Source organism: Micrasema longulum, unplaced genomic scaffold, assembly GCF_059751315.1.
Source record: "Micrasema longulum isolate JH-2025_06_02 unplaced genomic scaffold, ASM5975131v1 h1tg000236l, whole genome shotgun sequence".
NCBI lineage: Eukaryota > Metazoa > Arthropoda > Insecta > Trichoptera > Brachycentridae > Micrasema > Micrasema longulum.
In genome coordinates, this window is record NW_028277441.1 from 148,364 (window position 1) to 220,452 (window position 72,089).

The window sequence follows — 72,089 nt, forward strand, 5'->3', positions numbered from 1 at the left end:
ACTGCACCAAGAGAATTGACTAAATATTTATATGGGTACTAAGTGCAAGGGGTTCCCGACGCACGTGCTCTACATTGTTGTGACGTCATTATTAATCGAATGACGTACGATTAAAAACCTCTCGGGAATACCAACTTTCGAAGGCTTAAGTCCAACCTGTGGGTGAGTACTTTCTTTAACGGTTAAGTTTTATACTTAAGATTTCTGGTGATTAAAAAATATGGTATTCAGTTTTACTCTTAGCAAAAAATGTTTGGAGTTTTAAATAAGTGGAGGTTGAATGCCTTTTCCTTCTAGTTTTGATGCAACGAAATTGTAAAGGAAAGAATTGACGACTTTTTGTGTGTTTTTTTTTCTTGTCAAATTACTAAAAAGCTTTTTGAATGTTTTATAATTTAAACAGAAAATTTTGTGCTAATTCGTCTACCATTGTAACACTGAAAGCTATTTGAAGAGATATTCTTCAATTATTTTGTCTAGTCAAAACCCTGTAGAAGACCATGGCATTGTAAATAACTCAAACAGTTTATAATACAAGAATGACATATTAAAAAAATAAGTTTAAGCAATATAATTAAGTTTATAAATAGATTACAAGAATCATCCAATTTAGAGAACCAGTAAGATATTTATTTATTCAGCGGCTTATGCCTTTAACAAAATATAAAAATAATCATAAAAACAAAATAAACTTGTGTTTATAAACAAAATGAACACAAAATATAAACATTTCAAAACAATAGTTTCAAAACAAAATCGTGTATATTTAAATGGTACAGATACGAGTATGTTGATGATGTTTTTTGTGTTTTCACAACACAAAAACATCAAATTCACTTTAAATTTCCTAGATCTCTCAATTCAGGCTATAAATAATAAATTAGAATTTAGTGTTTACCTAAACCTGCACATACTGATACTATGATTCCTGAGAATTCCTTACATCCTATTTCCGAGTACTATAGTAAAGTGTTTCACTTAATAGTTTTTATTACTGTTTGAAATAAAATGGATACCAGATAGTCCATTCAATGGCAAAATTTTCTCTCCTACAAATTACCATAATCCAAAAGCCTTAAATTTAATTGATTTGGCATGTATTTGTAACTTGTATCAATTTAATCATCTATGTAACCGTTATGGACGCATATTAGATCTAGTATTTTCAGGTAACAATAACATAATAGTTTATCCTGCCAACAGTCTTTCTGTAATTGATCAACATCATCCTCCATTTGAAATATCATTTGTTTTTGAAAATGTAAAATTATTAAATGAAAATTGTGATGTACTAAAATATAACTTTTACAAATGTAATTATGATATTTGCCGTCGAGACCTATTATCAGTTGATTGGTCTCATATGGCACTAATGAAGTTTTATTATTATTTTATAATACCCTGTGGCAAGTTATAAATGATCATGTTCCCATTTACAGCAACAAAACTAGCGAATACCCAAAATAGTTTAGTATGCCTCTAACTAAGGTTTTGAAAGAAAAAAATAAAATGAGAATAAAGGCAAAAAAAATCAATAGCCCGTTAGATTATGTAGTCATTTTCTGTATTAAGAAAAAGATCAAAAGTTTTGCAAAAGGCCTGTTTTATATCTTATATTAAATCTATTGAAGAAAACTTGGTCGACAACATAAAAGTCTTTTGGTCATACTCTAAAACATTACAAGCCACTAGCAGTTTACCTAAATTCATGAATTTTGATGATAAATGTGCGAGTAATGGAAAAGATATAGCTGAAATTTTCTCTAAATACTTTGCATCTGTCTTTAACTCAAATACTGCTCAATATGTTTCCAGTACACTTATCGAAAACAAAAGTAAATTTAAACAATTAAATATCTCTATCATTAATATATCTAAAACATTTAAGTTTGAAAGTAAAAATTCTTGATGGAAGTTCATTTTAATTTATTATATAAATAAAAGACGAGTGATTCTTAATAATTTTTGGATTATAGTTTCACTCGTTTTTTATTTATATAATAAATTAATATATCTGTTTAAATCATGTCTTGAAAAGTTAGGTATTAAAAAAGGTGCAGGACCTGATCAAATACCAAGTGTATTTATACGAAATTGTAGAAATGAATTATATATACCACTGCACATTATTTGAAATAAATCTCTAAATGAGTGTATATTTCCTAACTTGTGAAAAATTTTCAAATGTGATTCCAATACATAAATCTAGAGACAAATTATCGGTTAAAAATTAAAGGCCCATTTGTATTCCATCATGTTTTGCTAAAGTTTTTAAGTCGTTAGTGTATGCAGTAATTTTAGTTTACTTATTTTACTTTATTATTAACTATTTTAATCCACTTATTTGTCGTCAGCATGGATTTGTTCTAATGAAGTCTATTGCGTCCAACATACTAGAATGTTGTGATTTTATTTGCTCGTCAATAAATGAAAGGTGTCAATGGATGCCGTGTATGCTGACTTCCAAAAAGCCTTTGATAAAGTCAGCCATCATATTTTAGTTTTAAAAAATGGAAGCAATTGGCGTACATGGTAATCTTTTGCGTTGGGTAAATTAAATTTAGAAAATAGGAGCCAGATCGTTTGCATAAATGGATTCAAATTATCATCAATACCTGTGACATCTGGTGTGCCACAAGGATCAAATCGTGGGCCGCTTTTATTTTTAGTTTTTATAAATGATCTTGGCTCTCTCTTAAAATGTGATTTTCTGCTGTATGCTGCTGATCTAAAAATATTCCGTAGAACTGAATCATCAACTGACCAACAAATGCTCCAAAAAGATCTTGATACTTTAAGTAATCTGAATGATATGCACCTAAATATATAAAAGTATTACAATATTACATTTACAAGAAAAAGAACACCAAAATATATTATTTACAGTATTAACAATATGAGCATTAATTCTGTTAGCACGATTCGAGATCTATGAATAACTTTTGACTCACGCTTTACATTTTCCACTCATTTTGATAATATCAAAGAAAAAGCCCTAAAGATGTTAGGATTTATATTCAAAATATGTAAACCTTTAAATCCGTATCATCGATTATTTGTTTAAACAATTCATTTGTTCGTAGTATTTTGGAATTTGGATCTGTAATCTGGTCACCACATTACATAACTCACATTCATTTAATTAAATCTGTGCAAAAAAAAAACTTCGTATTCTAACATTAAAATGTAACCTGGGCAGTACCCTTCAGTCTTATGTCTTATGATTTAGGAGACAGATTTAAGACTTGATATATCTTTATAAAATAATTTATTGTAATGTTGATTCTACATTTTGTTTATAGAGTGTATCCCTGAATGTCCCCAGTCGGCGATTGAGATCGTACACAACATTTTATCTTCCAACCTTTAATAAAAATATGGCGCACTTTGATGCATTATTACGTATGTCAAGATTGTATAATAATGCTGATATTGATATCTTTAACGGTACATAAAATAATTATAGGAAAACTGTAACACAATTTATAAAATCAAATAGTCACTTATGTTAGTTAGGTAAAATAATTTGTAATAACTTATTGTAATAATTTATTGTAATAACTTGTAAAACAATCATATAATTCAATTAAGCTAGCCAATAAAAAAGTATCGATTATAAACTTTTTTTTCTTTATTTGTGCATGCTGTGTTCACATATAATTGATGAACAATATCTAAAATAACAATTTGTGATAATTATACCAATGACATATGTATTTTTTATTGTTTGTGAACCAGAATAAATAAAATAAATTCAATAGTCTCACCGAAAAATCTCTAAACATTGTGTCTTACTAATTTTAAGCATATTTAATAGGTAACGGCTTTTTTGGATGGAGATGGAGAACATTTTTGTGAGGAGAATGCGGAAGTCCAGACATTTACGAAGCTTGTGACCAGACATTGGCTCGTTAAGTGGCCACTTTACTCAATGTTTAATATTCTAGAACACATGGAAGAATTGAAGAAACATGTATTTCAGACAAAGGCAGAATCGAAAAACCGGATGAATAGGTATACGTACGCGGTGCGCCTGAAGAAGTTTTCACTTCAAAATATATAATAAAATTTACAAGGACTACGTTTCAAAAACTGGCCCCGAAACATCAAGTTCATGGTGGGGATGCGCACATTGTTGATAGCATTATTCTCACGTCGTGGTTAGCAGTTAAACATTCCGATAACTTTAAATTATTAGAGAATGAAATCAGGAAAAATGTTGTTAAAAATCAACGCTAACATGTTCAGAATAAGCTTAACGTGCTTTAGACCTACTTTTTTGTAATCTACTAAAAATTAAATATATATACATTTACGCCGGCTAAAGAAGCTTCAGTTTATTCGGGTTCACGGGTATGTTAAGTATAAAAAATAGTGTAACAGTTGTGAAAAATTGTTTTTTTACAGTTTGACAGGATAACTTATTAGTACGTCATTAATATAAGGTAAATACTTTGACATATTTTAGTGATAACGACATTATTGCCTGTTAGAAACAACAAGCAAAATTAAGTTTCCTTATTATTACTACAAAAAAGATAAGTAAATGAAAAAATATATATAAATTAAAATGACATGCGTGTAGTCTTCAAAGTCTTTAAAACAATAATTACTAGGTTTAATTTTTAACATGAAAAATCACAAAATTCATGCTACAAATACAAGTATAATTTAAAGTTTCCTAAACAGTTTATTTTTTTAAATTTTAATATTGTTTAATATGTTTTAAACTGTTATTTCGTTACTTTATTGATTACTTTAATTTATACTCATCATATCGTAATAATTATTACAATACAGCATTTGTCTTAAATTCTTTTAATTTAAATGTAATACTTCTATTTTTTTTATATTGGATTATGTTGTAACTTTCTGTTCTGATATTTTTATTAACTTAACGCTATTTTTTTTTAAAATTTATAATTTTTAATTCTATTTTATTTTTTATATTTGTAAACATTTGTAATTTCTCGCCTTTTTTGTTTAAAAAATCACCACTCTAGTGCCATAATCCAAGAAGAAAATACACGAATACGTTTGTATTACGAAAAGTAAGCATGTTTTCTCATTGCCATAATTCTAATATATATTTGGCAAAGAAGACTTTTACCTAAATTATTCTTCCAACCTCTTTAAAAAACTATTTTATTCACGTCCTGTTTACAACAGAAACATACATTTTTTCGCAGCTTCTTTTAAAAAAAACGGGATACGGAGATAGAGTATTTTTGTTTATTTTTTTAGATAAAGTATTCATATATTTTTAAAGAAAGTTATATAGAAATTAATATTTTGACATATATTTGAAATTATTTCAGCGTAATGACCTGCGTCGATATATGATAACCTAAACTCGATAACAGAGTTGAAAATATCACAAAATAGTATTTTAGAATATTTATATAAATAGTTATTATTAATCGTTCGAGATTTTTTGAATGCTTGTCAGATATTTATTTAGTTCTTCTTTCTGTTTTTTTTTATTGAAATTGAAAAATTTCCTAGACACTTAGGTAAATTATGCATTAACGAAGATATGGACATACTTAAAATACCGTTTTTATAGATCGAAAATAAACAGAGAATTTCAAATTGAAATTTGATTTTGGAAACCAGTTTTTTATCGAAACAATTGGTGTTTTTAATTTAAGTAGCTCAATTGTTAAAACATGCAGTGGAGCTCCGTTTATCCGAACTCCAGTCATCCCGATTGCCCAATATCCAGATCGTTATCAGCAAATAAAAAGTAACGGAAAAGTTTATAATTTTAACATGCATGTTTAACACTTACTGTGTTTAATGTAATTCCAATTCGCTTTTTTTATTTCTAAAGCAATAAAAGCCGGCACTTATTAATCTGGATAGTTGGAGTTTTACTTTTTTTTTTCAATCTTTTTTTTTCACGCCCTAAGAGTTTTTTTACACATTAAATAAGCGGAACGGAAGTAAAAAAATATATTTGCAAATGTTCACATGAAACAAGTCGACAAAATAGGTGTTAAAAAAAGAAACAATAAATTCATAAATTTAAATACAAATTAAAAAATACTAATCAAAGAGATACCAATGAGGAAGTTCAGTGTCTTTTTTTAAATTTGTTGATAGATTTAAACTAAGCCAATTAAAAAAAAAAAAAATATGTACGTAGTGTGATCCGCGCTATGATTTTTAAAGTTTTGTGTTTCTGAAATAACTCCTATCCTTCACAACTCTCATGTCATTGGTTGGTTTATATGAACCAGTGACGTCGATCAAAGTAGTGCGATTTTTTTTTTGTACATTTTCAAAAAACTTTGCCATTCAATTTAATGCTTTAATTTTTACTGCGCACAAGAAATCTTTTTTTTTATCCAATAGGGCTGAAGTTCTTCATTGCATTTTTATCCAATTATTTTAAGAGAGGTGATGATAAAACCAAAATTGCAGAATCTATTGACTTTTAGTACATATTTATTAATCATCATCATTAGTAACGTACATGCAACGTAATTTAATTCCGTTACTTAAAGGAAATGTGATCAGACAATAAAATGTTGCAGTTCAAAATTCCTTTAAAATCAATATTGCACGTCCACCCTGCTAAGAATCGAACCTAGGATCAGAATAATGGTAGGCGAAAACGTCACCCACTACACAACGAGGCGGACTTATCTTCACTGGATTTTCTTAGTCGGGATTTTAATTTGAGAACAACCATCGAATCGAAGGAACCCGTCCTGGGATCTGGTTATATTTCACACACATAACTGTATCCTTTATCCGCCTGGACAAAGAGAAAATTTAGGTTTTGTTTATTAATAAAATGCCAATTATTTTTCTGTTCCCAATTAGTGTGATCGCATAAGCGTAACCATAATTTTAATCCAACGGTCGGGAAAGCGAGACATAATGACCTCATCAAAAACCGAGCAGGGTCGCTATAACATGGAAAATGTATCTGAAATTCGTCGCAACAAATATTTTAATATTGTTTTTGTAGTGTTTTACACCAGTTTTTTTTTATTATGCGAAGGTAGGTAGAGGAAAAAATAAATTTAAAAAAAGACTTAATACTATTTTAATTTATTTGAAGCACTACTGATTTTTTTCATAAAAAACTCAATTGGAATATTAAATAAAATTGTGTATTAATTATATGTTGTATAAATTATTTATTTTTATTTTATTTTATTATATTGTACTGTTCTGCGCTGAAAAATGTGTTCATTTATTTACTTAAAGGCAGTTTATTGCACATAATTTTAAACATAAGTCCCAACTTCATGGGACTTTCAAAGTCCTGTGTTGAGTTGGGATGAGCAATTAGTAGACACAGACACAAGAGTATATTATCACAAATAGGATCAGAAACACAACAATAATAATAACAATAACAAAACAAATATATGGCACAACAATATGGAAAACAGTAAACTCAAATATTAGGAAAATTATCAACGAGTTTCTCACTCAAATCCCTCCCACTAAAAAAAATCTAGTCTTTAACTCCTCTATTGAAAATAGTTTTTGTCCTTAAGAGACGATATATTTATTTATATTATCTGTTGCTAAAATATCCACACCCAAGAAATTTATCTAATTGTAGCTCCGTCTTCTGTAAGTTGTATATTCTGAGTTGGCGAAATACTTTCTAGTACGTTATGTATGGTCAAATTATTTTATTTCCCTGTCGCTTCTCTGATGCTAGTGTTATTAGTTCGAGTGGCAAATGCCATTACTTTAGTGCACTCAGTTCTCCTTCTAGACATGCATTTTTAATCGAGTTAAAATCAATTTTAAATTGTTTTAAAAATATTGAACCGTTATTTTAATTTTGTATACCTCAAAAAAAATACAGAAAGGTTTGTGGCAAGGTGACACAATTTTATCAAAGCTATTCACGTTAGCCCTAGAAGATATAATATTAAAAACCCTCAACTAAGATAACAAGGGATTGAACATAAACGGCACATATCTGAACCACCTTAGATTTGCTGATGACATAATAGGTAAAACGTAGATGAATTGAGTGAAATGATTAACGAATTGCATGAGGCGTCTTGTAAAATTGGTCTGAATATGATCATTACAAAAACAAAAAATATAAGTCCAGAAAGCAAGATCACCACTGTTAACAAAAAAACCTCGAAATTGTAGACAAATATATATTTCTCGAATAAAATAAAAAACTGCGCAAACAAAATCGAACGGTGGAACTTCCAAGAAGAATAGGAATGAGTTGAGCAGCTTTTGGAAAACTTAGACACATACGAGTAAATAAAGAGATTCCGATTTGTCTGAAAAGGAAAACACGTGTATCACGTATACTGCCAGTGACTACGTACGCATTAGAGACCATGGCCCTTAAATGCACACAGCGATCCATAAAAAGATCCATGATTAGAAATGAAGAAATTAGGAACAGAACCAGAATAGCGGATATCATGGATCGCGTAGTAAGACTGAAGTGGCAATCGGCAAGACATGTTGCGAGGCAAGGCCCCACAAGACGGACCCCTAAAATTTTCAGATGCACATCTTGGAAGAATAAGAGAGGCGTCGGAAGACCTAAAAAAAGATGGTCCGGCCACAAAGCCGCTGTGGGGGGTAAAAATTGGCTGCAAGCAGCAACCGACCGAAAGAAATGGAAAAAAATGGCAGTGGCCTGTATCCAGCGGTGGAAGACAGAAGGCTGAAGAAGAAGAAGATATGTATTTTAATTTATGTGAATTTATTCAGCCACTTATGGTAAGTTGCCTGATTGGTAGGTTAGCTTCACGGTAGCCGAAAATGTATCACAACACTCTGCCGTTGGTTGATTTCAGAGAACTAGAAACGTCGTTTGAAGTAGTTCATTTGTATTTATATATTTTTTGGTACATTTTCGGAAAATTCGCTCTATAATTAAATGCTCTTATTTTGACCGCGCGTAAGAAAATATTTTTCAAATCCATTTTCACATGCATATCGACGCTGGAAGGTAAAAAGTTATCAAGCGATATTTACCTTTACTGAAAAATCAATGAAGGTGTTTTTAACATATTACAACAGAGATGAAGAACGTTTTAGAGAAGGTAATATAGAAGTCTATGCATCTACAGGGCTTATGACCTGTCATTGGCTGGTTTAAGTGGCCACTTTACACACTGTGTAACATTCATCATTCTGCCCATTTTTGAACATCTATATTCCTTTAATTCTTGTTGATAAATCCACCTGGTCCATGAAGAAGTATAGAAATTGAAAAAAAAATCAAAATTTCAGACGTTGCCTAGTGCGTAGGTGAAATAATTCAATTAGATAAATCTCACCCGCATAAATAAAGATTTCAGCTCTTTAACTTCACAAACATCAACAGATGTAATATGTTAATGTTAACAGCTCCCCAGGGAGTTGAATCCAGTCCTTGTCTACAAAAATTTGGAGAAACTCAAAATATTGTTGAAAGTGTTTTTATTAATGAATTCAAATATTTTATTTTTTTTATGAAATATTAGCGTTCTTATAATTTACACAAATATTTCAATTTTGGTGGCCATTTTTAACAAGTTGTAAATAACTTACTATTAGAAAATGGAAATCAAGCTGGAGTAGAGTGGGGTTTGAACCTCTGCCCCGTGAGTCCGCAACACTAGCCACGGGACCACAGCTCGATTAATAAGTGTAGGTTTAAAAGTTTTTTTTATAAGTAAAAAAAAAAAGCTAAATAACTTTGATTGGCCCTTCTGTAAAGTTGCTACATGTCGCTTAGCTTTCTTTTCCACCTTCGATATATATAATAAAAAAAATAAAGCTATTGACAATTATTTTAAGTTTATCACATCTGAAAACATTTCAAGTGAAAATTGTGATAAAACGGGTAATTAAGTCATGGTCACAAAGCAATATTTTTTAAGACTCGCATTACATAAATTAACAATTTTACTTATTTATAGTACTATCACACATGTGTTAAAATATTTCATAAATGTAGAAATGCCGAGTGCACTTAATTACCGATTACTCACTTGTGAATCGCGAGGTGTTAAGAAATATAATTTACCAGTGAGTCTTAAATCCTTTTTATATTTTTTTTTAACGCCATCAAACTAAACCAATTAAAAAAAATGTATTTGCCAGTATCGTATTGTCAACGCTATGATTTTTTTAAAGTTTTGGAATTTTGGAATCACTCCACCCGTGACGTTAAGAGTTCAAGTTGGTGAATTTTTTTAATATTTAAAAGTAGAACCCTGTACCCGTCAAAACGCTAAACGTCTAAACGTCTAAACGCAAAATGGCCCAGCCAACCGTATCGCTTCCGCTTGACGACAGTTGTCACCGGAGTTTGCTGCATCCGTTCCCTTATTACCTCATTCCTCACAAAGTCAAACCACCGCACACCCGAGATTCTTCTGAGACACCTATTCTCAAAACTCGGAATTTTGCTATTTTGATCCCTATTGAAGTGCCACGATTCGCATAGGCGGCATTTGGTTTTCACTGAGTAAATAAAAAAAATTAAAAAATTGATTATAAGCCATGGAATGTCAAGTGGATGAAAGTGAACATTTTCGACATCTCTTTCTGTTCGCGATCAACCAAGGGAATAAAGAAGAAAACATATAAGGAGAATAAATAAAATACGTAATTGATTAATTTGTTATAAAAAGTGAAGGAGAATAGGGAAATATCACGTACAACGAATACCGATAAAAATAAATATAATGGATTTAGAATAGTTCATAGTATTTTTAAAATCAGTATAGATATTGTGAAGAAATGTTTTCATATTTAACTTTAAAAAATAAATTATATAAAAACATGTCACTAGAAAAACGCGACATGTTTAGATAATTATAGATAATCGTGACGTAAAGATTCGTGACGATGTTCTATAAAAAAATTAACGGGTAGGGTACAAATTTAAAAACGTTTTTTATGCTAAAAATTTTCTTTTTACTCGACAGTATTTCATAGACCCCTAATACTTTAAAAGTTGTATTTCCTATAATCGGGGTCGGTATTAAATAAGAACGCCTTTCTCGAAAACCACCATGAAAGTTTAATTATAAAATTTTACCTTAAGAATAGGAGTAAACCTCAAAGTAATACTTCTCAAGAAAAGCCTTTAAGCTTTATTGCATAGAACAAAAGGGTTTCAAATTTTTGGTTTGGTTTTAGTTTAGTTTTTAGTTTAACAAAAAAACGTGTTATGAACGGTTTCGGTTTGCGCTCGCAATTCTCAACTCAGGGACCAACGGCCCGTTATATCGCTATAATCTGTAGCTAAGTTCGTGGTCAATAATTATAGAATGGTTTTTCTCCGTGTATGCGACTCTAGTAGGTTATTACTCTAAGGTGTTGACATTAGTTGTGGTTTGTTTTTCCAAATAAAGAGAACAAGAGGATGAATTACAAGAAATTAGTAAATAATTTATTGTCCTATATTATTTTAGAATATCTCCATATCTGAAATAATTTATGTAATCAATATTTTTTGTCCAGCGCGCCGTAAAAACCAACCACTAAATCAGTGTACATTTTTAAGAGGGTGTAAGGCCTTGGGTACAATTTATTCCGATCGTCTAATTTCTCTGGTTGTTTTTTTTTTAATGAATTCATGTATTTTTCGACGCTGGCCCTTAATTTATTAATGATTTCCTAAAACAATCAATTTCGACGTAAGGACATACATTTTACGAAATGGTAGGCAAACTTTCGAAAACCTCTCACATAATATTCAATGTAGCCTCGAATATCTAACATTTTAACTTTTACAAAAAAAACGTCGTTTTTCTTTTTTATCCAACCTAAGATATTTTTGTTAAATTAAATTAAAATGATAAGCGTCAGTTTTATTATTTTTTTTAATTTATTTTTTATGAACAACTAGCTAAGCCTCTATTTAGAGGCTTGTTGGCAGGTGGGATAGAGGGGATATGGAACGAGGTTATGAAAAATGCACCCAACACCACCAATCGAAAAAAAAAATCGTTATTTATTTTTTTGTTTGAAATTTATTTATTTACAAAACAAATTACATTCAATGAAAAAATTCTTTTTTTTTTATTCACATTACATTATAATGATAATATTTTGAACATCTTTTGTTGGACATATTTTAAACATGTTTGGTTGTCTGTGTGTTTTGATGGTTTTGTCTTAACATTTTTAACATTTTTTTTTTTTGCACCACAACAGGCCAGGAGGCCTAATTACAGTGGTGAATTACATCACAGAGCACAGGCTTGAGAAAAATCACATTTTTAATTTTTGTGTTCTCACCGGGAATCGAACCCGGAACCTTCCGTGCGTGAGTCAAGCGTCTTGACCACTACACCACGGAGGCCGCACGGAGACGCCGCTTGTGGTTTATTGTATAATTACAGGCACTGGTTTGTTTTTTACCTGTCCTTGTCTCGTTTTATAATGTTAGATATGATATTGTTTTAATTTTCTAGTCTTGTATCCATGTTTACTTCAATTTTTTTCAAGTTTCATTTCTTTTTTTTAATTACACCAGTGGCTAATTTATAAATAAATTTTAAGGATTTTATTAGATTCTTTTATATTTGAAGCACTTGCTTTGTGGAACATATATCAATATATTAAAATAAAATAACTTTTTTTTATGTACCCCATTATTTTTTATAATTCAATAACCAACTAGATTCGACAAAATATCATGCCTTCTTCAGCGTTAATTACAAACCAGTAAGTTAATAAATTATAAAATATTTATACATAAACATGCGTGATATTTGCGATTTAAAAAAGTATTAATGCTTTACGTCATGGCGTGAAATTTGATGTTTTTTAATCTTAACCGTCCATGGCCAATAAATTCCGTTACTCCCTGACATTTTTTTTCTTTCATACCTTTTCTCTGCCTTTACTTAAAAATATGTTATTGATTTATTTAATCAAACTGGCGGCATTGCACATTTGATTAGACGGTTAATCGTATTACTCTCCGAGAAACATTTTTTCTCAATTGGTCAGGGTGTTGTCGTGTAATTCCTTTCTCCTACCTGCTGACAAGCCTCTATAATAAAAGCTTACCGAATAACTAACTCGACAATATTTTGTGTCCAAATATTCGTAGATAGGCTGGATTTGAAGTAATTTATATCTTAATTAGTTGTACATTAACATTTGGATATGCTTAAAACATTGTTGATTAAACCATCAGGTATAAGAAGATGTATAAAAAATATTTTTTAGCGTTGCCTAGTATGTGAAATGGTTCAAATGAATAAATCTCACCCAAGTGATAAAAGTTTCTGCTCTTTTACTTCACAAAAGTCAACAGATGAAAGCGTTGTGGAAATGTGGTTTAAACAAAGACAAAATTGTGAATGTTACACAGTGTGTAAAGTGGCCACTTAAACCAGCCAATGACAGGTTATGAGCCAAGTTAATGCCTACACTTCTATATTCCCTTCTCAATTTTTTTTTCCTTATCAATTGCAAAGAAACTAAGATAAATAACTTCTTTAAAAGTTACTCGTTTTCATCTTGTTTTTTTACTCTAATAATCACACAAAAAAAAATATTTTAAGATATGATATTGATACAAAAAGTTTCAATTAAGAAATAAAAAAAACAAATTTGTCATCAGTGTTTTTGTGTTTTTTAGAATATTTTAAACTTTTATGAGGAAAATTAATTTTATTAAATAATTGATGCTAAACGATAAAATTTATTTGTTTTCAAATTATGTTATAATTGTACTCGTATAATCATAAAAAATATACCTTAAAATAACGACTCAGTAATGGTAATTAGAAAAACTCGAAAGTTCTTTTTTTTTAATTGTATATCATGCAATATTTAATGTACAAAAGTAATCAAAGAGTTCTCCTTACTTGAAAATCCTGTTCTGAGGACGACTTAACCTAGAGAACAAATCAAAACGGTGACGGAATTAACGCTTTGTTAAAAAATATTGTTGAAAATTGGATGAATTAAGAAATAAATATCTAGGCGTTCGCTTTCGTCTTTGTTAATAAAATAATTATATGATTCATGTAAGTATTGAATAATAAGCAAGTGATAATTATTAAAAACAATACAACAGAAACAAATACAATCCGATAATTCGTATTCTTAATTTTCATTATTACAGATGGAAATTTTCTTTTTTAAAACCATTCCTTTCACTTTCTTTACAGATCTTCTCAATCCATGATGGGATCGTTTATGAAGTTATTTTGCTGCCTTCTTATATTTAAGTCGGTGCTAGCTAAGAACAATTTGAAACTTGTTCATGAATGGAAAGAAGTGGAATTCAAATTTCCTGATGATGCCGCAATGCAAGATGCCATAGAAAAACAGCACTACATCAAGGGGGCTTCTTTCATCATCGATGTGGACGTTCAGTATAAAGTTGGTAAGAAGATTTTAATATTTATGGAACATATTTTTTTAGTTTATACGGTCTAACGTTTTTTATTCATTTAACTTTTTGTATATAATCTTCATTCTACATTGGTGGGCTTATTGCCAAATGGAAATTTCTTCCAACTAATTAAATAAAAGTTTTATTTTTATAATGTAAGCTAAAAACATATTCAATGGAAAATAAAGATAAAAAAAAAGTAAAGACATTTAAAAATAGAAATAAATGTATTTGTGTATAAATTGCATTAAAACAATACCATTACTCAATGAGAAAGGGGAAAAAAGAAAAGAGGAAAGGAGGAGAGATTAAGGAAGAGAAAGGAAACGTTTCTTCAGACGTGATTTCAACAGAGATACTGTAGTAACATCTTTTATGGTTGATGGGAGATGATTCCACAGTCGAGCCGCATGGACACTTTATGCGTTAGAGAAAAAAGAGGAATTGTAGATGGGTATTAAGAGAGTGCTTTGAGAATTAGAACGAAGATGTAAACCACTAACTGATAAGCGTCTCTCCGCTGTCTAATTTTGAGCCATTTCAGTGTCCTACGATAATCATTCTATAGTTGAGTGGTTAAAGAATCTAAGCAGGGGTGACTGAAAATATAAAGAAAAGTGTTATGTAACGTAACCAGCTCGTCCTACAACTCGGGTCTAGATTAGTAAGGACAGTTACAATTGGGGAGACCGTATGCGTGTTCGTATAACACTAATTATGCCATTTTATTGTTCCTATAATAAATCTAATAATAATGTCGTGTTTTAGTTTTCTAATTGCTGGCAAACTTCTCTATGGTATCTGTTTTTGTCCGCTAGGTAGCAATACGTAATCCCGCCTAAAATGGTATTTACATTACGACAGTTCAACTCTCGTTAGAGCACCCGGGGGGTATTTTGAATCTTCTATATCCCCAAGAGAGTGTTTTTTTTGGAGATTTTAATTTTTTGCATTCACCTAAACTTTGCCTAAACTTTACTCTAACCTAACAAACACGAACACGTGAAACTAAATGCAATTTTTTTCATTTAGACCATTTTGCGTCCTTAATAAGCATTACCCCAAATACTGAGTAAGATTGAATTGGTCAAACCGCATTCGTTTTTTTCCGTATTTCAAAAAGTTTTATACATCATTTGACAACAAGATTTTGAGTTTGTCCAAATTTTTGTAGACAAGGACTGGATTCAACTCCCTGGGGAGCTGTTTATATTAACATTTTACAACAGAGATGAAGAATATTTAAGAGAAGGTAATATAGAAGTCCAGGCATCTACAGGGCTTATGACCTGTCAATGGCTGGTTTAAGTGACTTCTATATTACCTTCTCTTAAATATTCTTCATCTCTAAAATGTTAACATCATTTGACGTTTAATCATCAGTGTGGCCATTTTATGAAGAAGTGTCATCGCATTCAAAAAATAAAAATCTTCAATTTAACCACTCTCTAGGGGGTAGAGAAGATTCAGAATACCACCTGATTAGTTTTGTTATTAATTGCATTATAAAATAGCTAAGCAGCTTCGATGCTATAAAGAGAAAAAAACAATGAATTTTTTCAAATAATTCCATCGATTCAAATATTTTTAACAACTGCCAGATGTAATTCAGGTTTCAAGGGAATTAACTTCAATTGTCTATAAAGTCAAATGGATTTTTCTAAATATGAAAATTAGTACAAAAAATTTAAATACCTTTTCGATAACATGTAACTAAACATATTTTAAATAAAAATATACACATTTTCATAACGAAAATTCAATTTTACTTTATTGACAATTGAAGATAACTATGCTTTATTCAAAAAATGTTTAAAAGGAACATCTAATTATCGGTACGTAAATATATATTTTTGTTTAAATGTTTGAAATATCTTCGTCGGTAACCTGAAATTCAACTTTTTTAAATGACATGGAAACACTTTTTTTTTATTGGAAATATAAAATTCATTGACAATCGTTTCGTTGGTTGGATACACAGATGTAATTTTGTAAAGTTCGGCCCTTTAGAACGGCCATTCATTTCCATAAACTATTTCGTATTTTTTTACTTAGGGGGAAAGCCGAGGATATTTGTGACAACTCCCCGCTTCGACACTGGGCGCCCTATGACCTTAGGGGTGGTCACCAAGGAGTCGGGAGTAGGTGGTCCGGTAATAAGGCCATACCCCGACTATAGCTGGCACGACAACCAGGGTGCAAACTGTGATGGGATGACTTCTGTTCTGAGAATTGCTGTAAGATAAAATCCATTGCTTATATTTTCCAGGAAAGTGTGACTGTGATCCCAATTATACCACAGTAGTAGCCTAAAAATATAATATAAAACCCTATCAGCACGATACTTTGGTTTTATATTTTTATGCAACTGCTATGGAAAGAGGAGTGGACTGGGATACGAGTACGTCTCGAAACCGGTAGACAAGAAAAAGTCTATTTGTGGTTTTATACAAATATTTACGAAATTATTGATAACATAAGTAAGAGAAAGCGGCGATTATTTAAACACACGAGCACGGCTGAGCTCGTATTACAATGGGAAGTTTGAAGTTATCTTCAATCTTATCGATAAAGTAAAATTAAGTTTCCTGAATGAAAAATAAAACAGGCTTACTTTTTTCTCTAAACTTCTTTTATTATAGTTTGCGGGTGAGGAACTTTAAATTTTCATACAAATATACACATTTTCGTACAAAAATTTCGATTTTACTTTATAGAAAGTCGACGACAACTTTTATTGGTTTATTTATTCATTTTTTTCAATCATAAACAATGATTAATAACAAAAATAAGGTGCCGAGAACACTTAACTCTGTACTTTTTTTTATTTTTGCATGTGAGAATATACAAATAAGGCTTAATGTACGGAGATAATCAACAAAATGTTATAAAAATAACATAAATATTTTTTTGTTTTGTACACCATTTTGTGAAAATGACCTTAATTATATTGACATGGTATTTATTACAATCAATAAAGTTTGTAAAATTTCCATTGAAAATAAACGTAAAAATGCCATTTTTCAATAAAAAAAAATCTAAAAGCGCCATCTATGAATAATTAGTTTCATATTTTCGTTTAGAATCACCTTAAACACTACGTATTTATGTTTATGTTTAAATTATGTTCATATTTTTGTTTTATAAAACGCACACTAAAAAGGTGAAAACATTACACGAACTATATATTTGTGGAGCAGTTGATTCAATATTGGTTTGGGTGAATGAGACGATCCATTTTACTTCTATCCAGCTGCACTACCTATTTTTAATCGCCTTTTTGAACATTTTTTCGTTACTAATTATTTTAATGAACAGTGGAAGTAGGTTATCGATTTTAATTGCATAATACTCAAAATCCTTTTATCCGAAATTTAGTCAGTATTTGATAACATGTTATTTTCAATTGTCTAAGAAGTAAAATTTTATTTTCTGTACGGAAATACGAAGATACGAATATTTTCATATTTTTTTTTTAAAAACACATTCAATTACATGTTACCGACGAAGACACTTTTAAATTTTTGTACATATATTCACATTTCCGTTTAAAAATATCGATTTTATGGTCCCGGGCCCGTATTACAATGGGAACTTAACAAAGTTATCTTTATTTCAAGCAATGTTTGTATGTTTGTAATGACAGAAATATTGCTATATATAAAGAACTAGCTGACCCGACAGACGTTGTCCTGCCCAAACGTTGGCTTGCCTTGAAAAAATACTTTTTATTGATAAGTAGGTACATAGGTACTTGTTTGTGATTAAATTCCAAAACGAAAAATTGATAATATTAAATTATTGAATTGAAGTTGGTACTTGTTTATGGTTGAATTCCAAAACATAAAATTAATATTTTTTCAAATATGGCATTCTTTTTGCATACGTCAAATCCCGGTCTTCTCACCAACAGAGAGATGTACTTATGTACGAATACGATTTTTAAGAAAGTATTGAATTTAATATTATTTTAGTATAACCAAAAATCCAGTAAAAATAAATAAATGGATAGAAATTGTAAGGAATTGAAGAATCTGATTGAGATCCACAAAAAACAAATACTGTTTGTAAACATTCAAAAATAAACTTTTTTTATACATTAAAAAACTTCATCTTTCCATTTTATTGCAAATGCATTCTCCTTGAATGCAACCCTGGTAGATCGATGTATTAAACATTCATGCGCCTAATTTATTTTTTACATAATCGATTGAAGATTTTAACATCTACGAACACGCCCACCGCAAAGATCTATATCTCTCTAAAACCGCACGTAAATCGGTAAAGCCGTTTAGGAGGAGTTCAGTGACATCACACGTACAGAGGCATTATATATATGAAGATAAAATAAATACGGTTTAACTACGAAGATGCTCAAAATTTTCGAACAAATTTACACATTTTCATACGGAAAATTTGATTTTACTTTGATGACAACAATACGTTCACGTTTTTTTTATAATTATTGTTTTTTGCCCAGCGACGATGGATAAATTTTATTTCTAGGTTTAAAATATTCATATATGAGCCTGAAAACGAGGCGTTTCGCGCCCTATGGAACAAACGGCATGTATTACCGCGCCATACTTATAAGCAATGTTTTTTTAAACCGTACTTGGCGGCGTGTGACGTCAAAATGACGTGACCCCAACTGCGAGCCGTTTCGTGTGTGCTCGTTTTTAAACCCGAAAATTATAAAAGAAAACTTACATCTACATCGTTGATAATTACATCTACGTTAGAATCATAAGAATCCGCTCTTAATATTTAATATACATTTTTTTAATTAATTTCAAATTTCTGAAAATGACTTTATTTGCTTTCCATAGTAGCCGCGGCCCTTTTTTTATCATTAAATGAAATAAAAATGCACTTTTATAAACACACCGCGACATCAATTGAATATAAGCTTGGAGATGAAGACGTGAATTAAATTGTTCATGCAGGTTTTCAACTTGACCTTAAAAATATAAAAACATATGTTTCATTTATTAGATTGGCATTGTTATCGATGTGAATTGTAGCAATGTTTTTTTCCGCCTCAATATCCGGTCACAATGTCACACATTTTAGTTTTAGTAACTAAAATAAACAATAGAAATTGTATTGTTTATTTGTTGCCAAATTCACCATACACATCAAGGAAATGCCAACTCGTAATTTATGTAAATGCAAACAATAAAACCATCAGGTAAATAGTACATGTTTTATGTACACTATTTTTTATTTGCATATATTAATTTTATCGATGCCCGATTTAAAGATAAAACGTAGAACTTTATATCAGTTTGGTAACTAGGCGACGGTGCTCTCTGGTAAAAACCCTGCATTACGAAATCGAATAGAAATAAGTCCGCCTTCTTTTTTGTGATTGACGCGATCGCTACTTAAGCTAGGGTTTCCTAGGACAGCGGTGCCCGTATTTTAACGGCCGTAGTGAACGGTGAAGCGGTGGATAACCGTCGTAACGGTGACTAGAGAGTGGTTTCCTAAGAAAACAGTGTTATTAACACCATTTAACACCGTTTCCCTAGAAAACCACTCTCTAGTCGACGTTACGACGGCTATCCACCGCATCACCGTTCACTACGGCCGTTAAGATACGGGCACCGCTGTCCTAGGAAACCCTAGCTTAATACCCGTATGCAGAGACAAAACTTACGGTGAGGAAAGTACATTCTAATTTCAAATGCGGAGAATAACCCGAAGGTGAAGACAATAGAATGTACTTTCCTCACCTTAAGGTTTGTCTCTGGATACGGGTATATGTTTGAGGTCTCGGGTTCGTTTCAGTACCTATTTTGTTAAAAATAATAATATCAGCTATAAGTTTACTAATCTTTTTAGTAACTACAACAAATATTTTTAATTAGTATATTGTTAATCGTAGCGATCTGAGATGGGCTCGATGTTTATTCGTTAATAACTTCTCACCGATTGTGACGAGCCCGCACACAACTGAAGTAATATTCACCGCGCTTCGTCTAATAGGGAAATGTCTCATTCTACATATACCGATAAAAATTAAATTAATTTAAAATTTGGAATGGATGGAAGAGTTGAGGAAATGTGGATGTTCAAACATGGGCAGAATGGTGAATGTTACACAGTGGGTAAAGTGGCCACTTAAACCAGCCAATGACAGGGCATAAGCCCTGTAAATGCCTAGACTTCCATATTCCCTTCTCAAAAATGTTTTTCCTCTTTGTTGAAATAAATAATAAAATGAACAACTCCGTAGGGATGAGATCTAGTCAGTCGGCAAGTATTTGTACACAATCAAACATTGTTGAATTTAAAGTAATTAATTGTATTTTTAAAATCAACATCGATATTGTTTAGAAGTATTTTCATATATTCAAAACATAATTAACGTAAAGGAACTTTTAAAGATTTTTTTGCATTGTACCAATAAATTTTGGAGTACGGTATAATCGGATGGAGTAGTGCGAGTGACACAGTTTTAAATAGTGTATTTGTTGCACAAAAATCCATACTTAAAATAATACTCAGAGTCCGGATACAGACATCTATTAAAGAAGTAAATCACAACTTATGACATGAAAGTAATTATACGCTAAAACAATGCTCACTTACATATTCAAAAACTATTCTTACTCAAATGAAAGACATAACCCCTACAATACATCACATACAATTAATATACTCACTTTATCCTCAACACAAAGATAACTTAAACAAATACATACTAATACCACTTTCGGACAAAGGGATTTTGAGTATTATTCAATTAAATTTTATAACCTACTTCCATTATAAATATATTAAAACAACTAGTAACGAGAAATTGTTCAAAAATACTAAATTTAAATTCATTTAAGAAATGGATAATGGAGCTGGATAGAAGTTAAATGGATCGTCTCATTCACCTAAACCAATATAAAATCAACTGCTCCACAAATATATGGTTAATTTAATGTTTTTGTTCTTTTATTATGCGTTTTACAATATAAATAATGTAGATGTACAAAATTAATTATAAACATAAATACGTAGTGTTTAAAACTGTTTTTTATCTGGGACACAAAGTCAAACTTGGTAAAGATAACCAGATAGCGGAGATACCAAGAAGAATAGGGCTAAGTTGGGCTGCTTTCGGCAAACTTAATTATATTTTTGAAAATAAACAAGTCCCTATATGCTTGAAAAGACAAGTATATGAATCGTGCATATTGCCGGTGACAACATACGGACTAGAAACCATGTCTATAACACAAAAAAGTAGCCAGAAATTAAAATGCACGCAACGATCCATGGAAAGACAGATGCTCGGTGTATGTCTAAGAGACAAAATAAGAAATGAAGAAATAAGGCGCCGAACCGGAGTCGTGGATATCATGGATAGTGCTGCGAAATTGAAATGGCAGTGGGCAGGACACTTGGCGAAGCAAAATGATGGCAGGTGGAGACCCAGAATAATAAAGTGGAGACCGTGGGCAAACAAAAGAAGTGTTGGAAGGCCACAGAAAAGATGGGTCGACGACATTGCCTCTATTGCCGGTAACCCGTGGATGATGAAAGCGGGTGATAGGAAGAAATGGAGATGTTTGGAAGAGGCCTTTATCCAGCAGTGAAGAAAATAAAGCTGCAGAAGAAGAAGAAGAAAGTTTAAAACTGTCCGAACATTTTGTTAACTACCTCTGTTTATTAAGTCTTCTTTGTTTATTCTCAAATGTAAAAATATATATTTTTAAAGTGTATTGTCAAGTATCCTCGGCACGGGTAACCCACCCCAGTGAGGTCACATTATTTTTATTATTAATCATAGTTTGTAATGGATATAACTTTAAATAAGAAATTGAAACGTGAAACTTCCCTATTGAAATGAGGAACTGAGTAAGCCGGTTGGTTTCTATAAGGCGGCTTCCCAGTACTGAATTCACAAGTACGCGCACGCGCAAATGGAGATTTTCTTTAGCCCAGTGGAAGCAATTCTAACTAATACATGTTTATTATTCATATATTGTGACTGTTTTATTTTTTTTAAATAGCAATTAAGTCGGTTAACAAGATGGTGTTATGATATTAAACCATGAAATATAATTCTTTTATGCTGATATTGTGTCAAAAAATTGATTTTCAGTTTATTTCAAAGAACTTTATTCAAATTAATGTACATATTAGCAATAGGCACATATTTTACCTCTATCTGTATCTATTACCAAGTGACTGCCCCTGATAGACAAATATATCGCAATAAAATTGTATTTATTCAGTTGGCATATATTTTGTAATACTCAATGTTAGAATTTCAACATTGAAATCAAATCAAATACTGATTCATTTGAGTCTATTAATTTATTTATTTTCAAAACATAAATTGGGACAATTATTTTGCATTATCAGGGCATGTTCAAAAGAATTTTTCGAAATAACATTCGCTTGAAAATACCCGAAGAAGTTCAGTGTTTTTTTATATTTTTGATAGACTATTAAACTAAGCCAAAACTTTTTTTAAATTATTTTTATGTTTCGCGTTATCATCGCTATGACTTTTTCAATTTTTGTAATTTTGAAATTACTCCGCCCGTAATGACACTAGTTGTCGTCGGTGAGTTGCCTTCCCGGAAATCGGAAATCTACCACAACACATCACAACGCTGTAGGTGATTAGTTGATTCAGAAGAACTTGTGCCGCATTTCTGAGTATCTCATTTTTATTATTTTTTATTTTTATTTATACATTTTTGAAAAACTTCGTGATACAATTAAATGCTTTAATTTTTACCGCGTAAAAGAAAACTTTTTTGTTTCCAATTTCCCATAGCACTGAACTTTACTATTGTACAATTTTATGTATAAAAAAATAAAATAATTATAAATCAAATAAGTAGACATCACAGACACGAAATAATCAATTTGTGATTGAAATATTAAGATTATAATAAAACTGAATAAATAGTGTAACGCTGACCCAGAAAATAGTCTTTAGAAAAAGGTTAAGTTCCTCGAAGATGTACAAAGTTATCATTATGATATTCTTTTATGTATTTCCACGATTACGGCATAAATTATGATAAATATTTCATTGCCAATTGTATGACTTCATCTCAAACAGCATTGCAAACTGGGATTTACCTACACTAAATTGACTCATTCTATTAACAATCCATTTATTTTAAATTTATGCATAAAGCTTGTGTTCACGCAACAAAAAATACACGTAACTACATAAACACATTTTCGAACACGCAATAAAAGTAAAGAGAATCAAGTTGCGGTCGAGGTTGATTTGAACCTCGAACCTCAGATTTGTGACTCCGCGACACCTGCTTCATGCATTATATTATATAATAGAAGGAATAAAATATGTACCCAATTGTAAAAATGTCCCAATGATGATTAATCATAAGAGATAGTATTTTTCAAAGTTGGAATAGTACAGGTATATAACAGGACACAAATTCTTAGTGATACAATTTATTTTTATAAAATGGCGAATGGCACACTGATTTAACGAGACTGATCAGAGTACTAAATAGATGTACAAGATTCCTTTGTTGTGGCGACTGGTAGACAGAATTATTTTTTTAAATTCTCCAATCGTCATACTACATCGGCTCGGAAACGAGTATGAAGAAGTTGAGGTTTTGTTTTCCATTATCAGTTTTTAGAATAAAAATTGTTGCGGCGATTAAATCAAAATAACTTCAATTATTTGAATGCTGTAAAAATCACTGACTTTTTGTATTTTACTTACCGACTGTTTACTTAAATTTTTTGCCTAAATTTGTTGTAGTTTTTAAATATATTTGATTATGTAGCTTCCTACTTTTATGATATACAGAATCCTCTAAAATAGAGGTTTGGTGGGTTTTTTATTTTAAAAAAAATACTGTGTGATGCCTGTCGGGAAACCAAGTAAACAAACAAGGTTTATTTGTACGGACGCACATTGGAATAATTTACGTGAAAACTTATTGTTACGTGCTTATAAAGCAAAGGTTATTAAATATTTTAATGAACTTTACCCATATACCTGTAAAATTATGAAAAACTTTAACTTTAATTTATACTTTCATCTATTTGAACAATAAAAATAATTATTACATTTTCATTAAACTGTTTTCAGAATAGGTTTACCGTAAGACAAATTAACACTTATTTCGTTTTCTTTAGATTGACGAATGTTCTCGATTATGGGTTCTGGATACTGGAAAACTGAATGAGCTGCAAGTTTGTCCTCCACAACTCCTCGTATTTGACCTGAACACCGATACTCTTATCAGGAGACACAAGTTCACAGAGAGCTTTGTGAAGCAATCTTCCCTCTTCGTTACTCCGGTAAATATACACCATTTTTATTTAAACAATGCCAGTTCTTTTTTGCTTTCTACAGAATCTTGGTACTGGTCTTAAGTCTCTAACTGTCAGAAGTACCCTGTGGTTTATCTAAAATGGCTGTTTTTTTAGCGATCAAAAACAAACTTTTATGTCATGTTCATAAGCGTATATCTAAATACTTGCAATAATTTCTTATAATTTTCTGTCAGGTAGAACTTTAGGGTTGACTCGCACACCTAGCGGAAAAATTAATAACTCTTTATGGCTCACATTTTCAAAATAGCGACATTTATAACAATATCGGTCATATTTTGGATCGTTTGGTTTTTTGAGCTCAACAAAAATATGTTTTTGGAAAGTTTATACTAGGTTCGTGCTTCAAAGCTACTTTTCTTTGTTTTTTACTGTGTTTATGATGCATTTACTATACTATTCTTTAGTAAGCTTTGTATTTTTATTTACATATATGTGATGGAGACGCCTTGAGCCATTACGAAAGGACCTATTTCCAATAAAATTCAGGTTCAAAAGCGCAAGTCGTTACCCATCAGATCTGAACAGTGATATTATTAAGAGATGAAAGACGAATAATAAGTCTGTTACAAATTACGTTTTCTTAGAAAATAAAGGAGTCCATTGGCCTGTAATTTAAGAAAGAAAAGATGTCGATATAAAATGTGTATTTATGCTGTAATGATAAGAATAATTGTATGAATGAATATCATAATATTGCCAAATGTTTATATTTGAATATGTTCTTACGGCCTGAAGAAAGTCCAATTGCTATAAAACCAAAATAAAATTATTACAAAAATATATGAAAATACGTTACGTCTGTTTTAACTCCTATCCAGATCTAAAAAACAACATAAAAAAAGTTTTTTGATACATTGGGAAGAAAGGGGTTAATGTGTGTCAACATTATAATGTCGAATATTTTTAAATATATTTGCTTTTATAACTTTTAAAATATTTGAATTTGAATATAAGATAAACACTGTGGCATCATAATTACTGGGGGGTTCTTTGCGAAGTTTTACTCGATTGCTTTCGAAGAATACTCTTGCGGTATATCTCGTTCAAAAAAATCATAGATGCATGAGTTTTCTCTTAAGAAAACGAAAAAAAAGTCGTTAAACTGCATTCATAATCCAAAACAGACCGATTTAGACTAACGACAGTGTACTTCTGGGATTGCCTATAAGGTTAAACGTTAAATGATTTGGTGTTTTGATTTTTTGAATGACAAAAATCATGACATAAATAGTTTTTCACCATGACAGCTCAAGAGTTAGCTGAATTACAGCACTGAACAATGAACACCCATGTTTCAAAATCATATTAAAAAATCCTTGTGATCTCCCCGAAAATCAACCAGAAATCTCCGAGAATAAGGCAAGCATTTAAACGATTGAGTTAGTGAATAAATTGGAAAACAACATTTATTTAAATTAGCATAAAATCAGAAAGAATTTCATACGATATAAATTTTAGAGAATTAACTTTTAATTGATACGTATTTATTTTTTTATGTCTTTATTTTCTCTCTCTTCAATCCGTGCCTCATGTCTGAGGATGGTAATTACACCAGCCTCCAGGCATGGCTCATCTGTGGAGAGTCTTCCTCCATTTAGAACGGTCTTGTGCTCTTATGTAGGCATTCGTCAGTGATAATTCTGTTAATTCAGTGACTAAACCGCTCCATCTTGTCGGTTAACGTCCACGCGACCTTATTCCTTCGACACTTCCCAGAAGAATAGTTTACTCCAAACTATCAGAGTTCCCCTGGAAATATGTCCAAAGAACTGCAGGATTATTTTCTCGCACATGGATGCATTCGTACATCTGGTCGTCCACGGAAACCGAAACATTCGCCGCCAACATCACATTTCGAAAGCTTCGATTTTCAGTCACTCATTGTCCAACACTTCACGCCGTACATGAAAACTGAGAAAACCAAGGCTTTCATTATTTTTAAGTTAGAAGATGTTATTGTGAAGGCGTCTCCTCTTTTAAAATGCGGTAAAAAATGCAAAAAAAAAATTGGACGTGAGGAGTAAATCTCACATAATACCTATTATTACGTAGTCTTGGAATGGTAAGATGGAAAATGTTTGTAGTTGTATTAGTGTTACATTGGTGTACAACAATTTACTTTAATGGCACAAGTCCAGAATTGACATTTTGACAGAAAAAAAAGTATGCAGAATTCGGCTTCGTGGTGTAATGGTCAGTACGATTGCCTACCATGCAAGAAGTCTTGGGTTCGATTCCCGACATGGTTGAAATGAAATATTTATTTCAAAGGGTGTTTTCACACCAGAATATTTCATGGTACCTGGAGCGTAAAACTGATCATCATACCTTCGTGTAGCAACAAAAAATATCAAGATACGCTTCGATTGCTGTACCAATGAAATGCCTTCTATTGCTGTTCCAATAATGACGAAGATACAAAAATGGCCTGAATATATTTTCTATTTGCACAATTATTAACGGCATAACTCTTAAAAATATGAATGTGTCCTTAAAAGCAAAAATAACAATGCTTTGTTTTCTCAGAAAACATTAAAAACTAGATGGTACTAGTGGGTGAACTTTAAATCGTCATGATCGTAGAACAACGACGCATATGATTTTCTTCAACTTGACTTAAACTTGTTTAAATTTTTCATTTTCCACTTTATGTCACAACCTGAAAAGCAAAAAAAGTACATAATTTGCTTGGTTTAGCTTTTTATTTTATTATAGAAATAAAAGACGAGTGAGACTTTAATCCACAAATTTGGAATATCCAGTGACCGGATTCGTCGCTTTCACGACATCTTCGAGACTGATATCTTTATTCAAGAGTTCAATGTATTTATACAAAACGGAGGTAAGGATAGATAATTCAAAATTATATGAATGTAAATTAAATGAAGTTATTTTTATCTTAAGGATCATTATCAAAAAAAATTTTTTTTTTTGGGTTAATTAATGAGTTGATATAATGCTATTTTAATAAGTTTAAGTATTTTATTTTTATTTTTCTATTAAATTATCACTTGTCTTATTCTCATATACACTCGTCGTATTATTAAAGTATCACCCGTCTTTTATTTATATAATAAATTACAATTAAGAATTTTCCCTAACAAACTTTAGGTTTAGTTTTTTTTAAAACTTTAAATCGTCATGATTGTAAAATAACGACGCATGTGATTTTCTTAAACTTGATGTAAGAGCTGTTTGATTTCACAATTTGATAAGAACAAAAGTATATCATTTGATACAGGGGAAGATTTTTTTTAAACTTGGAATACAAAGCCTTTATATAACCTTTTTAAGATCAAATATATTTGCCTCTGTTGTATACACCATGATTTGGTCTGACACACGTTTTGTATATCCGAATTATGTTTCCAATAATTATGTGTTCATTGTACTATACGACATTTCTTAGGCATCCAGATGTTTACTAACTGAGATAGATATGCTCTCATCATCACTATGGCAGCATCATCTGCATGGCATGTGATGTTAATGACCTTATCTCCCTTAGTAGATTCAATACTTTTTTTATTCTTAAAAGCATTTTTTTATATATATTTATTCTGTTTGTGTAAGAAAAGGTTTTAGGCGTATATATTGATGTTGTATATTTAGTTATAAAGGTGCCAAACTTGTTTTGTTTCTTTGTTGTTCTCAATATATGTTATTTTCTAATTGCTAATATTATTTATGTCCCGAATCGAGTTGTTGTAACTCCTGGGAATGTAGCATTTTTCGCACATCCGTCGTTGTTCTACGATCATGACGAAAGGCTTTGTTTTTGCGAATAAATGTTAGTTAACTGAAGCACGTAGACCTGTGTTCGTAACTGCTCTCCAGTAAAATAAACTTTTTGAGTTGTGCCACTGTTATTCCCGGAGTGCGACTTTATGATATACGATTTTTTTCTTCAGTCTTTCGACACATGTCACGTTAACAATTAATTCCTTTAATGCTATTTACTGATTACACTATCAAATAGTTTATGTTCGTGTTTGGTGATGATACCCCAATTATATAATATAGATAACCGCGTCAGTAACTTTGAATGGTTGAACAAACAGGAATTCCCAAAAAAGGTCATTAAATGCTCACACGTACTCAGATATCTTCAAGTACGTATACAAACATTATGTTTGAAGATTTCAAAGTAACAAAAAATACCGCCGACATGGCAATTTCATTTATAAAAACATTCCTTCTAGCTAAAGAAAGATGTTCTTTTCATTTTATTTAGTATTATGTTTAAAAAAAAGCGTAGCGAGATTGCAATCGTAAGGTTTAAAATATACCAGGGCCTCGATTATGGTGGGAAGATAAAGACGTCATACCTTCATCTTGACGGTACAATTGAAGATAAATTCCCTCTGGCGATTATAAAAATATACTACCAACCCCCCCCCCCCCCCCCTACCTTCAAGTTTTGGGTAGGTACATCGATATGAATCAAGGGGAAGCGTACGTCACGGTACACATATCTACGCTCTAAAATGACATCGCTTCAGTATGACGTCATAGTTGAAGATAAAAGTCTCCCGACCGACTACAAGGTATAGTACCGATACCTCCACCATCAACTTTTAATAAAAGTACATCATTTAATACCGACGGGTCCAGAACCCCTAGATAGGTTTATCTACGCATTGAAAGTGTTAAAAATTTTGTTCCATCGAGCAATGTTTCCTTTAATTGTGATTTATTAACATTTTTAATCATTTTGAGGTTGGCACTTTTTTTCTTAAAAGCCTATTAAAATATGAGAGAGAAATAAGTAAGTTTTGAAGTCGAAATAAATTGCGACATAACTGTCACTAATAAATGAATGCCTAGATGTGAAAATAATGTCGCTAGGTTCTGTCCTATTAACAAATAAGAGTATCTAGGAGTCAGACACAGATTATATGCGACAGAAAGTTACTACTAAAAAAAAATTAGTTATTATATTTTTTCCATCCGTTTTACTTTCTTTTCAAGTGTATGTATCGAGACGTTAAAGGAGCCGGCTTTGTAGTCGATCGGTAGATACATACAGACTATCGTTAAGCGTACCGCCTTCGTAATTTCCAAAAGTCATGCAAAATTCATGTTTAAGCAAGCATTTTTGGCTTGAATTGGGATTTATTGGAGTTTATAATCGCTTTGAAGTGAGCACTTTTTATTACGGAAGCCTATTTGAAATATAAATGAGAACTATTTTAAATGTTAATGACGTAAGGAACGCGTACCAATTGTTTGCGGTCATTCCATTGGCTTGTTTCGATCATATGATGTCGATATGACAAGTAGGTAGAACATACCGAGGTAAGATACAGATATTACAGAAGTTAAGTATACCGTCTCGATATATACAGATAAAGATAGCGTTCATAATCGAGGCACAGAACTTAAAAAGACCATTCCGCTGTACAGTGGCGAATTTGCAGACTCAGCTGCCCTAGGCCGTGTAGTACCAGCCGCCCCTTTCTCTGCTCTCATCATTAAGGTTCTAGGAACAACTACTTCTAATAGAATATATACAGGTTTAAAATAAGGAACTTTGTTTTATTTAATTCAGTGCTGATTTATTCTATACAAGGCATAAAACGTGTTTTACACGTTACAAAACGCGTCTTCACTTAAGCGCAGCAAAATCATTAGTTAAATCTTCGCAGTCCAATTTTCTTACACAATCCGCTTCTATGTTGAGTAAAGCTAGATCATTTAACCTTTGCTCTCTCAATGTTGTGTGTAAATAGTTATTAAATCGTCGCAAACAAGAAAATGATCCAAAACAGTTACTGGCAGGAGTACACAAACACATACGGAGAGCAATATTCACGTTTCAATAAATAGTTTGAAGACCTTCAGCTCGTAGTCATTCCAACAAACTGACAGCACTCTTCTATCCTCAATTTTCATTCTGCAGTGATCACGAAAATAGAGACATTCTTTTTTAAAAATTATCTTCTTCTTCTTAGTTTTTTTTTGGCTTTTCTCACCCGTAACTGGGGTGTTCTAGCCAGCAGTGTCAAGTTTGAAATTAACTTATTTTAATATTTACACATGCGCGAGTACTATACATACAAGTTAGTGTAATAGTATTTCATATTACATACAGTTTAGATAATATATAACTTATTAACAACTTAATACCATTTATAACTACATGTTTACAATAACTATAAATACATGTTTATTGTGTGGGGACACGAGAGAATTAAAATATGAGTAGGGAATGGGACACTGATATCGGAAAGGTCGGATCAACGGTATCGGATCGGACTCAAGATAACAATCATTTATGGGGCATCCAAAGAAAATATGATTTTAATCTTTCTCCTCAAGTTAACATTCGCACATGGCAGAGTCCCGGACATGGATTTTAAACAAATGAGAACCATTACAACAATGTTCAGTGCGCATTATGCATATAGAAAATGTCTTAACTTTGTTCAGAATCACTTTGGAGAACCAAGGTTTTTCTGTTACATTTGGTGTCAATTGGAAAAGGTGTCTTCTCTTGGCTTGGGAGGAGGCTACCCAATATTCTTGCCAAGTCGGCAGAATAAATCCTTTGTACTGTTTAGGCCTTTTCTTCGACTTCTGACGTGCTTTATTTCATCGGGTTAGTGATAAAATATAATTTATAATAAAGTTATTTACTATCGTTCTGTCGTTTTTTGAGTTCTTCTGTCAATGTATCAATTATCACGAAAAAAGTTGTGATTTTGAGGTTTTACCGACCATCTTTTTGCTCCATCTGTATACATGTATAACGTACGCCCGTATTTTCTTATTATATATTTTTTTAGCCACGTTTAACCGCCCCTAATATCTGGTCGCCCTAGACCTGCGCCTGCTGGGCCTTGGGCAAATCCGCCACTGCCGCTATAAGACACAACGAAAATGTTTTTGCATTAAACGCATCGTTGCTTGAAGACGCAAAAAATATCACCTGCAAATCAAATAATGACTCGCAACGCCTGGCGATGAAACAAACCGGCATCAACTTTACAAAACGATAAATAAACAGAAAAAACGTAACGGTCATTGATGCCTCCATCCGGTGCAATTAGCTGACAGCAAAAACGTATTTAGAAATTGATCCAAACTACTGAAACTGGATTAAAAATCGATTTAGTCATTTTGTATTTTATTTTCGTGCCAAGTGTAAAGAATCTCCTATCGTGAGAACCTAATTCTAGATGTATTTTATTTAAGTAAATTCACGAACAATATCCGTTTTGAACATTTGTATTACAACAAAAAGACAAGCACCAGAAACTAAAAACGAAACGATAAAATTTAAATCAAATACTGATAAATATAATAGACAAAAATTATGGGACCCAGGTTGATTATATTTTATTTGGAATTGATTGAATATTTCCGACCTTAGAGTATGTCCACTTTTTGCCATTTTGAAGTTTATTTTTTGTTGATAAAATGGAGTTGAATGATAAATTTGATGCTTTTGCCAATGTCATGTTGAATTATTTTATAAACAAACTGGTTCGCAGTACGCAACCAGCCACCAGGCCCAACCGTCGGGTCTGCAAGCAAATTAAACATAGGTAAGTCTAACAGTTCCGAGAAAGTTCTCTCTTTTCTCGTTTCAAAACTACATATAAAGGAAAACCCTAAAGAAATTATCGCAATAAGCTCTTTTATACGTGAACAAAACACCCAAATCAAATTTCATCATATTTTTTTTATGTTGAACTAAAAATTTGAAGTCCACTTTGATTAAATGCGAAAAACGTTACCCCCTCAGACGATACAAAACTTACATTAATAGGTGATATTTTAAACATTTTTAAATGGGCCTATATTTTATATGAAGAACTTATTTTTCTATATTGACACAATGCCCACTCGATCTTCTGCAGCGCTCTCTAAATGCTAAAAATTTAAAAACGCCCTACCAAAACTTCGAAACGCCCGTAAAGGGGCGCTGGCGCCCCGATAAGAATCCCTGATTTAGATTAATCTCTTCACAACAATACAGGTTTCAGCTTTTTAATTTAACAAAAGTCAACAGGCAGAACTGAAGAAATACAAACGTTGAATGTTACACAGTGCTTAAAGTGGCCACTTAAACCAGCCAATGACAGGTCATAAGTCCTGTAAATGCCTACACTTATTATTTCTTAAAACAATTTTTATTGTTGTATTAAAATTAAAAAGGCCTAGCGACGTTCAGCTCTTTCGTTAAACATTGATTTTAACATTTTGGCTCCGTTAGCCATTCGATTGAATAGTGGCATTTAATGAGGAGCCTAGCCACTGATTTAACTATTTAAAAGCGACATATTAGGGTGTTAGAAGCAAACTTAGAATTCGCCATTGAAGGAGTTATTGAGATATTTGCAAAAAACTTTAAATAAAGAATTGAGAAAATTTCTAATTATGCTTTACTAACTCAATGGAGAATGCTCAGTTTGCGGTGTCAAGTGGTATAGTTGAAATCTGTTTTTGCAAGATTTAGAGATGGTTTAAAATTACGCTATTATTAAGGTGGGTAGGTTTTTATGCGTAGTTTATTTTGGCATCATTTACTAATTTTCCGTTTTTGGTGGAGATTTCTAAGTAAGCTTCTAATATCCTAACATGTACTAGTTTAAGAATTAATAAATAAACATATTTTATTTCTTCATCAGATTCTTGATATTCGCGATCCTAAAGACGGGTGCCAAGATACCTTTGTGTATATCGCTGACGTCACTGGCTTCCAACTGATCGTCTACCAAATGTCTACTGACACAGCCTGGAGAATTGACAACAAACTGTTCTTCCCTCACCCACCCCAGGGAACCTTCAATATAGCAGGTGACTTAAATTATTACACAAACTGCAGCGACCACACTCATAAAAGCAAATACAATCTTGTACATCTATTTGGTACTGTCGTACTGTTGTACTTATCAGTCTCGTTTTATCGTGAACGACTAGTGTGCTTTCGCCATTTTATAATAATTTATTGCATTACTAAGAATTCTTCGTTTAGAAAAGGCTGACAATTTTAAAAGGTTAAGTAAAAATTTGTGAACAACGTTTTGAGTTTGTCCAAATTTTTAACAGTAATAATATTAACAACTTCCAGGACATAATCAAACATTGTTGAATTACTACCTGGTAAAAGAAGAAGTATAAAAATTGAAAAATTGTTTTCAGGCGTTGCCTAGTAGGTGATTTGGTTCAGCCGGATGAATCTCACCCACGTGATAAATGTTTCAGCTCTTTTACTTCACAAAAGTCAACAGATGGAAGAGTTGAGGAAATGTGGATGTTCAAACTTGGGCAGAATGGTGAATGTTACACAGTGTGTAAATTGGCCACTTAAACCAGCCAATGACAGGTCATAAGCCTTGTAAATGCCTAGACTTCCATATTCCCTTCTCAAAAATTTTTCCCTCTCTGTTGAAATAAATTTAAATATAACTGAACTCTTTCAACTAGAATCATTAAAATTTATCCATAAATTAGCCCTTAATGTAATTGTAGACGAAGAACTTAAACTTGTAAAAAAATGTAGTAAACATGGACACACTGCGAGAATATCAGAAAAATATCATATATCATCTACAACCTACTAAAACGAGACAAGGACAGTCGAGACTAATAAATCAGGGACTGAAATTATGCAATAAACTAGCAGACAAAACTAAACAAAAGACTCAAAACAAACTTTACAAAACATGTAAAAAATATTATCATCATTAAAAAAATATGATTATATATTATTTTTGTAAAATGAATACAATAATCCGTAAGGGATAAAATAAAGATTTCAAATAAAAAAATAATAGAATAAATTTAAAAAAAACATTTCGAACCAAATATCCAAGACATAATATAATAAATCCTTTATCGTATTATATTTGTGTTAATTTACCAATTCAATTTTCTTATCGTTGTATTTTTGACCATTTCATTACATCATTACACGATTTTCATAATAATTGTACCAGAACTATAGTGTTAATTAAACTTGCAAAACATTCTAACGATCGTTTTTGAAATTTACATAAAAATAGTGTAGCAAACATTTACTTAGCAAATTTAGTGTCTATTACACACAAAAACGTATGTGCGCCAACATGAAATATTATTGACTTAAATGACATCTTAGAGTGTGTTACTAAGTTATGATAATTATTTTAACTAGAAATACTTATTGTTCCATAGTATTACAGCTGATACAATAATGTTATACTTACATTAGTTTTTCGTAAATAATGTAAATAATTTATTTGAAAAATACCATAGCATGTTTTCCGTCTTAAATATTCTTTGCGCACTTTATGTATATAATGAAAATAGGTACTTCCATAGCAAGTGGTGTACCTTTGGATATTTTATTTCTTCTTGTTTGTTGTTTTTTCCTCGAATGTTAACATGAATTAATATTTTTTTGTTTCTGTTTCAGATGTATAATTTTGTTACCTCACTAATTTAATGCTAGAAATAGAACCCGTTTCATTTTATAGTGATTTTCAATATAAATCAAATATTTATTTATTTATTTATGCTTTTACATTGTTTGTTTTCTTTTTTATACAGAATCACTGGGGTGTCCCGTGCCAAGGGAAACATTTTACAAAATGTGAAACATGCCTTAAATTAACTATTTAAAGTTAACATAATAATAACAATAAAAAAAACGTAATTAATCCAGTTAACTTAATTATCATTAACATCATAAACAATATAAACTAAAATAATCATAAAAAAAACAGTTTATATAGACCGATAGAACAAATTTTATAAACAGTACACACATTTGACCTATTTTGGCTTGATCCACTCATCGATCCGTGGGCAACCCACCTCCACTATCCATATCGTAATAGCAATTTTATACTGTGAGTACTTACTAATTGTCCATATGGATAATAGAAGTAGATTGTACACTTTAACCGAGTAGTAGGCCAATCCTCTTTGACCGAAGGTTGTATTTATTATTTTGCAGCATCAGGGTGGAGTATTTAGTAACTCTTGTATTTGTAACGGAAGGTAGAGAATAATGTTTACGAGCGTATAGTAACAGAGCTTTTACATAAAGTTGTTTTATAGATATGATTATATAAGCCAAGGATACAGGATATGGGGAAATTAAAACATTTTTTTTTACTCATAAGAAACAATAGTTTATTAAATAAACCTTTAAAAATAATAATAACCGTACATTGTCATAAAAAAACACAAATATAAAAGAGTATAAATATTGGTAGGTAAAAAAAGGAAGAATACGAAAACGAACTACATGTTACTAAGTGTGTAAAGTGGCCACTTAAACCAGCCAATGACAGATCATTAGCCTTGTAGATGCCTAGACTACTATATTACCGTCTCTAAATTTTTTTTCAAGTCTGTTATAATATGTTAATAGAATTATATAAAATTTTTGTTTTGGATGTAGGCAAAATTCTACAAAATCGAATGAATTGAATTCCTCTAAAATGGCATGACAATTGTGCCATAGAAAATTATCTCCATCTCATATTCTCCAGAATCTATCTATAGGTACACTAAAATTCTAAAACTTAAATTTCAACAGTCTTTTGAATTTGAGGTTACAAGCGAAACAATCACGTTCTTGGTGGATTAAAAACACGACTATACGTATGTAATATACAAATAGTATAAAACAGAGTCTGTCATGTGGTAAAAAAGTAGCAAATATAGAATGAAAACTTAATTTTTGTAACAAATAAATATCATTCACAATGACAAACACGTTTTATGAGTAATGATAAGTTTGACGGAAATTCGTTGCCAAGCGATAAAAATGAAATCCCAATGTATTTTTGGGAATTTCCATTTTATTTCTATTTATTTATTATAAGGCCTTATAATTATTGGCCTAAGCCAATTACAACAGCCATATGAAGAAACATGTGTACAAGAAACTGAACATACCTGAGAGAGCTCTTCCAACCTCTATCACAACACGGACTATCTTTTCGTTCTAGTAACGAAAGAACCCTTTTAATACCCTTTAATCGCTCTAATTTTCTTGCCTCCTCTTTCACAGTAGTAGCTGCTCGATTGTGGAATAATCTACCCTCTAATGTTAAAGACGCCCCTTCATGATTTACATTTAAGTCAAGATTGAAATTCTTAATCTTCTTAATCTTTTGTTTGCACCACAACAGGCCAGTAAGCCCAATTACAGTGGTGAATTACAGCATGGAACACCCAGGCTTGAAAAAAATTACAAAACAACTTTTGTGCTCTCACCGGGAATCGAACCCGGAACCTTCCGTGTGTGAGTCAAGCATCTTGACAACTACACCACGGAGGCCGCCAAATATCACTATCTAAATATTTAAGTTGTTCCTTTATCCTTCTTCTTTCCTTCCCATCTCCTCTCCTCTCTTCATAGTTTAGTATTATTTTTTATGTATTTTTATTTTATTTGTGATTTGTACGTGATTGCATTTTTTTACAATTACGCTAAAGTCATTATTTCTTGTTTTTCAAGTATTCTCTTTTACATAAATTATTTGAATAATGAAATAAATACTTTTAAAATGTACAGAATCTACCTATTATAAAACCTACATGCATTTAAGCTTTTAATTTTTCCCGCTAGGTGGCTTGAAATGGCTGTACATTCATTGGGATTTACCTCAAGTATTCTGGCCTCTTTGGCAACACTACAATAGATGTCGTTAACAATTATGATTTTTAATATATTACAACAGAGATGAATATTTTATAGGAAGGATTTTTAGGTGAAATTATTTCAAATGGTGTCATCGATCAATGAACTATGAACCCCACAGATATTATAAAAGTATGTTTCGTTTATTCTGTTTCCAGGGGAGACATTTGAGCTGATGGACGGTGTTTTGGGATTGACTCTCTCTCCATTGAAGGGGCCGTATGACGATCGGATGCTGTACTTCCACGCTCTGGCGTCCGTGACGGAGAATACAGTAAAGACTTCGGTTCTTAGGAACTCCACTTTATGGGGCACGTTCCCGACAGCCAATCCCAGAGATTTTGTGGTCAGTAATATTTTCAAACATGGCTTTATTTGAAAATTTAAAAGGAATCTTACTGCACAGATCTCGAAATTTAAGCACCTACAAGTCTTACACATTTTCAAATTAAGTAGATGGGTTGGTTAATCCGATGAAAAACTTGAATCGTCTAACAACGAGGCGTTTTACGCTCTATGAGACAAACGGCACATATTACATTACTGCGCTATACTTATACGCAATGTTAGTGAGAAACGCATTCGAGTGTCCCGTTGAAGTTTTGGCCGATTTTCAGCCGAAACTCGAATTATTGGCCGAAACTAGCCGAAACCAAAACTTCGGTCGATCACTACATATTTGTATGAAGAAAGGGAATAATTATTACGGTGTCTTGTAAATCGAAATTAATAAGGGGGTTGGTGTGACTTTTTTTGCAAATACATTTATTCTGAACTTAAAATTAAGCGTCAAAAATTTGGCCACCACCACACACCTTTGAGCTTGAGATTAGAAGGTGCCTCGTTTTGCAAATTGTTTAATGATTGACAAAAGTTTTCAAGATTACGAAGGATTTAAAAAAAAATAACAGTTTAATTTATTTTTGTTCTATTTATTTACTTATGGTTACACCTAGAATTTAAAAAACTAACTATTCAGACATTTCAGAGTAAAAACAATAATATACCTCTAATAGCGATAGATTGCATTAAAACTTAACAGGACAGAAAGTTTGAGAAAGATCCCATTATTTTAACAATGACATAGGAAAATAGATTGATAAATATTCTAGGAATTGCCGGAGAAACTTTTAACATGATGCGTGTTGCCTGGAACTCTAGTCTATACTCGGTCAAAACGAAATGCCGTTTGTTCAACTCTTGTATAATGCCAATACTTCTAAATGGGTGCGAATCTTGGCACATTATCAAAGCTCAAAACACCAAACTTTCGAACTGAGTTTTGAGAGTAAGTGCTTGAGAAGAATATTAGGTGGTTCGATTTTATAACTAACATTGAAGTCCGAGAACGGACGCAGCAGCCTCCTATAACGAGCGTCTTGAAAATGCGGCGGTGAACCTGGCTTGGACACGTGCTGCGCATGCCTCAGGATAACCTAAACCCGAGTTGCCTCTTCTTTAAACCAGCGGGCTCACGCCATCCTGGAAGGCCGTCGATGACGATCTTTCGACTTTATTCGGCGGAACTAAGGGGCGCTGGATTGACGTGGGAAGAGGCGAAAACGCTGGCTGGCGATAGGGTCTCCTGGAGGCAAATGGTGAAGAAGAGAAGATTTTTGGGAAGTAAAATCGACAAATTCATTCAATTGCTTATCTAATACGCTTTCTGCGCTTAATTTCATTGAACATCCCTGATGACGAAGATAATAGACCAATTAGAAAAATCCAAATACGCTATAGCGGTTACTACTCAAACTTGAGTTAAAATTACAGCTTTTTATTACATATTTCTAATTTAAGAACGGCTATTTATATAAATAATGCGAGACTGTTATTTTTTAGTTAGTTTAAAAAAAAGAACACTTCTTGACTAATAAATTTTATTTGCGTTTATTACTGTATTTCTGAATAATGGCTAACAAATCGTATAATTTGAAATAAATTATTTAAAAAATAATTTTAGCCACGCGTGAGATGTTGGATGTAGGATTTCAATCGACCTACACCACAATTTAACCTGTAACACAGGACTAAAAAGAAAGAATTGTTTGCTTCAAATACATAAATACAAAACAAATAGTAGTGTTTCTAGGTATCTAATATCTGAATTCCCAAATTAAAAACAACTTCCGCACAACATCATTATACTTACAGAGGAATATTTTTCTTTTATGAAATAAACAAAGATAGTAAAAAGTACAGTCAGGAATACAATATATTTAAGAAAGAAGTGAATAGTTTCATTCTTCTTTGTGTAGCGCTGATTAAAAACACCGTTTATATATTTTTTTGTAATTTATAAATTACACTTGTTATCCTTAAAAAATTAATAATTAAAAATAAAATAAAATAAACTATTGTAAGACGTCGCTCTCCATTATATACACTAGAATTGTTTTTTTTTTATTTTACGTTAAAGGGAACATTAATGTAAATATATGTATTTAATTCAAATTAAAATTGTATTTAGAAGTAATATTTGTCTATAAAAATTAAAAAATCTAGGCGTAGTGAATACGCTTATAAACCTACCTACTGAGTCAGTAGTAAAGTCAACAATGAGGAACTTCAGCCCTACGGGAAATTGGATACTATTGTATTCAATAATGTTTTCTTGCACGCAGTAAAAATTAGAGCATTAAATTGTACCGAAAAGTTTCTTGAAAACGTACGAAAAAAAAATAAAATATTTTAATAAAAACGAACTACTTTGATCAATGTCACTAGTTCATTTGAATCAACCAATGATATTAGCGTTATGGAAGATTTCCGGTTTAATTGCTGTCAATGGACCGGAACAGTGGGCAGAACTGATCGCAAATAAGCGGAAGAGAACCTCTGACGTCACTCGCAGAGTTATTTAACAAATACAAAACTTTTTTAAATTGCCTCTGTTTAAAAGTTAATTTATAAATGATACCAATAAAAAAACTACCGAACTTCCTCATTAGCCAACCGCTAATGAGTGATCTTCACCACAACTGGTGATCTACACCACGATTGGTGTTCCCCCCAAGATGATTAAGGTACGCTACTTATGATGTTCCAATGCACCATTGGGTGCGTATATGTTATGATGATGATGATTCAATAATCAATTGATAAACAAATAATATTAATAAAATAAATTAAATCATACAATAAAATACTTAAGTAATTATACGAGTATATACCCCCTAGGTTATACGAGGCATATCCAGAAAGTAAGAACACTAATTTATTTTTTTTAAATTACAGAACGTTGTTTGTATATACAGGTGGCCGGAGAAGTGACGTCCAAAAGAAAAATGTAGGTGCCTCATGTTGAGGGGTATTCGAATCACCCCCATGTACATATGTTCTGCGGTATTGCATAGTTTTCGCGTTATGATTTTTTTAATTGGTTTTTGAAAATTTTCGATCAGATCGGTTTTAATTTTTAAAAAAGTCTTTGTGGAAAGTTTTTTTGAATTTAAAAAAAAAAAATTTTTTTCATTTTATTTCATTTAAATTCTGCATTTGTGCGTAAAATAATCAGCTTCGTGACATAAATGAAACCTACAAAAGTTTTGACCTAAAATTGAGAATTTACGTTCTAGCGAGTCAGACTTGAATTTTCAACTTTAAATTAAAAAGCAAAAAAGACAATTTCTTTGTTTTTGGATAACTTTGAAAACTGCTTTAGACTCTCAGCTTTCATAATAATACAAAAAAGTATAACTTAATAGGCTGTTATTCGCTGAAATCAGCCTTCAAAGATACTGAGGCGGAAAATTCCTAAGATAGTCATTTGATTAAAAAAAATATTTATTGCATTTTTATCATTCCTAAGACTAATTATGATAAAAAGTGTTTAAACTACCAAAAAATTACGTAATAGCTTTGATGCGATGAAACCGTTTTTTGTGTTATTATTATTATTTTTTTTAATTTATTTAAAAAACGTTTTCAAAATAACGGCCTCCTACAGAAATGCACATCCTACACCTACGCAAGAATTTTTCTTTCTACCAAACGAGTTCAAACACGCCTTGGTGGCGTTAGCCTTGTGCGGGCGGGCGTTGTCGTGCAACAAACACACTCTCTTTGTCAACATGATGGTGCTGAACTTAGTATATTTCCTTAATGAAAGCCTCAAAAAAACGAAACCACACCCGTTGCAAAAACGATCGTTGCATAAGCATGTGCGGGAAGATATACATTTACGTATAAGTGCAGTTGGGTGGAATGAATAAACTATCAAACCATCGAATTTTACAATTTTATCCATGTATTTTTGTATGTTCGTAGGCTTTTGAAAAATGATTTATTTTTCGTGTACATTTTTTGCTCGAAAGTACCTTTTTTTTAATACAGTAGAACTCCATTTATCCGAACTCCAGTCATCCAGTTCGCCAAATATCCAGATCGTTGTCAGGAAATAAAAAATGAAGTAAAAGTTTTAAATTTAAATTTGATTATGCAATTGACTTTGCTGGACTTGTTCAAGTAAGTTTTTAACATGAATGCAATTCGCTGCATTATTTCAAAAGCAATTAAATCTGGCACTCATTAATCCGGATAATTGAAGTTATACTATTACTATATCAAATATCAATTGGTTGTTTGAGTTTTTGAATGCACTTTTTTTTTCGTTGAAAATATTTTATGTAACGTTTTAATTTAATAAAATTAGATATTACTGTAAGATTAAAAAAATGTTTTCGTTTTTGAGAAATATTTGTTTTATCGAAAATGTATTTTTTCTTGTTTTTAGAGTCACTGAGTACCGAATCGTTAAATATTTAAAAACGTTGATCTTAATTATTTTTTAAGACTCGAGCGTAATTAGGATTAATATATTAAATAACCATTAAGTAAGCTAATGACTTTATAGCAAGCTGACGAAATCATATAAATTTAAGTATTCTTTGTACCTACGCATTTCTTTAGATTTGAAGTAAATCCTATGACAATTTTAAAAAAATCGTTTGACTTGGTTTACTTATCTAATAAAACCTTATCCTAATTGTATACTTACTAATAATTATATATAATGTATTTTTAATTATATAGTTAATACATTTCCCAGTCATTTTTATTATATTTGTCTTCGTCAGATTAGATTAGTGGCAGTAAAAAAATGCTTTGAATTCAATTTAACCATTTTAAGAAAACTGTCTCTCCATTAAGGTTTTTGAGCATTGCATAAGAGAAGTTTGGTGGTTCTTTAATTAATTCATTGGCTATCAAATTAAGCCAATATTTTGTTAATTTATCATCGCTATGATTTTTTAAGTTTTTTGTAATTTTGAAAGTACTCCGTCCTTGACGTCACCAGTTGTCGTCAATGAGTTGTGCTGTCATTTTATAGTAAAACTGAAAAAAATGGGCGAGCGGAAACCGGAAATCTGTCACTACACATCTACGCTATAATTAATTAGTAATTGTTTTCATGAACCTGTGTCGTTTCGAAATAGTTCATTTTTTTATTTTTTTTGTACATTTTCGAGAAACTTCGCTCTACAATTAAAAGTGTTCTAGTTTTACCGCGTGTGAGAATACATTTCGGTAATCAAATGGCAGAAGGGACTATTCGTAATTATTTTTTTATTATTTTAACGAATATTTTCGTGAACACATCTTAAAAAAAGGCGTCATTTAGAGTGGTAATTTACTGTTTAAAAGAATTACTAAAATATTTTCGTTTGTAAATAAAAGTCTTGAAAACGAGTCTTATTTCAGCTCTCCTGAAAATTTTCAAAAATTACAGATTGTCCCTTCTGCCATCTGACTGCCGAATTATTTTAAAACGATTTTTCTCATTTTCGAGTATAAAGATGATTAACAAACTTCTTAAGCTGATTGAACTTAAGATTTTCACGGCTGTTTACCATTGCGTCAAACCTGATGATGGACGAATGCGATCCAAAACGTCGGTAAAAAGTACAAACGACACACGGCACAGCATAATAACCCAGAAAAACTTATTGTGCTTCTAAAGATGGCCCTATTTTTTACTACTACTACCGCGTTACTTTAAAGAATTAAAAAAATAAAATTATAGCATATCTTCATTATAATAAATTCTTTTTTTCGTAACAATTTAAGTCAAATCAATTTCTATGCTGCTTAGAATTAATTTTGTAAGGCGTAAGCTTCATCCGCCGTAAGCTTTACAAAGTATCCATTATGAAAATAACGTCAGAGCCGTCAGTTTTCACACATAATCCCAACTTATCCCACTTGCATGACATCAATTAACACATTTGACATGAGATATAAAGTTTTAACCTAACAATGCCAAGTTTTCCGTTGCCGTTCATATCAAATATGAAATTTCACAGTTCTTCTGCCATCAATTTGTTTAATATGACAATTTTACTATTCTAGTCACCTTTTTGTAAAGTTTCAATGGATAAGGATTACGTCCGACTCTAAGCAAAACTTGTTGCTTGTGCTGTGATTCTGACGGTTAACTTTGTTGATTTCAGCAACTGTCTCAACCCCGATCATCCCAAGCCGCCGCTCAAGCCATGGACCGAAATGGAGTGATGTTCTTCGGCCTCGCCACCCCCACTGCGATAGCCTGCTGGGACTCTAGCAAGCCGTACACTCCAGCAAACGTAGGCCTAGTCGCTCAAGACAAAGATAAACTTCAGTTCGCCAGCGGAATCAAAGTGATCAACAACGTCAAGAATGGACAGGAGCTCTGGGTTATCACTTGCAGATTCCAGAAGGTGATGACGGGAACTATGGTGTCCACGGAGGTGAACTACAGGATCCTGGCTGCTAATATTGAGGATCTGGTGAATGGGACCAGATGCCAGCGCCCAAATGGCCAAGCTGCTATTCAAAACAACCTAGTGTCGGGTGGAGGAACTTCGTCTTACTCTGGCGCTGTGAGCTTTTCCTAGAGTTGGAGACGATTTCAAAAATAATGAATAGTAATTTCAATTGGTAGTCCCATCATTCTTTTATTCCGAATATTTTTTAGGCTTTCTTTTTTTGGTATTTACATTCATAATAAACAATTTTTGCTTGTAGAACTAAATATGAAAAAAACGCCTTGTTTGTTTCCGTTTCTGGCACATTAGATTAGTATTTTTTTACATCTTGTGTGTATTGTGTAAAACTTCCAATGTTTAATTTTCTCACAAGATAGCAATTTTAATAGCAGATTTTTTTTTCTCTTGCAGACTAAATAATATTCCACCTTTTTAAACAAAGTCACAGATATACCAGACATTTTTTGTTTATTCTAAATACTAAAATGAAGTATTAACTATAAAACTGATGGTAGTTTTACTAGAAATAATTCTCAACAAACAAATAATCTTAACTTTACAACTCGTATCACAATTCAGATATCAGAGAATTAGATGCAAACTTAGAAATCTCAATTGAAGAAGTAACTGAGATTTTTGCGAAAAACTTTTAAAAAAGAATTGTGAGATTTCTAATATTATGCTTCACCAACTCAACGGAGAATACTTAGTTTGCGGTGTCAAGTAATATAATTTAAATCTGTTTTTGCAAGATTTAGAGCCGGTTTTAAATTACGCATAATTTATTTTGGCATCAATAACTTATTTTCCGTATTTGGTGGAGATATCTAAGTTTGCTTCTATCCCCTCATTATTTTTATTAGTTGCCTATAAGTACAAGCCATAGTCTTATTTTAACAATCTAATTTGTTAGTTTTATGTTTACCTCTTGATTCAGTTTTTTCATTTAGGTTAAGATGATTATGTTAGATTAGAATTGTGAATATTATTTATTTATTTACAACAATACAGCTAAATAATGCAACTGCAAACTTTTAAATTGATTCTTTCAAATATACAGTTTGTCAAAATGTTTGTTTTTATGTGGATAATAACGATGCTTCCAAATAATATGTATTTATTACAATAATATAAAAATAATAACCTAGTGTTTTTTTCATTCCTTTTAAGAAGGTATAAAATGCTTTTAACTTGTCTCATTTCAAATTATTTACTTGGATTCTAGACATAATATCTGTACGTCTGAGGCAGACGGATGCAAATTCAAACATCATGGGCATGATCATAAACTGGATACGAAATTCGAAATGTCATTTCATTAAATTCTGAATTTGCATCCGTCTGCCTCTGAGATACAGATATGTAGATAACATTAATGTTGTGATTTCTCGTTCTTGACACGTTCAAACTTGTTCTAACATTATTTTTTGTCGTTTGTTTTTACTTCTATACTAATTTGTTTTACTTATTATCAATATTTGCTAATTCCGAATCAGAAAGAACGATATTGGAGCAGATTGGTTTAAGGTCACCACCGGAATTCGTCAAAGTAGCGTCCTTGCACTATTCCTTTTTATAATCCTTATGGACTTCATCCTAAGGAAGTCAATTCCACTATATCGTAGAATATTCATCTCCTCCTCCCAAAAACTCTGTGATCTAGAGCATGCCGATGATGCGGTTCTTATTTACAATTCAATCAGGGGTGCTATTCTGAACCGCTCTCATAGCACGAGAAAACAGTTTTTCTCGTGTATTTTGTATGTAAATACACGAGATAAACTGTTACCTTACAGTCACCTACCACCCCAGGGGTCTTTAGGTCACTGAAGATAAGCTACTTCGCATGCACGGGTTTAAAAATCAATATTGCGAAAACCCATATAATGTGTAAATCTTGATGCTCAAAATCCCCAAACTCTGTCGAACGCAAATCATCAAAAGGGTCGAGAATTTTAAATACTTTTTGAAAACCAAATGACGCTTATACAAAGCCTGCATGAAACCTATTCTCTTCTACCGATGCTAATCGTGGCACCTCTCTAGGGCCCAAAACAGAAAAATACTGAGTTTTGAGAATAGGTGTCTCAGAAGAATCTTGGGTGTGACTTTGGTTTGACTTTGTGAGAAATAAAATAATATGAAAACGGACGCAGCAAACTCCGGTGACAACAGTCACTAAGCGTAAGCGATACGATTGGCTGGTCCATATACTGCGGATGCCTCCTGAGAGCCTTAACCACGCTTGCCTACCTTACAGGGCATCAGGTACAGCGGCATCGCAAGACAGTGACACGAAAACAATGTTCAAATACCTATTTAGCAATATTCTCTGTCCTCACAATTTATGTTAACCAAAACACAAAAAAAAATGTAATCGTATAGGTACGTACTTATTTAATTTGGACTAAATACAATAATTGATATCAAACTTTCGATTGCGTTCATTTGATATATATGTATATACGAGTATGTAATTAAATGTAGCAATAGCAAAGCATTGCCGGGTTCAGCTCTTATTATAAAAGATCGACCTGCTATTAAGAGATTTAATATGATTTTTTTGTTTTATTTTCATCACTCAGTTTCGGATATCGTTCTACTAAGACAGGGGCCTCTAAAAAAGGGCCACACTGACTCCTTTACTTAATCCTAAGGGCCAAGACCCAGCTAATTCACAATGGCAAACGGTGATTTTGTTTACAGGTAAGCTATAAAAAATTATCATTAATCTATCCATACAAAGTATATAATACAATATAATATAAAGTAAAATCTGCTTTTTTTCTGTGGTGTTATACAACATCTCTTATCCATGAAATCAACTCCAACGACGATTATTATTAACTTCGTGATGTATTACGTAGCTATATTATCCATTACTTTAATAGATAACATATAAAAGTTTATAAAAAAACAGTACAATTAATTCAGTTGGTATAGTACCCATAACAATTAAAATGTTCAGCCGATTTGTTCTAGAAATGAATAATGCCAAAAACAGCCGCGTCGAGCGTCACATGTCCTGCGATATGACTGCATGAAAGTAATAGTGGCCATCTCAACTGTATCGTCTCAAAGAAAAAGCCCTTAGGAAATTATGTTCGAAATACTGTTTTACAAATTGAGAATATTAAAATAATTTGTGTAATCTGCAAGCTTACTCTAGGAATAAAAAACTGCGACTAAGTTTAATATGTTCACAATATGGTATAAAGTACTCATTTATATGAAGAAATAAATTTGAACAATTGGCAACTGTACAGTTATAAGCAAGTTACGGCAAGTATACGTTTACGGCACAATTACAGTAAGTATAAAGTTTCAGCTACACAGCTCACTCCTGGCGCTGGGCACTTTATTTACATTTTTATTTATTTTTGAAGAAAAACAAATAGTGGTAATGATTAACTTAAAATATGCTCATCTCGGATCTTAAAGTCCAAAGGCATCGATTGCAAATTTATGTGGATTCGAGGACATAATGGCCTTGCGGGAAATGAAAGAGCTGATGAACTAGCTAAAAGCGCAGCTCTACACGTAAAAACCGCAAAGCTTTACACTGAATTTCCACTTAGTTACGCCAAAAGAGAATTAAGAAGTCTGACTTTAACAGAATGGGAAGAACGATACCAAAGCAGCACCACTGGTTCTGGAACCAAATACTTTTTAAAGACACTAGAAGAGTGCAAAAACTTCAGAAAATCAAACACGCCAACATTCGAGTCAACCCAAATTCTAACGGGCCATGGAGCCACACTCTCTTATCTTCACAGATTTAAATTGAAAGATAATCCGGCTTGTCCTTGCGACGCACAGACGGAGCAAAACGTAGATCATCTGTTGTTTCACTGCCCCATGTTTGCCATAGATCGATTCTCTTTCGAAAAAGAGTGCAACAGATTAAATGTTCCATTTGAAGATTTTACGCAGGTACTTCAAAACAGGTTACTCTCCGGGATGTTCGTGAACTTTGCTAAAGTAATTATAGATAGAATAAGACCCATGAACAAGTAAAGAGGCTGGCACTCTATACTTGTCATAACAATCTGTGATAATAACAATATTAAAATGTAAACTAATCAAAATTTCTCCACAGATACCTCCCTTTCCTGTTAAGGTTTCTCATGGTTCCCTTAACACTTGGACGAATGTCGGAAAGCGAAACTAGCCCATGAAAACAGAGGTTATAGGTACACAAAACACAAACACGCAAAATGACTCACATAAAAACGAACACAAATAACAAAATACATAACACAAACAAGTATAGTCGCATTCGGGGGCGCCGACACATGTATTTGTGTTAGTGCTTTTGATGTGATTGTAAACTAATTGACAGTACACAAACACTTACACGTAAAATCATACACAAAGCACTAACACTAAAAACAGCACAAATATATCACCTTGATAAATAATAAGCAAGGGAAAAACAATGCAACACAACCAAGAAAAAAAAAAAAAAAAAAAAAACTTAAAATATGCATAGTCAAATATGGTGGTAAGCTGCGCATAATCGCTTATACGGACGATTCGCCCCTGCTAGCTCATCATTCCAAAATACTGCAGTTTAAATTAAGAGCATTTTTTTTACTAGACGGCGAGGGGGGTATCAGAGGTGCAGGGCGCGGGGAGCTCCGAAAAGTTACAGCTACATAAATCTCTTCAATCATAATATGTCACTTTTTTTTATACCGGTAAGGCCGGTTTTATAAACAATCTATCAAATTTTCGTCAGCGCTACGAACCGTTTACCGTTCGCAATGATAACTGACGGTTGAGTGTTTTATAAACCAATTTTGTTATTCATATTACATTACATTATAATGAAAAAAATGCATTGTGAAAAAAATTCACAGTACAATCAAAATCAAGCTGTGGCGGGCCGTAGTTTAGGCCTTTTTTTAAAACCAACACAAGTCGTATTAATAATCAATGCATACAGAAAAACAACAAATAATAAGACCAATTAGGGGTGTCATATAAGAACAAAAATATAAAAAACAAAACGTACAGTTCGCTAGGAGCGAAAGAAAGTGAGATAGGAAAATAGGAAAGGAAGAGACAAAAAGAAGAAGAAAGAGCAAGTAAATATAATACAATGCAAAAAGAAGTAAAAATTAACGTAAATATACACATACAACATACATACATACATACATATATATACATTGATTTACTTAGAGATTAAAAAAATAATGCATTACAAAAATCTTATTCAAAAGAAACCTTATGACCCAATCTAAATAATGATATTTTTTTTATAGCTGTCAACTAAAATTTATTATTTCGCTAATAAAATTAATTATCAGTGCCCAATCTGGTTCAATGCATTCACTTTTATATGTTATTTCGTCAAAATAAAAGGGGCCATACTAGTATCTACTATGTACATATATGATTCGACCTTACGTTTGACTTAAAATCTAAAGTTATGAGATTATTGTTCAGTCATTTCAGCAGCCTTGAATTAAAATGACACTTTCTAAAATTGGTCAGTTATGAGATTGAGCTTGCTGAAATCGTTTGCTGAGATCGCAGGTTCGACACTCATTTTTTTTCAAGTCACCGTATCCGAGCGAAATGTAGAATACCGTTCTGTGTTAAATAGAACCAATACCCTGCATAAATGTTTTTTTACTCGATGGTTACCCTTAGATTAAAATCCTGAAAATGGAAATCAAGTGAACGTAGTTATGCAGAACGCAGCCAGTCCACAATTTTGGAAAAATGAGATATTGGTTTTATCGGGTGCAGTAAGGTCAATTCTATGTTCTGCTAAAAACGGCCAGGCCGTTTTTATACAAAAATCTGTAAAAATCACCTTTTAAAAATAGTGTCGATCACAAAAACGGGATTTTTTCAATTTGCAGAAAACGATCACTGCTCTAAAAAAATCTTACGTTACTTAAAAAATCTTTAAAACTGGTCAAATACGTAATTAGATTTTTGTATGTAATATAAAAAAACTAATGTGTCCATTGTTAATCCATTCGACAAAGTCAAAAACATCCCAACTGTTGTGTAAAATTGATTATTACACTCTTTTCACAAACGTGCTATTATCTCAGTTTGACTTTTCTATGGCTGGCTGCTTTCTGCATGACTACGTTCAAGTGAGGATTAGTCCACCTCGTTATTTGCCTCTAGTCCGCCACTTGGCGTGTTTGCCTGCCATGCATGTGGTCCTGAGATCGATTCCCGGTAAAGTCGTCGTAAAATATTGATTAAATAGATAAATAAGTCAAATACAGGAATAATAAAAAAATTTAAAGTCGATATAACATACGCTATTTTCGAATTTGAATTTCTCTATAGTATTATTTATTAAGATAATATTACCGTATTTTGCGGACGATAAGACGAATCGGAATATTGGACGCATCCCAAATTTCGGTTGAATTTTCAAAGTAAAAAGTGCGTTTTAAGGTCCAAAAAATAAATAACATAAATAAATAAAAAATATAAATATACAATGTAATAAAACATAAAATAAAACAAAGGTATACGCGGTTAAATGGTGGACTTATTGCCTCTAGTAATTTCTTACAATCTGACCAAAAACAAATAAAAAATACAATGATATTTTTTTTTGTAATAAAAAAAACAAATCAATAAAAAGTTAAGAAAACACAAACAGTAAAAACATTATAAAAGATAATGATGTCTATAATATTATGGTGCATATAATACGGTTGTCATCGTTATTTATGTCAATTAAAAGAACACAATCAAAATCTAATAAAAAACATTAAATTTCTTCTGAGCATAGGCAATGAAGATAATACTAAAAACAAATATATATTCAAATGCAGAATGAATGCATAACACTGAGGTATAAATATTTTTTTTGCATCTAATGTATACATGATGCATAATGCACTCGTAATTATTGTTGCATGTCTGCTATTTATAATTTATGTTTATATCCACACAGTGTTTTGGTCATCGTACAAAACATTGTCGTATATTTATAAAGGTATTTGTGCGGACGTTGGAGGACCGGCGCGGCAGCTGGCCGGTGTAGAGGAGCCAAATAGTCCGCGACGGTGGCAAGCTTCTCGGCTCAATATCTGCACAGTACCTATTTGTATTTTATTGCTTAAAAAACAAACAAACCATCACGCCGTTTTCCCGAAGGGGTAGACAGAGAGGATAGAACGCCATATCACTCTATCTTGGCATACAGACCTCGCTTCCTCTACATTCATACATCTTCTCATGCACGCACGCCGATTATTCCTACTTTTGACATGTCCATCTTCAAGTATTCGATGGACTCGATCGTGCCATGTCTTTCTCGGTCTTTCTCATTTTCTGCATCCATCAACATTCGCATCGTAGATCCTTTTAGCCGTTCTTTCGCTGTGCATTCGCTCTACATGTCCAAACCAACGCAGCACCCCTTACTTGATTCTGTCGATAAAGCATGCCTCAGCTTTACACACTTCACGGATCTCGACATCTGTGCACTTATCATACATCGTTTTACCACACATTCGCCTGAGGGATCGTGTTTCGACAGCATTCAACCTACTTTCATCATCATTTTTCCAATTCCATACTTCGCTCCCAGACATTAGAGTTGGCACCAGAACTCCGTTGTAAACTGCTAGTTTAGCCTCCTGTAATAAACATTTGTTTGCCAAAGTAGATTTCAGTGCACCGTTCACCCTGTTCCCAGCATTCTCCCTCCTTTCAATATCTTTCTCGGTCTTTCCGTCCCTAGTAAACATACTTCCCAGGTACACAAATTCTTCTACCTGATTCAGAATATCTCCGTTTACACTGATCTCACATTTAGTTATATTTTCATCCCTTTTAAAAACCAGCACATTCGATTCATCAACATTCGTAAGCAAATTGCTTTTCTTGCATACATTGTCGACTTTTGTTACCAAGAATTGCAGTTCTTCATTGCTGCTAGCAAGAAGCACGGCATCATCCGCATACAGAAGACAGTTAACAGTTATACCACTCATTAATATTAAGATAATAACTAATATTATGATTTGTTGTTATTATTTTTGATTTTACTATTTATTTGTATATGTATGTGTACATCCATGCATACATGTATGTGTGTGTATGTACGCGCACATATTATTATAAATACCAACGACTGTAGCTAGAACATCATGTAAAAATAATGTAAATGAATGCCCCGACACAAGTTGGCCCAGTAAAGTTATATAGAAAAGAAAAAAAAAATTTTTATGTACAATGAATAATTCAAATAAATGAATAAGAAATTATTGGCTTTCTCACAGTAAAGCAACATATAAAATAATATTAATATATTACAACAAAGATGAAGAACGTTTTAAATAGTTTTAAATTATTATTTTTTTTTACTTATGCACCCACACACACGCGCGCACTCTCCCTCATTCATTCACACATACACACATTCACATACACACACATGAATACAAACGTCACACACATACAATTACGTAAACTCTTTTCTTATATATTTAGTATTATTAGATTAACAGTGGATTTTTTAATTGGCTCTAGTATTGTAAATATATTTCTACTTTTTTTATGTAATAGCTGTAAAAATCTCATATAAAATAAAATAAATAAATAAAATAATGGAATATAGAAGCCTAGGCATTTACAGGGCTTATGACCTATCAGAAGCCCTGTGAATTGCGTCTTGATTTTCAACCACACATGCGCTCTGAAGCTACAGGACATGTAATCTAGATTATATTTGTAAACGATTATTTGTTGATTAAAAAGTCTTCTTAGTCATTTTTGTACAGGGTAAATGGGGGCTAGATTTCTAAACATTCATGAGCCGTGTTGTAATCTAGCCCCATTAACATTATTTGAAATGTGAAACTAGGATCCCAACCGCATATTAGTTCTTTAGCTCCAAGACGTGTGTCCAAGATGTTTATTGTACAGCGCCCTTGAGGTGGATTTTGACAAAAAAGGAGTTATGTAAATTATCCTTAATAAATATATAAATTGGCTAGTTTGAGTGGTCACTTTACACACCGTGTAACATTCACCGTTCTGTATTCCTTCCTATACAATATTCGAAACCTTTATTTATGCGGGTGACATTCTGAAAGAATTATTTCACCTACATACTAGGTAACGCCTAAAAATATATTTCAATCTTTATACTTCTTCTGGAATCCAGTTGTAGTCTAGGAAAATTTGGATACCCACAATATTGTTGATAAAATAATATGTTGCAATTTTTATTCATAAAATAATTAGGAGATTAAATTTGACAAAAGGTAAGATTACTAATAAGCAGAAAAACGAGGTCTCAAAACTATTAAAACTGTACAATGAGTGACCTGAAGAAATAAAAGAAATGAAAGACTTTGAAATATTCTTGATTTTTATATTTATTTATTATATATACGGCCTAACTCAATTATAAGATATACGAAGAAATGCATGTACAAGAAACTGTATAAAAAGAAAATAAAACTATGTAGGAAAGACAAACAAGGGCAATACAATAATGGTATACAATATATTCATAAACACGATCAACATATAAGACTTTGAGCTAACCAATGCCAATCCATCTTCATCTCATACTGTGTTAATGGTGAAGAGATCTACGAAAAGCCGGATGATCTATCCTAAAGAATTCCAAGTTGTGTGACGAATTCAATAATCTAAACATTCTCGACATTGCGGCATAAAACCAAAAGTTGCTCTTAGAAGGTTTGATAAATAGCAGATTTGGACTTTAAATGACAAGGTTGGGAACTTGAAAAGAAATTGATTGCCACAGAGATGGGACATCATTGGGTTTTTGAAAATGACAATTGACAAATTGCTCTTTTTCAAAATAGGAATAATTACCTAAATAGCTGTGTTTATGAGTTCTGAAGATTTTATGAACTAACTTAATAAAGCACTTTTTTTCATTTATTCATAAAAATACATATGAACGTAGTTATGCAGAAAGCAGCCAGCCCCCAATTTTGAAAAAATGCGATATTGATATTATCGGGTGCAGGAAGGTCAATTCTATGTTCTGCTAAAAACAGCCAGACCGCTTTCGTACATAAAACTGTATTAATCACCTTCTGAAAATGGTGTCAATTACAAAAAAAGCATTTCTCTATTTGCAGAAAACACCCACATCTCCAGAAAAATCTCATGGTTTTTTAAAATTCATTAAAACTGGTAAAATACATAATTATATTCTTGTTTGTAATATAAAAAAAACTAATGTATTTATTGTTTATCATTTGTTAAAGTCAAAGGCATTCTAACTGTTATTTAGATTTGATAATTCACTCATTTCACAAAAGTGCTATTATCTCAGTTTCATTTTTATATAGCCGGCTGCTTTCTGCATAACTACGTTCATATATATTAAAGAAAAATAATAATATCGTATCCCAAACTCTATATGGCCAAGGGCCCTGTGTTGAGTTGGGATTCAGCAAAATAGAAAGTAGAAAAATGCATATATGTAAAGAATACTACAAATAAATAATATTACATTAAATCTATGCAATGTTTTAGAGCAGTTTCCTGCAATGATCTCTTCCCTTAGACAAAATCCAAACTTGTACACTCCTGAAACTGTCTTTCGTTTTGGAGAACTTAATATGTTCATCCAGGACGTTGAACACTCTCGGGGCTACAAAAGAGTAATTCCTCTGAGCAAGCATCGTACGTGTTTTAGAAATAACATAATTCGTATTAAAAGAAAGCCTCGTACGATCATTCTGCTAAGATCTACTAAATAAATACATATTTCTTATTTAAATAATAAAATAAGTTTTTTTTATCAATAAAAGCATGGATTTTAATTAAAATAAAAGAAATTATACAAAAATAGTCTGATTAATCAAAGCGTCAGCAAGTTCCACATATTAACAGTAAAAATGTGTTTTTTTTTAATTTGTTAACAGACTATTAATCTAAGCAAAAAAATCCTTTTTAAAATTTATGTATCGTATTATCGGCGCTTTGATTTTTTAAGGTTTTGTATTTCTGAAACTACTCCGCATGTAACGTCTCAAGTTCTCTTCCGCTTCTTTTCGGTCAGTTCTGCCGATTGGGCTTGGAAATCGGTTGGTTGATTTATATAAAATTATAATCAAAATAATTTTTAAAAAACATCGACTATTTCCTAATAATAAATTATATGCTGAGAGTGGACTCCTTAGTTTCAGAAAATTATATTTATTTACTTGAATAGGGAATTGTTTAGTAATAATTTAAATCGTATTAGTAATAGATCCGATAGTGTACTGTCAGTTCCAGGATGCAGAACTAAATTCGCACAGAGGCACTCCTTACATGTTGGTCCAAGATCCTTCAATCTTCTAACCAAGGAACTACAAAACATTAAATCACTGGTGCAGTTCAAATTAGGTTAGAGGTCTTGGATTAGCATGGAAGGAGCAGATACACATTCTTAAAAAAAAAAATATTTAAAAAAATGCCTACTGCAAAAAAACATATTATCGTAATATCGGCATATGTTAATTTGGTTTTTCCTTTTTTTTTCTTTTCATGGTCATGTCATACCATATATGTGCTTTAAACTTTTTAATAATTAAAAAAGGAATGGCCTACGCTCAGACGCTGTAGTCTTTGTGGGCATTTTTTCCCAATTCATGTTATAGCTTAATTTTAAGATGTATTTTTTTAAAGCGTATTTTTTAAATTATATTTGTATCTAAATAATATATGTATGGAAAAATAAACAAATAAAATAAAAAAATATATAACCTAGTGACGTCATTCAAAGTAATTCGTTGTTATTAAAATATATTTTTTTTTGTACATTTTGAAGATACTTTGCCACTTACCCTTATGTTCTAACTTTCACTGCGCGTAGGAAAATAGTTTTTGTATTTTATTTCCCGTGAGGTTGAAGTTATTCGTTGATGCAATATTTCATAGAAATTGCATTGTGTTTCCGACTGTAGCGCGTAGTTTCCGTATTTTAATTATATTCTATGCACATGTTAATTTAGTGAAATGATAAGTTTACAAGACATTAAAATATCAGCAAGTTGAACTTAATTAGGCGTCTCACAAGTCTAGTCTAGTATGCAAATTAAAAATAATTTCTAATTTGCATTATGCTCGTTCAAAAGAGATTTGATATGAAAAATAAATTTAAAGATAATCCACATTAATTATTCATTTTTATCTTGTTGTTAATTGTATTTTACGAGCTGGCAGAAAACGATAAAAGTTAAGACCTAAGTTAAAGAAAAAAAAAATCATATATTTATTCAATGAGACTGTTTCACAGAAGGTATTATTGAGAGTATAATGAGTAGTACAATTTATTAAAAATGATTTCTATTTTGAATCAATAAAAATACTAAAACTACAGCTGAGTTATCAGTTTTTTGGTAAATTCACAAGGAAAAAAATTAGGAAATTATCATTTATAGTTGTTTTAATTTGTTGCAAAAGAGAGGAAAAACATTTTTGAAGTGTAATTTAAAAGTTTATGCATTTACAGGGCTCGTGACCTGTGAAAAAGATTTTTAAAAATCATTTTTATTTTTTGCTTCTTCTGTGTAAAATACATGTTTGTCTTTGTATATATATATGTGTGTAAAACATGTAGGGCGTTTAAATTAATAAATAAATAAAACTAATAATATGTGTCCACAGACTAAGTTTTTATTAGATTCATAATAAATAATCAAAGAACTTTAAAAGATTAACAAACTTTTGTGTATAATTAGTGGTTTAATGAAATTCAGAATAATGTCAACATTATTTACAAAAATGTCAACGTGACCAAGTGAACAAAAGATTTTTATGGATATTTTTGTTCGTGCTTATTTATATAAAGGTCAAAAAGACCACGCAATGATTAAAATCATGATTCCGGGATTATAGAGTGACACTTCACGACATCAATTAATTAATAATAAAGTGTTATAATTCTTGTCCGTAATAGGAAGGCCTAATCCACATAATTATTATCGTACCTCCGATAAAACACAGTCATTACTCAAAAAAATATAATTTTGAGTTAAATACATCGAATGAGTTATGAAAAAAGGTCGCATGTGCTCAAAAATAGGCATATTTCTAGCTTTACGAATTAACAACTTAATTCCAAACTTACATTAAAACTTATTTTAAACGCAGCCATTCTCAATCAGTGATATATTTGTACAATTTTTTTTTAAAAAAAGGAAATATTCTACGTCTTATTATTTACATAAATATTTCAATTTTGGGGCCATTTTCAACGAGTTGTAAATAACTCACCATCAGAAAATGGGAATGAAGTTGGGGTAGAGTGGGATTTTAGCCTCGAACCTCTGATCCGTGAGTCGCCAATACTAGCAACGGGACCACAACCCGATTTTCTTTATGACAAGTTCCTTTGAAAAACGTTTTTCATGGCATTTTTCGAGCCAAAACTTATACGACTCATAGACATTCCTTCGAAAAAAAAGAAAAGACCTAAAAGAAAAGAAAAGAAAAAAATAAAGGCCACTTAAACCAGCCAATGACAGGTCATAAGCCCTGTAAATGCCTGGACTTCCATATTTCCTTCTCTAAAGTATACTCCATCCCTGTTGTAATTTGGTAATCTTAATGACTCCCGAGGAGGTGAAATCCAGTATTTTGTCTTCAAACATTTGGACAAACTCAAATATTGTACATTTTTTACTATGTTTTATTACATTTTTTAGTCTAATTTTCACTTTGTCCACTACTTTTATAATTGTTTCTATACATTGAAAACTGTTTTTTATATATTTTTCGGTTGGGATAAATCACCCTAGGTAGATAGTCAAAGGAACTTTGCATAAATTATAATTTTGTGTTTGTATGTATACGAGAATAATAAATAATAATAATGAATAATTAATATGAAATTACATCACATTAGAAAAAATAAAAAAATAATGTTCCTTTGAACAATAATCAAGTAACATTTAATATAGCACTTTATACGATGTTCCATTATAATGGTCACCCTATACCTACCTTTTAAACTCACGCCCCTCCCTTCATCCCCTCCCTTTTTTTAAAAACTTTTCTTCCACAATATAATACATTTTTAAAATCTAATCAGTGCATGTAAAGGTTAATTAGTAATATGCAAGTCGTGTGGATTAATATTTTTGTGCGACAACTATGGTAGAGGTGTATAGTGGGTTTTGTATGTTGGTTTAATTGGTGTCCTGACAAAGAGACGAGTACGTCTCGAAATCGGTAAATAAAGAAAAGTCGGTAAGTAGTTATGTACGAATATTTAATAACATTTAGAAAAATGATTTCAATGAAAACGAAGTACTTTGCATGACTTCACTAGTTCTTTCGAATCGACTAATGATAAAAGAGTTAAGAATAAAATTCCGGTTTACGGTAAGTCAACTGACGAATCAGCAGAACTCATCAAGAAGAAGGGAAAGAGAACTTATGATTTTTTAAAGTTTTGTATTTTTTAAATCACTTCAAAAATACAAAACTTTAAAAAATCATAGCGCTGATACATAAAAATTTTAAAAATTAATTTTGAGCTTAGTTCAATGGTGTATTAACAAATAAAAGATATGAAAAAAACCACTGAACTTCCTCATGGGCACTGAGGGTCACTCAGATTTTACCTAGGCCTCGATTATGATGGGAAGATAAAGACGTAATACCTTCACCTTGACGGTATAGTTAAAGATAAATTCTCTATAACGATAACAAAGATATACTACCGACCCCCCACCTTCAAGTTTTGAGTAGGTACATCGATATGAAACAATGACATAACTTCAGTATGAAATCATAGTTGAAAAAAAAGTCCCCCGACTGACCACAAAGATATAAAAATTTTAAAATCGTTGTCAGGCATTGCCTAGTATGTGAAATATTTCAATTAAATGAATCTCTACACAGCAATAAAGGTTTCAGCTCTTTAATTTCACATTTATCAACAGATGTAAGAATTGAAATAATATGGATGTTCAAACATGGGCACAATGGTGAATGTTACACAGTGTGTAAAGTGGACCATTAAACCAACTAATGTCAAGTCATAAGCCCTGTAAATGCCTACACTTTTATTTTTATTTTAAAACTTTTGTTTTTTCACAATATACATAATAGGTAAAACAGAGTATTAAAAAAATAAAGGATAATGTAATGATAATGTAATGATAATGTAATGATAATGTAATGATAATGTAATGATAATGTAATGATAATGTAATGATAATGTAATGATAATGTAATGATAATGTAATGATAATGTAATGATAATGTAATGATAATGTAATGATAATGTAATGATAATGTAATGATAATGTAATGATAATGTAATGATAATGTAATGATAATGTAATGATAATGTAATGATAATGTAATGATAATGTAATGATAATGTAATGATAATGTAATGATAATGTAATGATAATGTAATGATAATGTAATGATAATGTAATGATAATGTCCACCCCGGTTGTAATTTGTTAATCTTAATGACTCCCTAGAGAGTGGAATCCAGTTTTTTGTCTACAAACATTTGTACAGACTTAAAACATTGTAGTTTTCAAAAATGTTAAATTATTTTTTTATTTCCGGAATTGGACTGAAACCCATCCATTACATACATACATTACGGCATACATTTTTTTTCGTATTCAGGTATCTTGGAAAGCAACGACGTATATTTTTAGGTTTAGCAGGGCAGTGTACCCTTCATATGTTAAAAAAAAATATTTCGCTGCCATATCGAGTTTTTAAAACATCCTGAGATGACTGCAGCCATCTTTATTTGACCCATCACTTCACATGGTAGATTCGTTTGCCCATATAAAGAATATTGCAATAAAATAAAAACTTTTTATCACCTGTTATAGAGTATCGTATATATCGGCATCCAGACTTCTACGAGTATGGAGGAAAGTAACCTATTATGAGATATGTGCCTAAAATGAGATACCACATTATTTCGATACCCAGAACTAGTTGATACAAGTGCGAAGTGAATTTGAAACCGGCTTGTTACCTGCGTGAAAATTTATATTTACTTTGCGCCCGCCCGCGGCCGATTTGTCGATTTTCGATCGACTAAAACTTTTTACTTGTTTCTTTGGATTAGATTTTTTAGAACAAAAGTAAGCTCTAATAATTTTGTTTGTGTTAACGTGCAAGGTAGTAAGGTAATATGATATTATCATGATTTTAATAGATTTTGTTTTTTTTTTTCATTGATTATTTTTTTTAATGAATAACTCGCTAAGCCTCTATTTTAGAGGCTTTTCAGCAGGTGGGAAGAGGGGATATGAAAGGAGGTTATGAAAAATTTACCACAATACCTAGACCAATTGAGAAAAAAATATTTTATGGATTTTTTTCGTGCAACTGGCGGGAATCAAACCCGCGACGCCAGCTTCACAGTCGGCCGTCTAACCAACTACGCCACGACGCCTGTTGTTGATTTTTTAATAAGCTGCGCAACACATAAAAACGTTTTGTAAATATTCGGTGGGTTCCGAATATGAGATACGTTAGGGATCTTTATATGAGACTGTCTCGTGTCAAGACCCCCTAAATGAATTTTTTTCTTAGAACAGTTTATTTTTAGCTTCATCAATGGCACCAACAATACGGAGAAAATTGTGGAAAGGGAAGTCAATGATTATTACTGTTAACGCAGTGAGGAAAGGGAAAATGGAATATTTGAAGGCATTTAAGACGTTTAATGTCCGAAAAGGAACGTTGGAAAGGTATGTTTAAGATACTAAAAGTTCTGAAAAATTGGTAAAAGTTACTCTAGGAAGGAAACCTACTTTAGAACCTAGATAAAAAAGCTAAGAAAAAAATAACCTAAGAATCATTACGCAAAAAACAAAACTGCCAGTCTTCATCATCAAAGATTCGAATGAGAAAATTGATTTAAACAACGAGATCGATTTCGAAAATGAATGTGACAACGCCGTGGAGTACATATTTTGTTCAGGTAAATTTTCAGATGACCAATGTGGTGAAAAATGGGCTAAATGCCAAAAGTTTTTTAGCTGGGCCCATGAAGTCTGCGGAGAATTATCATCAGAAAATACTTTTATTTGTACACTTTGTATACTGATTGTGTAGGAGATGCCTGAAAAATCATAGGTTTTAGTTTTATTTCGAGTATTTTTATTTCAGGAATAATTGTTAGAACATGCCCTAATATAAGATATATATTTTATATTTAGATACACCTTTATCTAATATCATTTGACTATTGACTATATTTGACATTCCTTCGTAGTTCATTTCTTCATGGTAGGGACGATGTGAATGGACAGCAGGGCGACGATCCCGTCTTTATGTGTAATATTGCTAGAGTTGTAATATAAGATGTATTTGATTCGATAGAAAATGATGACATTGCATCGTCGGTCATTAGTCTACTTCAAATAAACTAATTTAACACGTGTGTCTCATCGACTATGGACTATGGACCCTACATAATCATAAAATCCTAAGTAATCTGGAAAAGGTATTTTTCTCTTATTAAAAAATCTTTTATTTATTAATAAACTTAATATATTGAGTTTTTCTACTGACATTTCTTGGTGGAACTGCATTTTTAATTATAATAATAAAAATACGTATTTAGTTTTATTCCACTTTTATTTATAATTTTTTACCAGTGACCTCGTTTCGTAGCGACCGACATCCACCAGTCTGACGATGTCAGTTAGGACGAAACTCGGTCACTGGTAAAAATGTATATATAAAAGTGTAATAAAACTATATACGTATTTTTATTATTATAATTATTAGTAAACTGTTTGAAAAAAGCTATATCATAATAAGTCACGCCTCCATTCCCATTCTCTATAAACTAAAAAAAAAGACATCTTAACATCATCACATTCGTTAATCTTAAAAAATAGCCATTGAGTCGAAAACGCTCGTCCAATGTTCTGGTTCTATTTCACACACATAATTGTATTCTTCGTTCGCCCAGATACAGAAAAAATCCCATTACTTTTAGATAAACTGGACGTTAAATAATTTATAAATGCTGATAATTATCTAATACTTTTTGTTCACCGAACGTAATTTAATGCCTCAATGTATCGGGGTGGAAAAACAAGTATTTGAATTAGAACCATAATATGATTTGGTGCTTAAATATTTATGCATCTAGAACGCTTTTTGTTACATTCTGATAAAATAATTAACTCTAGAGAAATAAAGATTTTCACGATCTAATAAACCATTAATTTAACGAAGTCGTTTTAAAATAGGCTACGTAAAAACTTATTTGGCGGTTTCCATGGTGTAATGGCTAGTCTTGCAACTAACAATATATTTTACACGTTACGACTGAGGTGGAAAACATTTTAGAGAAAAAAATTAGAAAGTCTAGTCATTTAAAGGGCTTACGACCTGTCACTAGCTATATAGCATTCACAATTTGCCCTTATTTGAGCATCCATGGGGTTCGAACTGTCAGTAGGGTCGCAGTGAGTCACATCTTGCTGGAGGATGTGATTCTATAAAATGCCGTGAACGCCTAGTTGCATTCCACCGGTTACACTACTGACTAGTCCAACTCGTTAGCGTCCACGTCGCGAACCCAGGGCAATGGGATCACACTCATAACGGTGTGATCACAGCTGATAACGAGAGGATGAAAGGCGAGTTTTGGCGCCTCAAAACCAAAACCAACCAGCTATGGCAAGGTAACCCCGACAGAAAAATCCACCAGACAAGGCAACTTGAAACCACTCTGGTCATTTTTTCCCGGGAATCACTACGGCGAGTACATCAATAAGCAGTCTTCCTGGCTGCGAAATATGGAAGTAGCGCAGGACAGATACATATGCTTTCGCTGTAGTGATCGCCAACGTCGGGGGGACCCGGCAAGGCACTAGAAGAAGAAGAAGAGCATCCATATTTCTTTAATTCTGTCATCTGTTGACTTGAGTGAAGTTAAAGAGCTGAAACCTTTATTATTGTGAATTGATTTATTCATAATAGACTTTCAAACAACGCCAATTTTTTTAAATAAATGTATCATTTTTTGTTTTCAAATGTTACGTTGCATTTGGTATACCAATGCAGTCATTTATACATCACGAGACACAAAAAGGAGAATGAAATAAAAATATAAATTGCTATTTATAAGTTTACTTTTTCTTCAATATTACATGCTTACATCATAATCTATATAAATAAAATAACTTTGCTAAATGTTATTAAATATTTGAATATTACCACTTACCGGCTTTTTTATGTCTACCAGTTTCAAAACGTACTGGTCTCTTCGTCAAGACACCAATTAAACCAACATGTAAAACCCACTATCCCCTCTCCTTTTTTCTACGATTTCTTAAACAACATAAAATATATTCATAATCTAATCAGTGCATGTCTGTCCTTATCAGTGCATGTGCTTATTAAAATGCATGACGTGTTGGTTTTTTTTTTTGACTAATTATGGTAAAGGTGTATTGGTGGGGTTTGCATGTTGGTTTAGTTGGTATCCTGATGAAGAGACGGGCACGTCTTGAAACTGGTAGACATAGAAAAGTCGGTAAGTAGTTATATACAAATATTTAATAAAATGTTTGACCACAAAGTTTTAATTCTTTTTTTACTGATAATATTTCATTGATTCTAAACTTTCAAAATTTTCCTTCTTTTAAAAAACATGCACTATCCTGGATTCAAACTAAAGATATGCACTCTTTCTTTCTATGATTTATTTTGTTGCCCTTTAATAAGGAATATTTTTGTGTTTTTTTTTAATGTTTTTTATTCCCTTTTTAGTTACTATAAAAAAATAACATATTATCTTTTAAAGAATATTTTATTTTTTCTTTCTTATGTTATACAAAAATATTATAACTGTCCATCGTTTATTATAGGAGCAAAAATTCATTAAAATTTTCTTGTATACCCACGAACAGGCCATGCCTTTGTGGGATTTTCTAGTTTACTATTTTTCTATCAATGTGTATTTCGTTGATATGTAATTATGCTTTATTTTTTTTATACTCTGTTTTATTATTATGTTTATTGTAAGAAAACAAAAAATTAAATAAAAAAATTAAAAAAAGAACTAAATGCTTTAAATATTAAAAATGAAATAATTTTGTTTTATGCACCACTTTTTGTAGACACGACTAATTATTTTCGGCAACTACACATTACCCTCTTAAGGATTTTATATATTTAAAAATAAATTAAAAATTGAAAAAAAAAAACATATTTTATTTTATTGGTTGATTGAAAGAAATTGCCATCTAGCTAAAAACCTGCGTATATAAATAAAGTTGCACGTAAAGCAAAACGACATATGTATAGAGTCATTTAATCGATTATGTATAACGCTCGATTTAGTATAAACTCATTGACTTTGAAAGCAAAATTTCCCCCATACTGTTTCACCATAGCGTGAGGAGATTTTAAGCCATTCTGTTTACTTTCGGTTAGTTTAGTACGCGATCTCTCTTACCTCCGGACGTAGTTTATTTACTAACTTGTGCAGTGAGTTTATAATATACATAATATCGGTAAACATAATAGTGAACTGTGATCAAAATAATTCGACGTAAATAATTAATTTATATTCGAAACTTATCATTGTGATTTTTCTATATCATACCGACAGCAATATAAATATAATATAAATAAAACACTGTGTATTTACGCCGCACACGAGTTTTATATTACACAAGTTTCGGCTATTCAGAATTACCCATCATCAGGTGTAAATATTAACTGTATCACAATATTTTTCATTTATTTTTATTTCATTTTATTTTATTGAAATAAACGGCACTTAGTGCCTTTTACATATAAGTTGCATATAATAAAATACATACATGTAAGTGAAATAAGTAAAATATAATATTTAAAAGAAATTATTACTAAACTGTATTTCTGTGGATATCTGTCATTGGTTTTATTCTCTGTATTTTATTTGTTATATTTTTGTTACATGTATTACTGTTGATATCCCCAATTTTAGTTATTTACAAATTAAGGAGTCAAAAAAAAAGATACACGATTTAAAAATAATATTACTAGTTATGAAAATACTTGAAAAATTAAATATTTGATGATAGAAATATTTTGAACCCGTAAAAAAAAGAGAAAATAAAAGTAAGAAAGCAACAAATTTTAATTTAAAAAAAAAAAAACAATTTTGAATAACACTAAACGAAGATTTTTCTTTTATAAATTACATGTATTATTATTAAAATCTACTACTTAGGTAACTAATATAAATATACACATAATTACATACTGTTAAAAAAAAAAGATAAGAAAAATATTTTCAAGAAAAGAAAAGGAAAAAAAACATTAATAAAGAAATTTAAACAATTTTGAAGAATGAATACTAATTGATCTAGAACTATTAGGTACTAGCTTCTCCTACCCATGAAATACAGGCGAAGGGCCGTCCTATATAAACTAAACTTTTTTTTTTTATTTAGTAAAATAAATATTTGCGCTCTTATAATTTACGCAAATATGTCATTTTGAGGGCCATTTGGATTGAGTCACCAACGTTTTGGTACTTATTGCCTTGAGCGTGAAGTCTATTGATGACTGCATTTTTACCATATTAAGTTGAAGTATTGTTGCCACAGTATTGGTAGGTTTGCCGAGTCGCTCTATTGTCCAGATGTTTGAAGACAAAAGACTGGATTTCACCCTCTAGGGAGAAGAATTGAGGAAATATTGATGTTCGAACCTGCTCAAAATGGTGAATGTTACACAACAGGTCATAAGCCTCGCAAATGCTTAGACTTAAATGTTTCCTTCTCTCAAATGTGCTCCTTCTCTGTAATAAACTGTATTAATATCAAATTCGTGTGAAGCGTAAAAATTCAAAGTGTTTTATTTATTCGATGCTTTGTTTTAAAAGGGTTACTCAACAAAATAAAAACTAAAGCAATAAATGATACAATAGCCATATATATTATTTAAATACTTATTATTTGATATTTTTTAACGTCACTTAATACAAACGTAATTAGATTTTAAAGTGTTGTTGACAAACAAATATATAACACAATTTGGAGCAGAATTTCGGTCGCGGTGGTTATAAAATTATAATAAAGATGGTATGGTAACTTTATACCGAGTTTATGAGTAAGAAACTTGGCGATTTAAAACAAAATAATTAGATTAGCTTCAGGTGCCAAACCGGGATGGTGAAATTAAATATTGCAAAGAAAAAATACCGATTGAAAGAATACGTACCTTTGAAATTGCCAGGATTCAAACCTGGGACCTCGTAAAGATTTTGTGTCTTAAAGACTATATTATATACCCTCTTTATATAATGGACATAAGTTTAGTGTTTTTTTTATTTATTTGACACTTTATATACTTATACAATATATGTTATTATTGTATTTTATTTTTACATCTAAGCATATTTTTCATTCTTTATTTTAATTCTTAACTTTTAATTACTTTTACAAATTTTCTTCATTTTTTTACTTTAATTTTTATTTTTAAACAACTTCTATTTATGTTTATTTTCCTTCTCTTTTTTGTACTTTAACTAACCTTACATATAATTATTTTATAATATGGAAACTTCACTGGTCCATTAGAGTTAAGTCTAACTGTGTAAAATATAAAACAATGTAGCTGTACTGTATGTTTCCTAAATAAAATAAAATAAAAATAAAAATAAATTTAAAACACATATAAGGGCGGGCATATTGCATTAAGGCAATTTCTTCCTACCTAGCCAAACCGTTTAGTTTGAGAAAATTATAAATACATGGACATATTGAATCTTACAATTTTAAATAATTAAAAACAAAGATTAACAAAAACAATTTTTTTTTTTAAATTAACACTATACTATGAAGAGAGGAGAGGGGATGGGAAGGAAAGAAGAAGGATAAAGGAACATTTTAAATATTTAGATAGCGACATTTCAAACTTGACTTAAATGTCAATAAAGAAGGCGTCTCTAACACTAGTGAGTAGATTATTCCACAATCGAGCGGCTACTACTGTGAAAGAGGAGGCAAGAAAATTAGAGCGATGACAGGGTATTGAAAGGGTTCTCTCGTTACTAGAACGTAGATATAGTCCGTGTTGCGAAAGAGGTTGGATGAGCTCTCTCAGATAAACAGGCGAAGTGGGATTATTTAAAATATTGTGAAGAAGTGATAGAATGTGAATGTTTCTTATATGCCAGTGTAGTTGCGTGCGATACTCGGTTATGTGGTCAAAGTAAATTATAGGGCAGGGTTAGAGAACCAAAATTCTAACATTATATCTTGTTTCCAATCTCATTACACTGTTTTTAACAACTGAAAATAACCCCTTAAATCTTAAACATAGATACGATTAATTCCTTTCTGTTATGTTGTCAAATGTGCTGGAAGCAATACACGCAACTTTCAATTTATAGGTTAAATATTAAGCAAGGAGACGGGGGCAGGAAAGCAATGATAGTTTTAACTATTTTTTATGACAGCTGGTACTCTACTTTTTTTTAAATTATTTATTTCATTATAAAGAGTACATTTTATTGAGTTGGGTGCTCGGTACTTAAAATACTCATGTTGAACGGAAATGCATTTAAACAATTTTACATCGATCAATGAGGTAGTTGATAAGTTTCCTCACAAAGGTTTTTAAAAAATCAGAACATTTTTGAAAATCATTGTTCAATAAGTCGACTTAAATTCACTTTCACATTAACTGTCACATACATACAATACTCACACACCCATGCACATATACACACACCTTAAAACAATTTATATATATATATATATTAGGGTGATGCTTAAAAGACCAAAAAAATTTTTTTGTTTCTTTTCTCTTGATTCACCCTCCCGTTTTGTTCTACCTAATAAGAGAAACTTAAATTAATTTTTTGAGATTTTTTGAGAAAAATTTAAAGGTCGCTACCGAAGATTAAAAAATCTAAAATTTTCCCAAAAAGTGATTATTTAAAAAAAATTGTATTTATTATATATTTTATTTTTTTTTACATAATAAAAGCTAAAATGAGGTTATAAGGTCCATATATGTTACTCAAAGCTAATTTTGTATCATATATGTGTTACAATTTACTTTCGGGATGTGAACAAACAAGAGGAAAATTAGACAAAAAACACAGATTTTTATAAAATTTCTTTAACTGTCACAATTTAAAAAAAACTTATTACAGAATTAATATAAGCTTATATTAGTTGTTTAGAGTCCTTAAAAAGATTTTGATGCACAATTAACACGTAAAAAACTCATTTGCAGACAGCAAAGTTGCTTTTTTGTAGTTCGGGAACTTTTGTATGAAGGACTTCACAAGAAGCAAAATATACTGCTTCTGGTCTTCATCTAGGGTCAGTATTTTGTTGTACTCTTGGATTAAGGACACCCCTTTCTCTGCTGTATCATTGACTACCTTAAATTTGGATACTATCTCCTTACTTTGAATATATTCCTTGTCTTTGATCCAGTCTTCAACTTTTTTCTTGAGGAAATCGGAGCTTAATCCGGTAATAGAAAAGAATCGTTTTGTGTTACTAGTGACAAAATCTTCTAGATTTTTATTACCAATGTTATCAATGTCTACATTAATTCTTTTCGGGCAAAAATCAGCTCCTTCTTTCTTTAGAGCTTCCACCATTTTCTTCTAAGTTTCATTTCTCACTTTGTCGTCAAAAAATGATAAGGCGATAAGTTCCTCTGAGACATACCATAAATGGCCACATACTTTATTTATTGCTTTTCTAGCTATGACAGGGTTTACATCCTCATACTTCTTTAAATCTTTGAGGAGTTCTAAGTCGTTTCTTGGGGCTGAACAAGCGGATGGAGCTTGGAACCAATACTTTATATAGATTAAGACTGTAAAAATACAGATTTCTCGCAAACCTTTTTCCTCTTGTTTTGTTAGTCTGAATTGTTCTCGAAACAAGAACATTTTCAGAGAGTAGATAGACTTTGCCATCCAACGTGCTCGGTGCAGACCTGCAGGATTTTTGAATGACACACCATTTTTTAGTTCTCCTCCCAAAAATACAATGCTTAGTTGCAAGAGTTCCTTGTAATCGTCTCTGGGCTGATATTCTGTCAATTGTTTCTTAGCAAAATTAATTATTTCATCTTTCACATCTTGGAGCTTTTCAATAGATTCTTCATCAGTTTCTAACGTCGCATACTCTTTTTTATTAATTAATTGCCAGTTTTTCTGAAATCTTCTGAATAATAAATTATCTGGTCCAGACGAAGGCCCAATTTCGTTTTGAACAACTGATTCCAGCATGATTTCCATAATGTGATGCCTACATGCTAGCCAGAGCATTTCCTTATCCATTTTCTGCTCAAGTAGAATACAAGCCCCTTTTCGAGACCCGGTATTAGATGCGGTTGTGTCAAAACTCATACTCATTACTTTATTGAGTAAACCCCATGAAAGGAGGGATTCATAAACTGCTGATGCAATTTTTTCACCTTCAGCAGACTCAAGTTTCGGAATGCAGAGAAGCTGATCCACCCCTTTACCAGAAACTAAAACTGGAAGTCGGTCAACAACTTCATGGCCTGTGAAATCTTCTAACATCTTTCCGTCCCAGTGCACAGTTAATAGAACATCAGTGTCAAAATCTTTTTTTATATTTCCAGCTATTTTTTGTCTACACTCAAGTCGCTGACGGCGTATGGAAGAAAAGTTTAAATTATATTCAGCAGGATCACAGCCAAGGCGATTCAAAGTGGATGTGAGAACAAGAGCTGCTTTGGGATCGCTTATTTTTGCAACATCCAGGCTCGTAGTTAGTTTTTCATTAATTAGTTTTTTTCTACCTCTTTTCTTCACACCTTCATTTTGTTTTTCACCTGCTGATGACGTTGAAGGGCCATAAAAATCATTGTCTTTGCCATGAAGGGACTCATCGTCGGATGATGAGCTAAACATATTTGATTTAGAAGTTATGAATTGATAGATTTATTTTCTTTTGCCTTAAACAATTCGATTCTAGCTCTTTTAAGTTCTTTTTCTTCCTCCTTTTTTGACAGTTTTTTGTCAACACTACCTATTTTACCTGGAAGTCCTTTTTCACGCTGTGCCAGCAAAAAAACCCTATCTTCTTGAATGCGAATCATTTGTAGAGCATTTGCATGTGCTACATCAAATAAATCATCTAGGTTATTATTCCATGTTTTTTCTTTCAGCCTTAACCCATCTGACCTTTTAGATTTATTTTCTTTATTTTTCTATAGATTCTGCCACTCTTTAAAAAGCTTTTTAATCTTATCCTCAACATGAATTTTCTGTTGTGTTGGAATTCTAGCTTTATTCCAAATTTCCAATACATCTTTGGAAGTCGAATGAGCAGCTTTACGGATTGTTTGCTTTTCATGTTCTTTGTAATAAAAAAATACAGAAAGAGTTTCACGTTTAGAAGGCAGTTTGGTTTGATTTAATGTTTGAGAAATTTGACCTACTAGCCATATTTCCGTCTGTTTTCTTGTAGAAACTACAGGCACTTTACAATTCTCCATAAATAACAGTAATAAAATTATGGAAACCAAAAAATTGAGAGTCCTAGGCCTTAATACATTAATCTGAAGTCTGTTAAAAACAGCCAAGACAAGTCATATAACCTTTCAGTCTATTAAAGAAAGGGGTTGCGTGGTTAGATTGGAGTCTTCCTGGCATAAAAATAAAGTGTTTAGTGGGATAATAATTTTTTGTAATATAAAAAATTACCACAGAAAATTAAATTGAATTTTATCATTTTTTATTAAATTTAAAGCCTGGTAGCGACCCCTAAAACTTAATGAAATCCAACAAAATTTTAGTTAACTCCATTTTACATATGAGAGATCAAAATGGGAGGGTGAACCGTTGAATTTTTTAACTTTCATTTTTAAGCATCACCCTAATATATATATATATATATTTATACTCACCCTAACTAACACGTACCATAATAAAAGTGACACTCTAAAACAAGTACTTAACATAAATATTATTATGTTATAATGAATGTTGTCATCATATATAATGTAATTGAGACACATTCTATTTATACAAAAATACTTCTAACGGCATATTAAAACCATTGTATAAATTCTATAATGTATTCTGTTTTTATAAGAAATTTTTTTTTTTGAAAAAATAAGAAAGAATAATCAATTTTTTCGTTTCATATTTAAAATATTAGTACCAATAATATAAATATATATTCTTTAATAAAACCTTTTTGTTTATCTTAATTTATTTATTTTTTTTCGAAAAAAAACAGCACAAGATTCATGAACAATTTAGATAACAAATAAAATAAAATATAATGTATAAATGTAAAAATGTATGTATGTACGTATGTTTATGAGCGCATTACAAGTGCCCTGACTCAACACAGATTTTCTAGCGAGTCTGGGCAAGTTCACAGGCAAGGTTCGTTCTTGATTGTGTCGCTATAAACTGTGTATCTGTCCCTAAAAAAAGTATGTACAATGTCATTAATAGTTTAATTAATTAATTAATAGTAAAGTGTAAGTCCAATTAAAGTTTGTATCTATACTACGCTCTTTGTAAATATACTAATGAACAATAAAAAAAATTAATAAGTTACAAAATAATAGTTACGATCCTAAGGCGTTAAGTGGGATGTAAATGATATAGAAAGATTAGGATTAAGATAATATAGGAATAATAAGGGATTATGTTGAGGGGTAAACCCTTAAAAATGCATATGAAGACAAAAGACTTAAAAAGTTACCGTGATACTTATTTAATTATAGTAGTTCTAATAATGTATCAGTGTTTGATTTCTAATTATAAGTTCTAATAATGTATGTATAAAATTAGAAAGTTTAGAATCGAATGTATCAAGGGATAAACAATTTTAATTATATTCTGCAAGCAGTTTTCAGAAAAGTTATTGGATGGTAAAAAAGTCAGGCTTGTCTGGTAAATCTGGTGGGGCAGTTTAGATGTATGTTTTCCAAGAGATAAGTATTTTCAATTATACTATTCAAAATATACAATAGGAAACCATGTCAGAAATAGTTCTTC

The 72,089-nt window shown here is 31.5% G+C and overlaps 1 protein-coding gene across 1 annotated transcript; it reads left to right on the top strand.

Moving 5' to 3' along the window:
- The first annotated feature begins 4,334 nt into the window (after nt 1–4,334).
- Nucleotides 4,335–45,242, top strand: LOC148283455 (major royal jelly protein 9-like). The gene is made up of 7 exons (XM_088243805.1): nt 4,335–4,445; nt 14,136–14,353; nt 16,418–16,599; nt 24,503–24,667; nt 33,340–33,508; nt 37,508–37,695; nt 43,802–45,242. The coding sequence occupies exons 2-7, from the start codon at nt 14,149–14,151 to the stop codon at nt 44,222–44,224; spliced, it is 1,332 nt and encodes a 443-aa protein (XP_088099931.1). The 5' UTR covers nt 4,335–4,445; nt 14,136–14,148; the 3' UTR covers nt 44,225–45,242.
- Nucleotides 45,243–72,089: the final 26,847 nt, after the last annotated feature.

Coding starts and splice junctions, on each gene's coding strand:
- LOC148283455 (XM_088243805.1), top strand. CDS start 14,149: ATGATGGGATCGTTTATGAAGTTATTTTGCTGCCTTCTTATATTTAAG. Junction 33,509..37,507: donor GGGAACCTTCAATATAGCAG/GTGACTTAAATT, acceptor TTCTGTTTCCAG/GGGAGACATTTGAGCTGATG. Junction 37,696..43,801: donor CCAATCCCAGAGATTTTGTG/GTCAGTAATATT, acceptor TGTTGATTTCAG/CAACTGTCTCAACCCCGATC.